This window comes from Engraulis encrasicolus, chromosome 19 (genome assembly GCF_034702125.1).
Source record: "Engraulis encrasicolus isolate BLACKSEA-1 chromosome 19, IST_EnEncr_1.0, whole genome shotgun sequence".
NCBI lineage: Eukaryota > Metazoa > Chordata > Actinopteri > Clupeiformes > Engraulidae > Engraulis > Engraulis encrasicolus.
The window spans coordinates 32,805,718-32,877,806 of record NC_085875.1 but is presented as its reverse complement, the minus strand read 5'-3'; the positions used below and the strand labels follow the sequence as shown (position 1 = coordinate 32,877,806).

Sequence of the window (72,089 nt, the reverse complement as noted above, 5' to 3'; positions counted from 1 at the left end):
CACAATACTTCATGCAATAGCCCATTGTGCTGGCACACTTTAACAATAAAAAGTCCCGCCAAGTACATTCGATTTGCCACTGCAGAGGAACCATATGAGCTGTCAAAGGACCTAAATTGGTTCTTGGAGGAACCCCAAGGTTTTCTTGAAGTTGCCACAGAGAACCTCAGAACCCAAAGGTTCTTCGAAGAACATTAGAGAGTACATAAATAATCTTCTAGAATCTATGGGAACATTTAATTGCCACTAAGTAAAAGAAGAATCTCTAAAAGTTTCCTGAGGTTCTTCCCAGAATCTTTCGGTTCTCCAGAGAACTTGGAAGTTCCCCGACCCCCACGGTCCAACTGAAGCTTTTCCCAGTGCAGGCAGCTCTCTGGTACTGGGCAATATTTTCGAGCCGCAGCCTTGTTTATTTTTAGCAGTGCAAGAGCTCCCTGACCACAGCTATGATGTGCATGGGGCTCAGAGGCTTCAGCCATAGATCCCTCCTCCCTCCATCTCCTGCAGCCCAGCAGCTAATTTGACATCCAGATGTGTTCAGCTGTGCCAGGGAGCACAAAAACACCAAGCAATAGCTCGCTGCAAAGCCTCCAGGTAGTAGGCCTACATGTCAAAACCATGTTAGTTTACATTCTCTTTCCATTTTATCATGTTAGAAATGGTAGGCTATACAACAGTGTGCGTAGCTATTGGATTTACTTGCACAAGACTTAAGACTTTAGAAGACTTCAGGAAAAGACATTTTGAAGTCACTCTGGAGATAAACAGATGAGGATCAGATGTTAAAAATGGTTGACAACGTAGGCTATATTTTCACTATTCTGTCTTTACAGGCCTGAAGTGAAAATAAGAGATTAGAGCAAATTTTTTTTAAATGATAGCCTATGTGCATGCCAAGAATAGACATCACAATACGACTCCTTGTGGGCCTACACACCACATGCTGTATGACAGTTTAATTCAAGAACTTGTCTGACACGTGTGAGCAACTGTAACATAATCTCTTTGAAAGGACAGCAAAAAAAGTCCAGCGTCAGTTTTCCCAGGCTGATGTGGAAGGAGGAGTTTTCATAATGAGAAATAGAGGAGCTCATTGTGTAACTCGCCGAGGAATGTTCGCTCAGCTGTTCAAGCTGGAAGCCACGAATGCAACGGTTCTCTCAGTGGTGATCGAGACTGGGTATTTCGTGGATATTCTTTTTAATATCCTGTTGTATTGTGATAACCACCATTTTCGTCCAAATCCAATGGAACACATGGTTTTCAGGATTGTCAGTTATATCGTGGCAGCGCCTTTTCAATGATTGAGATGTCTGACACGATACTGGACGACATTTCCAAAAGTTCCTTCGCCTGGCACGGACGCTGTAGTTACAATTTTGTTTAAACCGATACGCGCAAAACCTACAAACTTGTCCCGTGAGGATGGGGACCTTTGTGAACGGGAGGTTAGGCTGCATTTCGCAGAAACATCAGCGACAAGTTTAACTTCTCCAGCATGGGTAGTGGGAACAGCAGAGGAAAAAAGGTGGCACCTGCATCCCAAACGGACGCAGACGGCGTGACAGCTGACCATTCTGCTCAAATCGACGGGAGAGTACTCACTGTCGAGCCGCTGAAAGTTCAGCCAGTTCAGCCATGTACTGATCTACGTTTGGTCAATAAAAACATGACCCTCGACAACCAGAGTGAGGGACAATTTTCGGACTCGTCCACAGATTTAGAGGGTGACTTGGACGAGATTCTTGCCGATTCCGACGGCCAAGAATGCCGGATAAACAAGAACATAGTTTCCAAGAAGCATTTCTTTAGTTCTAAAACATTTGGCCTGTGCAATTACATCAAGGTACGGAATGATGAGGATGGGATTTCCACTCGCCAAACGCCTCAATGCGCAGAGCCGCGTGGTGACGGATGCCGTCGTGCGCAATCTGAAATGGACGCACAAGAAAAACAAGTGTGCAAACCTTTGGGGAAACCAACATGCGCCAACGTCAGCCAAAAAGTAGGCAATGTTTGCAATTGCAGCGGCCAATTTACGCACATGGTGCAATGTAAAAAAAATAATAAAATAAAATAAAAAAAGCACACGTTGATGTGATAAACTCTTCATAACAAATGCACATGTTATTGTGTTCAGGGTTGGACAGCCACAGTTTGTCCGGAAACACAACCCAAAGATGCACCACCACCACCGTGAGTCATTCTTTTCTTTTCAATTATTCAGTTAACTGGTTACGGTATTTAGAGGGTTTCGGTTACACATGATTCTAAGACAGTCATATGTTGGCTCTTGCTTTCCCCCCTCCAGAGGTCAAGACAGTGGTGATGCTGATGCTGATGCTGATGGGCCATCCATTGACCAATCTGTGATCTTGTATGATGCCACCGAAGAGGACCTCATGCAAAGTATCGAGAGAGAATTCAGTTAATGCGTAGGCCTAGCCTACAACAAATGAGAAGACCATTTCCTTAAAACTCCCAGCCTTGCCAGTGAAAGAAAAGGGAGAAGAAAACAAGCCATATTTCTGTCTGACGGCAATGTAGGCCTATGTAGCCTACACGGTGGAGATATTTTATGAGAGTTGTAATGCCATTAGTTTGTGCAGAACTGTATAGCCACGTGTGTCCTAAATGATCCAGATGCCTGGTGCGCTTTTGATGGCTCTCTTTTTCTTCGTGTTGGAATGTGGTGGTCTGGGCTACTAGGCCTACATATAAGATTCATTTCCTGAATGTACCAGAGCCGTAGACCCTCCACCCTTCCCAAGGAATTCGCTTAAACCAGGGAGGATTATGGGTTGTGCCTTATTTTGAGAAAGAAAATACTAAATCATAAAACCAACATTTTACCCATAGTCACATGCTTATACTACTGTATTATTATTATTATTATTATTATTATTATTATTATTATTATTATTATTATTATCATTATTATTATTATTATTATTATTATTATTATTATTATTATTATTATTATTATTATTATTGTTGTTGTTGTTGTTGTTATTATTATTATTATGTAGCCAACCCCCCAGTTGAGGTGGGACATGACGTGGGGATGCGCAAAGTTTAGGCCCAGTTAGAACAAAACATTTTTTGAATTTAGCTACATCTAAATAAAGCATATATGGCCTACACTTTAAATGATTTTGTTTTCCCTGATCCTGAAAGTCCTAACGCTTACGGTACCAATATTTTACTGATGGATAACCTGGATAAATTTCCAATCTTCCCCGTCCAAAAATGTGGCTCCAACAGTCAACAGTCAGCGACTGCAAGTCTGGGGCCACAGGGTGTCGCTGTTAGATTAGAGAAAAGAGCCACATAAACTTTTTTTTTTACCTATAACCAGTGTGTCTGAGAAGTCGGTCAGTATGGCAAGGGGTGGGCCTCGAGTTGACTTTTTATTGGTCACGCGCCTAGCGCTCACAATTTTTTTGTTTGGATAGGTCGGCCTAATTTAAATAGCGTTACGCGGTACTGTCACAGCTTAGGTGCCCGTGAACATACACTTTTGCATGGTAGTATGGTGTTACTGTTGCCTATATATAGCCTACAGAACATGTGCACGCTGTCACAACTTTTAGTCTGACTAAGGCAGGGGTGGGGGACCTTTTTCATTCGAGAGACCACTTCAAATTCCTCCAAGGGCCCTAAAAGTCCTCCAAGGGCCGTACTAGGAACACAAGCCAGGATTCCCCCCTGCACTTTAGGCCTATATTGGATGCACTCACCTTAAAAACAGAGCCCACCTTCTCTAGGTACCCTGACTTAATTGTAATGTAAATGTAATTTTCAGGATTCCTTTACAAAATATGTCATATTTCATGTGAAGATGCATAACAATGAAATCATATTGGGGGCCCGATAAAATGGCCAAGGGCCACAAACGGCCATAGGACATAGGTTCTCCACCCCTGGACAAGGGCATACTCCCATATCACAGGAATAGAGATAGTAGCTGTACATGTGTAGTTTCAGTCTATCTATAGCATATTTTATATCAAACCGTTAAGATGTGTAGGCGTAAAGGATTGGATCTGACTGTGGATGTGCGTGTCTTCATCAGAAAGTTCCCTTGCATGATTCAACATGTTCTTTTGTAGGCTAAATCATAAATGTGACAGTATCATGTTGGCAGGAAGTGGTATGCCAGCTGTTCCATCTTGGAGGAACTGTTTGACTCCAGTCATCCCCCTGACTGTTCAGCTTGAAGTTTGTAAGCTTGCCTTAATTTGCCAAAGTCATATGGCAACCCAAGTGATTCATGCAGTGGTTATAACTCTGTTATAAATGTGTAAAGAGGTTATGTTATAAGTAAACTGCCGTTTCACAAAGTCAGTAAGTTCATCTGTCTTACTTCAGTCTTAATTCTAAATAACTTATTGGCACATTGTCAGTTGTCAGCAGTGAGTTGGTTGTTTGTCACCCCTTTGACGCACACAGCCACATCTTGCATCACTGAGGTTACTAAATGTTAAACCATTCACTGAAATTCATGTGGATCTCTTCTCATTTCAACACAACTCAAAGTAAAAGGCCAAGACAATTCATTGATATGCAACATAATTGTTTACTAAAAAAATGAGCATTTAAATAAAACACAAACAGTAATGAATCACAGTGTTGATTACTGCCCACTTAAGGGATTTTTTTCCATGATGTACTGTATGTAACAACGACTAAATTCCTGTATTTCGTAAAAATTAATGCATTACAGGATATCCATACATTCAGAGATGGATACAAACACATACGTATGTACAAAAAAGGCAGACACATAGTGTAAAAGACACAGACATTAAACAAACAAAAAAACTTTGGCAAAGGGATATTAAATACACTGTACACAGCGTATGCAAGTAAACAACAATAACAACAACAAAAACACTCACTGAATTAGTTACATGTGAGCAAAAAACAAGACATTGAGAGAGTCAGATAAATCACAACAAACAGAGGGGAGTCCAGTGCATTGCCTGTTTGTTTGGGTGTGTCCGTCTGCAGCGGGGCCTGCCAGCCTTGTGCTTCTGTGTGCTGATATGTTTTGTTTTACAAAAACATAACGAAAAAAAAAAATCAATTGTTTTTCTTCTCTCAGCCAAGAGGGGGCGTAGTACAAAAATGAAGTGAAGTGACAAACTCGTCTAGTTAACCCAGAAGTAGCGCTATTGCACTTGCTACCTGAGTATATCACACCAGGTTAATTCCCTTACCTAGACAAATGTCAACAGCCTCTGCGAGGTCTGCAACTACCTCTGGGTTTAACCAGACAGTTTTTTAAATCACTTAACCCTTTTCATAGTGTACCCCAAAGAGGTCAGCATTTATCCATGAGTGTTGTGTATGTTTGTTAGGGGTGCACATCACTGAGTTCCATGAGAGTGTGTGTGTGTGTGTGTGTGTGTATATATGTTTATGTAAGTGTTGGTGTCTATACACATCACTGAGTTCCATGAGTGTGTTAGTGTATTGTATATGTTTGTGTGTTTATGTGTGTCTGTGCATCACTTAGTTCCATGAGTGTTGGTGTGTGTATGTATGTTTGCGTGCATGTTGGTGTCTGTATCACTGAGTTCCATGTGTGTGTGTGTGTGTATACATGTTTGCATGTGTGTTAGTGTCTGTGCATCACTGAGTTTCAGTTCGAGGCGGAGATGAGCATGCTAACGGGTGATGGCGCCATCTTGTTGGCCATGGTGGTGGCGGCGGCGGCGTTGGCGGCGGCGGCCATCTTGTTGAGGTGGCGCACCTCCGCCTGCCAGGAGGGCATCTTCTTGGTGCTCATGTGGCGGCGCGCGTGCTTCGTCAGGTGGTCGCTGCGCATGAAGCGCCGCTCGCACACGGGGCACACAAACTTCTTCTCGCCCGTGTGCGTGCGGCGGTGGCGCGACAGCTCGTCCGAGCGGGCAAACTTCTTGTCGCAGCCGTCCCAGCTGCAGCTGAAGGGCTTCTCACCTACATGGGTCAGAGGTCAAGAAAAAAACAACCGTGAGATTACATTACATTATTAGCTGAGGGTTTTGTCAATTAATGGATTTACAGTGACAGCAAATTACAGTTATGTACTAAGAGCATTGTAGAGTTCGGTGCCTTGCTCAAGGGCACTTCAGCCATGGATGTAGGTGTAGGGAGAGGTAAGGGTGGGATTCGAACCGATAACTATCTGATCTTCAGAACACCCTCCTAACCATTGGGCCACAACTGCTGAGATGGCTGTATGTATTCATCATGGTATCTCTAAAATGACTGGAGGTATTGACTATGAAAGTTGAGCAAGGCAAAACGATAGAAGGGATTTCATTACAATTCAAACACCTACCCTTACTTAATTGCTGATATTGGTCAAATCATAAAAAGGTTCAGGGTGTTCTGATGATCAGATAAACTAATATGGGTTTCAAGCTTAATTAGCCAACATGTCACGTGACACTGTATGTGTGCTAATTAGTATATGGTTGGACTAAGTAGTGTATTTGCCACAGCTCCTACACTCTGGAGCCAACACAGATACCTCTAACTTCACATGACAGTGATAAGTGTTTTTAGGTGAATTAATAAAAGAATAAATTCTACAGTCAGTCAAACTGATTCGGTAGACTCTACCTAGATGCAATAACATTTACAAAAGTTCACAATGACCTTATATGAGTAACTGCCATGTTCTGATCAAGCCAGTGCAACCATGCTCACCTGTGTGCGTTCGGAGGTGTGCCTTGAGGTGCGAGCTCTTGAAGTAGGTCTTGAGGCAGCCGGGGAAGTTGCAGACGTAGTTGCGGCGGCGGGAGAAGTCCACCTGCGGCGCGCTGCTCTGCCCGCCCGAGGGCATGTAGACGGGCGCTGGAGCCAGAGGGAGCAGCTTGTGTGTGTTGCCCATCGTCACCAAGGACTGGTGCTGCTGGTGGTGGTGGTGGAGTGGGGCAGCCGGCGTCGCCTGAGATGGCACCACGAATATGACAGCGCCCTGAGGCACCGCCGTGCCCACCAGAAGAGGCTGAGGCAGGATGGACTTCACCCCCACGACGCCAGGCCTCTGGGCGGACGAGGAGGAGGACGAGGACAACGAGGGGCTCTGGATGAGGGCCGACAACATGCCCCCCATCGGTTGGCTGTTCACGGGGAATGTCTGGCACAGGATTGGTGGACTGGGGGTGGGGGGTGGGGACTGTGGGACCCGTGGCAAGAGGAGACTCATGTCGACAGTGTGTAACTGGGGGTGGAGGGGGGGGGGGGGGGTGCAGGGGGGCTCAGTCTTACAGGGCGAGGGGGCTGCTGGAGTGGGGGCTGAAGGGGCTGTGTGGTGGTGGTGGTGGTGGTAGTTGTGGTGGTGGTGGTCGTGGCAGTCTGAGGCTGTCTGCTCCTCACTCTTTACCGTCTCTTGTGAATGGGCAACAACACCACTGGCTGCTGGAGGAATGTGTTGACAAGGGGAGCTGTCTGCCGTGTGCCGGATGACGCTGGTGGCCATGGCTCTGCAGGGTAGCCCACCGGATGGTGCTGCTGCTTCGGGGAATACTCTAGCAAAGGGGGCCTGAGGAATGGTGGTGGTGGTGGTAGTGGTGGTGGTGGTGGCCATGCCTGCTGCTCTGGGAGTCTGTGGGAAGGCAGGGAGGCTGGAAGAGCAGAGGCGGCTGTTTGTGGACGGGGGGGCGTTGTTGGCGACGGAGGTCTCTGTGAAAATGGGGCTGTGAGGGGGAGTCATGCACTGCACGACAAAAAGAAGTTGGGGGAAAAAGGAGCAATTAGCATCCACAGAAACTGGAAACGTATGGAAAAAATATGGTATCAAAAGTTTTCCAGAAATGGGGATATGTATGTGTGCGTTTTTAATGCATACTAATTGCAAAATAGTCGCACATACTGGGACAAATAAAACCTACTACTACGACTTTTCACACAAGGGTAAATAAGCTTGACAGAAGAGTGACAAAAGCACTGCTAAATCACAAGACGTGGAGCATATAAAACTGGTCATCTCTTGTCTCCACGTGAATGCTTTCGCTATCTGGTGGCTTTACTGTCTGCCACAGGTACTGTATGATCGATTGCTGCTGAGCTGGAGCAGGGCGAGCAGGCTGAAGTTCACGCTATCACACGCTTTATCAGTAAACTGCCACCTGTTCTGACTGCCATAAAGCCATCTAGGAGTTTTCAACAAACAATTCGGACTGCTGAGATAAGGAAAGACCACTGCCTCCATGCAACACAAACACACACACACACACACACAGCCTCCATGCAACACAAACACATACACACACACACACAGGCACACACACACAGCCTCCATGCAACACAAACACACACACACACAGGCACACACACACACACACAGCCTCCATGCAACACAAACATACACACACACACACAAACACACACATACACACAGCCTCCATGCAACACAAACACACACACACACACACACACACACACACACACACACACACACACCGCCTCCATGCAGCACACACACACACACACACACACACACACACACACACACATATGCACACACACACACCTGACAGGAACTGAGGAGAATATGGTGAATGCATTGTTCCCAGCTCAGAATAATCTCCAATTGCATTCTGATGGCAGCCAGGTGTCTGAAGAGTATCATTCATCCAGTTCAAACTATGAATAAGTTTAAATTTAGTTTACTTCAGTGGCCATTTAACCTGTTAAAAGCTTCAAATAAGTCAAATAAGAGTGCTATCCTTTGCTTCTTCAAGATGAATGAGACTCTTCCTACATGAGCCAAGTTGCAGGATCAAATCCCACCCTTAGGTCTACCAGTAGCTGTCTGAAGTGAAGTGCCCTTGAGTGAGGCACTGAACCCCAAAATGTTCCAGGGCCTGTAACCAATACCCTGTAATAACTGTAAGACGTTTAGGGTGACAGCATCAACTAAGTATGACGCGACGTAATTGCTAAACTCTTGTGAATGCTGGTGGTGACAATGAATCATGAATGTAATTGCTATTCTTGCGAATGCTGATGGCTCCTTACCAGTGAGGAGAGAGAGATGTAGTCCTTGGGGGTGGTGGGGGCCGGTGTGGGGATGAGGGTGAGCGTGGTGGTGTTGGCGGTGTCCGGGTGGTCCCCAGGCAGGTCGCAGGAGTCGGACGCAGGAGTGAGGGGCCGCAGCCTCAGGGCAGCAGCGGCAGCAGCAGCGGCAGCACCTGGACCGGGGAGCAACGCGTGGCCCCAGCCGCTCATGCACACCAGAGCCTCCGCAGCCTCCAGGTCGGTATATTCCAGAGTGGTGGTGGTGGTGGAGGGGGAGGGGGAATGCCCAGCACTACCACTGCTGCTGCTGCTGCTGGCCTTCCGTTTTCTCCCTTGGAAGGCCACACAGTGCTCCATTCGATCGCCCTGAGGAGGATGGAACAAAGAATGGAACTCTCACTCTACTCAGCATGATGGCAACTTCACTGATAAGCTTTTGTGTTATCTCTTTGTTGGTATCCCCTACTCAGTCGCAACGACGCACAACTAGCCTATACAGGTGATGATGTCTCATACTTCTTTTGTCAGTATCAACTGACATCATCTTCTTGCTCACTGATTTTTTTTTCGAGTTTTAATTGGTCGGTGATTGTGGCTAAAACTCTGCACTGCATTACACACTTCCGAGTTGATGACAAAGCCTTGGCACCTCGCTTTCTCTGGGGCTGAGTAAACAAGGCATGTGAGACCATGAGAAAGCATCTTGGGGTCAGAAAAAGAACTGAAGCCAGGCACACAGCCTACAATGACTAAAAATACATGACCTGGAACTGTAAAAGCGTCGCTGATGGGAATAAATACAATTACTCATATTCTAAATATGCCAGTTGATGCAAACTGGAAATACAGGAAATGATGAGGTAGGGGGTCATTGTTACAGTGTCTCTACAGATAAGTTCAAAGCCCTACCCAAAATATTTCAATTAAAAAAAAAAAAACTTACAATATACAGGTTATCCCTCACCAGTAGGCCTAGCCTATATCCTACAGACCGGTACCACAAAATGAATGACTAAAATTACTGGTCAGCCACTAAAGCAGGACAGTGTTTCAAAAATCCCCAACTCTATAAACTGCAATTAATTGTTTTATTGGAAGGCTGTCTGTCTGATGTCATTTCAATTCTGAAAACGAACTTTGTGTTTAAACAAATGGTTTATTTTTAAGAATTTAAGCGAAGATTTGAAGTCATGATATAGAGGCAAATAACAAAAAACAGAAATGCAATTGGATAAATCCTTACCCGCAATGACGTTTCCATTCTGTTGATTTTTACTTCCGCGAGGCGTTGTTATATCGAGAAAATGTGTTACAATGTTTCTTTCAGCGTGACACAGTGAAACAAAGAGGCTGAAATGAACGCCCGCTTCGAGAGAACTGCAGCCGGAATTCACTTCGCCTCGACCAGCAAGGTCCAGCCTCAGCTGAGTGAAACAAGTGAGGAGAAAAAAAGAAAACAAAATTCACAACACACTGGCGGGTGGCAACATGCTACCAATGAAAAACAAATGTGTATGAGACCTTGACCAATGGCAGGCAAGGCAACGCGTGATCAGTGCATGACAGCGGGACGATTGGAGGAAATAGGGGTGCGTGGCTGTTGGTGGGCGTAGTGGGGGAGTCAACGGTGTCACCGTAAACTCGATGAACTGGGTGCATGAAAACTAGGCGAAAGGTCGTAGCCCCGAACGAGGATAATAGTGAATAGCGTCAAAGTGCGTCTGGCCCACTTCAACAGGAAAGAGCTACTCACACGCGGCCCAAGGAATCTTTCTGCCTTTGTCAGACAAATCAGTTTTCCTGTTTATTAGAATACATGGCGATTTGGATTCCTTATCGCCATGATAAAGAAAGGCATCATAAGATTGGTGTGTTTACGGTTGGTCCCAGTGACCCAATTAATGATTCATTTTCTTAAAATAAAACAATTAATTTGTCAGAAGGCTATAGGCAGCATGCATTGTTTTCACAACATTTTCTCTGTATTAAATGTAATTTGATTGTCATAGTTATTCATTAATTGTCACCCCAGACTAGTTATTGAACTGTCCTGACAAGAGCAACTTTGTTAGCAGATGTCAGAAGCACTGTTTAGTTGAACAAATTAGTCTGCTGGTGTTTACACTGATAACAAAAAAACAGGTGTGAAATGTAAATAGTATCATTTGAGCCATATTATTTTAGTGGCAACACTTTTGGAAAAAACATCTGTGACACACCCTGAGGAGTGCTTGGTCAGCTCTGGTTTCACATGGAGGAAATTAATGTAGGCTGACACTAAGTCGAGCCCAAGTCTCCATCCCTGCTCCATATCAGTTTGATGAACTTAGCTCCTTTGTTTCCTACAGGTAGATGATGATGTGCACATCAGCAATTAGCTTACCTAAGCTATATAGTATAACAAGTCGTTGAGCACCATTTTGTCCCGTCATGGCCAGGGACCCATTGCAGGACTCGTTGCCTGCCGTGACCATATCTGCTGTGTAGGATGAGGTGTGCACACTGCACAGCACAGTTGTGTAATGCAATAGTGTCAGAGGGAGCCAGCTATGCTACACGGTACATGGTGGAGGCCAGGAAAGAAGAAGGGGGTATGTTGGCTGGTGATATAAGTGGGCCAGGAGGACGTGGATGGGCAAAAAGGAACTGGAGGAAAGGTTGTGTTGTTCACGTCCTCCTCCTATGCAAGCCTCCGCTCCGTCCTCCCCCTCCCTCCTCTTCTCTGGCATAGCCAACTCCCCCCTACCCTACCCTGTCCTGGGCTGCAGGGCTGGGAGAGAAATTGGGCTCGGGCACTTTTAAATGGGGTCTTTTAAATGTCTAATATGACAAAGCCATCACAATAAAGGCTTTTTAACTTTTTCAAAAGGAGAGCGATTTGAATTTTCTTCAGTTTTGCAGGGCCCGGGCACTTTTGGATTAAAGGGGCCCCTCATAATTAGCGGCGCAGAACTCACTCACCAGTGGTCCCCTATTTTCAGAAATGTAAAAAATATATATATATATATATATGTTAAAATTCTGAAAATAGGGGCCCACAAGGGTGCGGGGCCCAACGGGAAATGTCCGCTATGCCAGATGGCCAACTCCCCCTTACCCTACCCTGTCCTGTCTAGTAGGGTCTCCAGGAAGGGGCATAGGAATGGGGACTAGAGGGGGGAGTCGCCCCCTCCCCACCCCTCCCTAGCCAGACACCAATATAGCAGTCTTATACACAGAGCCGCTGACAGCTTTTTCCGGGCCCGGGACAAAGCCACTTGAAAGGGCCCCCCATCCAATACATATAATGTAAATAGGACCCAGTTTTGGTTCCCCTCTGTCCCTGGGCCCGGGACAACTGACCCCTTTGTCCCCTCCTGTCGGCTTCCCTGCGTATACACCCTCCTAAGATTTCTTTGGCCCTCTCTCCCATGCATGCTAAAAAAAGAGCGAACTAGTTGACTCATCCTCAACTTATTGCTGGTGCTTAAAGGATTTCATATGACAACACATAATAGCTGAAGGTGAATGTTCTACTATTATGATTTTATGCATAGCCATTCGATAACTTTACATGGTCATACCACCTGAATGGGTTCTAAAAAGTCAAAAGTCTAACATTTTTACACCCCCTTATTCTTATTCTTATCACCCTGATGAGCCTTAGGCTGCATGATTTACTGCAAAAATACACATATTCTGTCACTGGGTGTCTTATAACCTAATAATGTGAGTTTAAGCAAAACTGTTGTGTTTGCAGACGCGCTGCAGAATTGGTCGTTAAAAACAGCTGACACGAGGCTGTGGAGCATTCAGCCCCCTTTTTTCCAAACGTTACAAAGACCTGACATGTGGGTGAAAGGGCAGAGCCTGTGGCGGAGATTACACACAGTTTGTACAGCAGGGACAGGTCCTGCCTCGTAACTCAAACAGGTGAGTGAGGCGAGAGAGAGAGAGAGAGAGAGAGAGAGAGAGAGAGAGAGAGAGGGAGGGAGAGAGAGAGAGAGAGAGAGTTTGTGGCTTTCACCAGCAGCAATCTAAACCAATCGTGACCAACACTGCATACAAGAACGTAGTTTAAAACTAGAGAGAAGTGTTATTTTATTACACACAGTTTGTTAAGCAGGGATAGTTCCTGCCTTGTAGTAGTAGCACGTACGTAGAACGTACACGAGCTGTAGGGGAGGAGAGAGAGAGAGAGAGAGAGACAGAGAGAAGAGAGAGAGAGAGAGAGAGGGACAGGGAGAGAGAGAGAGAAAGAAAGAGAGAGAGAGAGAGAGTTTGTGACTTTCTCCAGCAGCTATCACCCAATCGCGACCTCCTGACCTTGACAAGTTGTTCACCTGGTGATTTATGGGCCAACACCAAGGACGCCCAATGAGCCGCAGTGTTTGGAAACACAAAAGTAGGCGTTGCGCAACAACCTGTTACTTCTGACGCTTTTAAAAAACAATGGGTGAAATGGATGAAATGGAACTGTATTTGACTGTATGGGACTAGAGACCTCAGTGGTACATTATAGAGTAGAGTAAACATGTATTGATCCCAGGGGGAAATTAAGGACATTGGACATGTATGCATCTACGTATGCATGTGAGAGATAATGTTGTGTTGTTGTGTCCATGTGATCGACCAACACTGCATGCAAGTATGTGGTTCAGAAGTAGTGAGAAATGTAACTTTATAACACAGTTTGTTCAGCAGGGACAGGTCCTGTCTCGTAACTTAAAGAGGTGAGGGAGTCGAGAGAGAGAGAGAGAGAGAGAGAGAGAGAGAGAGAGAGAGAGAGAGAGAGAGAGAGAGAGAGAGAGAGAGACAGAGACAGAGACAGAGAGACAGAGAGAGAGAGACAGAGACAGAGAGACAGAGTTTGACTTTCACCTGCAGGCAGCTATCATCTAATCGCGACCTCCTGACCTTGACGGGCTGCTCACTTGGTGTTTTACGGCTCAACACCAAGGATGGGCGATCGAGTCCCTAAAGCTACACTGTTTGGAAACATGAAAGTAGGCGTTGCTCAACAACAACCTGTTGCTTGTCATGCTTTTCTTCTGTATCTTCGCCCTTTGCGCAGATGGCAGGACCGTTCACTTATTGCTGAAAAGACTCAACTAGATCATTACAACATTGCTATAGACATTGCAGAGAGCCCTACTAAGTAACAGGTTAAGACTTGGTCATTACAATTTTGGTGACAGTAAGGTTATAACATAGGCTCTGAGCAAAGGGGTAAAGCCACTTCCTTCATCATTAAAGAAATAACTGACATAAAAATGTGACTATTAAACTAACTACAGAAATCTTGCTTCACAATTTCCTTCAGATTTTAGTGTTTTCAATTGATAGCCTTGTCATGTTAAAAAGTCTACAAGACACGTCAATGGATCAACAGACAGTTCAGCAAGTTCAGTGCCGAGTCTGTCACCCCAGTGTGAGTATTTGTCCCTGTAGTTACTTCACTGACACACTCAACAGAAGTGCACAAAGTCTGTGAGACATACTGTTGTCTTGTTGTGTTAAAGCTCTGTTGCAACGTTGTTGTTGCGTCTGTGTTGTTGTTGTGTCTAAGTTGATAAGTTTGTTTACTCGCACCCAAAGCTGCCATTTATCCTAGAAGTTGAACATGCCTATCCCTTCCTAGTTGTGTCCACATGACCAGCACTGCATACGCACACGTGGTTCAGAACTAGAGAAAAATGTAATTTTATTATGTACAACTATACCATATTTGGCCATGATTAAATTTCTATGTGAGGTCTTTTAAGGACGAATATGGGCTATGTTACGAGAGGAGGGATGGAAGCAATTGAGGGATGGCGTGACCATGTAGAGGTGCAGCTGATTGGTGATATGATGGCATGCTGGTGTCCTCAGGTTTGTATTCAGGGTCATTGGCATTGGTAGAAGCTGACGTCAGGATGGTGCAACCACAGCTAATATCACTATTGTGATACAGTAAATTGGTACATTCATTAATTGTACAATAGGCCTATGTTTCACTTGGAATTACTGTTTTTATTAGCCTCTCTTTTATTAACTCTCCCTTGTCTATCACCTAAGTCTCTAAAACCTCACCTGAAATAGTGTTAGTATGCCTGATAATCATCAACTTTCAAATCTCTTAAGAGACTTGGTCTGACCAAGAGCATAATAATTAATGTTTCCCAAATGGCATGGTTTACCCACTTCCCTAGGTTTGCTACTGACTGGTCTCCAACAAAGTGGGTGGAGTTCCCGATTTTTCTGGAGATCAGAAATAATATTCACACTGCTCTTGGTCTGGCTAGAAGCAACGGCGAAGGTGTTGCGTCACTAGGAGGGTGTGGCCTGGCTATGTTTTTATATAATATAGCAAAATAATCATAAAATAATGATAGTGACTGATGCTGTATAGAGGTCCTTTCTGATTAAGGTCATTCTGATACCATTGACATTAGGACAATAAACTCCTGACATAATGGCAATAAAAACAATGAAGGACAAGGCTCTTCGTGGAATTACGCCATACAAGTGGCATTAACAGTGGTTGCTGACTTCTGCCACTACAAACTTTAATGACCCATCAACCTTTCTGACTTCTTGGGGATGTAATGAGCTGATATGCTGCTCTACTGAAGCCAGGCCATGCCCTCCTTGTGACACAACACCTTTGGCGTTGCTTCTAGTCAGGCCAAGTAAATATGGTTTCTGATCTCCCGAAAAATCGGGAACTTAACCCACTTTATCAGGAAACAATCAACCATAGCAAACCAGGGGAGGCGGGTCAACAATGCTGTTTGGGAAACGTTAATTGTTATCCTCTTGGTCAGACCAAGTCTTGAAGAGATTTGAAAGTAAAAAAAATACTGACACCATTTCAGGTGAGGTTATAGAGACTTAGGTGATAGACAAGGGAGAGTTAAATCAGATCTAACTTCCCTTGTCCAGACAATATGCAAAACCAGAACTGATGCTTTACATGCAAATTACTGTTAGGTGGAAGAATACCTGTGTCAGTTGATAACAATGGCAGTTCAAAGAGATAAAGTCAAAAGTGGATTGATACAGATTGGCATTTGTTGGGAACAAATGGCAGCCTGCAGCTGTTTACTGTATTTGGTAGTGCAACAGCCATCTTGGAAGCTGCAAAGATAAGAGCGTGAAATCCACAATCCCTACCTTTACATGACGGAATTTAACAGAATTAAATATTTCTGTTGAGTTTACTTTCATCTTTCATTTAATTCTGAATTAAGAAGTGTTTACATGATGTTTTCAAAGTGGAATTATAGCTTTATTCGGAATTAAATTGAGTTAATTCTGAATTAAATGTCTCATGTAAACGTAGACAATGACAGCAGCCAGTACATTAAGAGTTAATCGCAGTTGATTGTGTACTACAAATATGAATATGACTAAACAACCAAGACTGTGAGTGAGTTAGTAAACTCCCCACATTTCCTTTTACAAGTAAGTCCCACAAGCGTTTTCCAGTCGTTTGTATTTTATCAGAGGTTTTTCTCAGACCTCACATCCTGTGACTACAGTTAGTCATGTAAGCCACAGAAGTCACGTGTATTATAGTAAGATTACCATCGATGAGGTATGTATAAAGGTCCTTTCTCATTAAGGTCATTCTGATATCATTGACATTAGGACAATAAACTCCTGACATAATAAAAACAATGAAGGACAAGGCTCTTCGTGGAATTACTTTCAGATGTATTGGCACGTTCTACCTGTCAGTTTCGATTTCTAAGAAACATCATTGAATCCTGACTTTTGCCTCTCTCTTTAAAAAGAATTGAGAAGGTCTGTTTAAGTTCATTTTAAGTTTATCCTTACGTATCATCATTTACTTACACTGTTACCTAACACTGATCAGTTAGTTACACTGATACCTAACCCTGAGAATAACCAAAATGCTGTCTGTTACATATAGTATACTTTCTCAAACCTTAATTCATGTAACAGGCACTGTAGCCTCTTAGTGCAGATGGCCCCCCTTGTAGGCTCATTCAGTCTTTGCTGAAAAGACTCAACTACTGTACATTGTAACAACATTGCTATGGCATTACCAAGAGCCATAAGTAACAGATTTAGACTTAGTGACTACAATTTTAGTGACAATAGGGTGATAACAGAGGCTCTGTGCAAATGGGGTTGAAGAAAGTGCAACCACATATTTTATACTGTACTGATTGACCCTTCTTCAGACAACATCCTGTTGTAGGGCGCCACCAGAAATGTTGGGCCTCATGAAAAATGCACATTTTATGGTCCCTGTCAGTGCTTGGGCCCTTAGACTCCGTAACACCTTTCCCCCCCTAGCGGCACCCATGTGTTGTATAAGTATGATCGTATGGCAATCATATATAGGCCAGCTGCATCTGGCAGGAGGGTCCATATGAATGTGGAGCAGGCCAGGGGCCAATTAGGCCCTAGGGGTGACACTCTCAGCATACCGGCCTCACTCTCAGACTAACAAATATATCCCAGTTCAAATATAACTCGCCAACACCCCCTGCCCATACTTACATCTGCCCTTTGGTAGTAAAGAGCTGGCTGGCTGGCTGTCTACTGATGCTGTAGTGAAGAGAAGACCCACCCCCTCTTTAAGCCACAAACGCATATAGTGCCGTAGGCTACTCAGTGCACAAATAGTCACACACACACGCGCACACACGCACGCACGCACGCACGCACGCACGCACACACACACACACACACACACACACACACACACACACACACACACACACACACACACACACACACACACACACACACACACACACACACACACACACTACACTACACTTAAACAAACATTCACTATCCAAAAGTGGGGTTGAGAGAGAGAGAGACAGAAAGAGACCAATTTTGTCCCTCTAGAGATTTACTGCGTGACACCGTCTAGCTTCATGGTCCGTTTATTTCAGTATTTTCTTTTACTTTACAAGTGGCCAGCGTGCTCTTCTTTGCTGCGACGTGCTGGGGAGGAAGCATCAGGAAGAGAGATGCTGGACGCCTTGACAGACTGGTGAGGAAGGCGGGATCAGTGGTGGGCATGGAACTGGAGACACTCACCTCAATAACCGAGAGCAGAACACTGAGCAGACTAGACTCTATTATGGACAATCAGCATCACCCCCTTAACGCCACCTTCACTAACCAACTGAGTCTGTTCAGCCACAGACTCCGTGCTTTCACCTGCAGGACTGACAGACTAAGGAAGTCCTTTGTCCCATGGGCAATTCAGCTGTTTAACAACATACAGAAGGACACTAAGAAGAACATCATCATAGGGGACTGGACTGCCTGAGATGCCAGAGCTGGCCCAGCCCGGGAAACCTCTTGGTGTGTGTGTGTGTGTGTGTGTGTGTGTGTGTGTGTGTGTGTGTGTGTGTGTGTGTGTGTGTGTGTGTGTGTGTGTGTGTGTGTGTGTGTGTGTGTGTGTTGTCCAATAACTGCACTAAGGAACTTTTGACCCTTGACCACTGGACATACTTGTTTTTCCTGCTTACCACAAGCAAAGACTGTGATCTGTCGGAGCTGGCCCAGTTACTGGGGAACCTGTGTGTGTGTGTGTGTGTGTGTGTGTGTGTGTGTGTGTGTGTGTGTGTGTGTGTGTGTGTGTGTGTGTGTGTGTGTGTGTGTGTGTGTGTGTGTGTGTGTGTGTGTGTGTGTGTGTGCTTGCCTAAAACACTTACCTGTACTTTACTGTGACATTGTAAGAATGTTCAACCCCTATCATACTCTGTACACTGCCTACTTCTACATACTATACTATATCATAGATGTATCCATCAACACTTGTTGTCTACCTTAACTGACAGAGTGTGTTTTTTCTGCTTTGGTCTATCCCAACTCACAGAATGTCTTTTTGCACAATCACCTTTTCTACATTTATCTCTATTATTTTATTTTATTTTCCCCACCCTGATGACTTTCCTGTGTTTATTTTTGTCTTGAAATGTCCATGTGGGCTTTTGTGTATTTGTGTATTTATGTAAGCTACTGGATACCTGAATTTCCCCCTGGGGATCAATAAAGTTACTCTACTCTACTAAAATCTGAGCTCATTGTTCTGTTCACTACTGAAAACAGCAGCAAGACAGAGTCCATTATTATATCACACGTCAGTGCGAACGAAGTTGAGGCTTTGACAGACCGCCTAGCGCCAACCAACCAACGGACTACTGTAACTTTCTTTGTCTGCTCTGTCTGACGAGAGTGTAACTTTCTTTGTCTGCTCTGTCTGATGAGAGTGTGCAGGGTAAAAAGGGGTGTGACTGTGACGGTAACGTTGCCACTTGCCAGAGAGCTGCATGAGTCATGAGTCAGAGGCATTGCAGCCGGCGAGAGCAACAACGGCCGGCAACCGGAGGTGTTTTCCCGCCCTCACTGCAAACCGGCCAGGCCAGGGACGTACGTGCCACTGCCATGTCAGCGAGCGAGCAGAGCTTACGCACACCACACACCACAATGGACTCCAGTAAGCACTCACTTCTGAGAAGAAAATAACACATGCAGGCGCACGGACACACACACACACACACACACACACACACACACACACACACACACACACACACACACACACACACACACACACACACACACACACACACAGTCGTACTCACAAACAACACCACCACCCCCCCACCCACCCACACACACACACACACATACACACACACACACACACAGTCGTACTCACAAACAACCCCCCCCCCTCCACACACACACACACACACACACACACACACACAAACACACACACAGGAATAAATTCAGTCAGGGGAAAAGGAACAAACAAAACGCTTTCCCACAAACGTCCTGGTTTCCTTATTATTCAGTGAGGCCATGTCCGTGCAGTATTTTGAGTCCAGGTGCAAATGCTTCGGCCCTGGTGTTGTCGAGTTCCTGCCTGGTCCTGTTTTGGATGCCATAAACCCCACACAACAAAGCCGTTACAACAGTTTAACCAACCGCCAAAGAGTAGTTAGCCCACTGGAAATGGATGAGATGGCAAGAGACCTTCGAAACTTTTTCACAGACACACAATCTCATCCACAGAAACTCCAAACATCCCTTGTTTGTTGTTTGTTTATTCTTGAATGCAAATAGGTCAGTTGTCGTCCTGCCAGCACCATTTTCCAAAAAAGGAAGTGTCTAAACTGTTAAAGTTAACCCAACCGAGTGATAAATATTTTAATACAAGGACACAAGGGCTTTTAATTGTCATATGCATAGAATTTACAAAGTAAAAAATGCAGTGAAATTAGAGTTGTCTCTAACAGAAGACACTTGCAGGGGCCTATGCTACAAAGCTGGTCCAGGGTAAGGTAACCCCTTAAGACACGGCTTTATAAATTAGCTGTTACCAGCATGGCAATGACCAAGTCATAATGTATTACTAAAGGCCCCGTGCACTGTGATAGTAGTGTAGTACTATAGTAGTTAACTTTCAATGTCTATTACAGCGTGCCTCAGGAGGTACGGCGCGCATTAAGGGGCTACGATTAATTTAAGAGGTAAATCATCTAATAGAAGAGCCTGGAGTCCTCATTTTCTTAAGAAAAGCTCCTGTATTAGATGATTTACCTATAAACTTAACCTTAACTTATCCTGAACCAGCTTTTGTAGTATAGGCCCCACGTCTATCCTTCGAGCAAAACAAAGCCCCAGGCTTCTGCTATGACTAATTATCACCACTTACCCAGAATTAACACACCCAGGTAAGAGACGCAGGAGAAAAAAGGGGTCAGTTGTCACGGGCCCAGAGAATGAGTGGGCCCAGAATCGGCTCCCCATTATATTATATGTATTGAGTGGAGGGGGCCCTTTCAGATGACTTTGTCCTGGGTATGGCAAGAGCTGTCAATGGCACCTGAAGAGACCAACCCTGGGGTGCATTTCTGGAAAGCGTAGTTGCTACTTTGTTGGTTGCAATGCAATTTCCCATTGGCAACTACCAAAGTTGCTAACTGCTAGCAACTACGTTCTCCAGAAATGCACCCCTGCTCTGTGGAATATGCTCCAGGATATGGCATGGCGTGTGTCTGGTTTATCAAGTGCTGTTTAATTACAGGTAACCACCAAACAAACACAAGTGCGGTGTTGTGTGTACACTCAGACACACACACACCTCTCCTTCGAGTTCAGCTCCGTATTGACCTACTTTGTGTTGTGTCGAGATGTATAACTGGCCGCCCGCCGGGAGAACAAAGCAACATGATTCAGTGCAACACCTTGGAGTTTCCCACATAACTCTCGACTCTACCACACCACACACACACACACACACACACACACACACACACACACACACACACACACACACACACACACACACACACACACACACACACACACACACACACACACACACACACACACAGCACCTGTTGTTACAAAACACAAGACTCTCTTTCCACAAGAGCTGCTTTAATATCTTTTCAAAGCCGTTTTGTCAACAGTGATAAGGCTGGAGGTCAAATCCAAAACCAGTTACGGTTAGGAAGGTTAAAAAAAGTCAACTGAAACGACAAGCTGTGTGTGTGTGACATAAACTTGACATTGACCTTAAATTTTCGTGGGACCTACCCTGCCTGTTGGCATGGAATCTAGGCCAATGCACTTGTGTACGTGCTCTCTCTCTCTCTCTCTCTGTGTGTGTGTGTGTGTGTGTGTGTGTGTGTGTGTGTGTGTGTGTGTGTGTGTGTGTGTGTGTGTGTGTGTGTAACCCAGTGGAGGTGGGTCAGGGAAAGGCCCCGGGGGAGTAAGGAGGTGAGGTAAGGCCTCCTCTGGGGGGTGGGGGTGGGGGTCTGCTCTGCGAAGACCGACTCTCTCTCAGTGACTGGTGGCACCCCCGCCCTGTCCGAATGCCAAGCTCCATAACTCAGAGCTCAGGAGGAGTTGTGGAGAGTGGGTACGTTTCGTACTACGGGGTGGGTCTTTGGGGCTGGACTGGCCATCTGGCATAGCGAGCTTTTCCCGGTGGGCCCCGCACCCTCGCTGGCCCCTATTTTCAGAAATGTTAAAAATTATATCGTTTTTACATTTCTGAAAATATGGGCCCATGAGGGTGCGGGGCCCATCGGTGAGTCAGTTCTGCGCCGTTAATTCTGAGGGGCCCCTTTAAGCCTAAAGTGCCCGGGCCCCATTTCTCCCCCAGTCCAGCCCCGTCCCTGGGTGGGTCTTTGGGGCAGGGTCGCTTACCAGGTTTGCAGCCCTAGCAATTTGAGAACACACACACCCCCTTGCCGACATGCCAAGTGAAACTCCATGACCCAGAGCCCTAGAGGAGTTGTGGAAAGTAACTACTGTACGTACTATGGGGTGGGTCTCTGGGGCAGTAGGGTCTTTGGCCAGGTTTGCAGTCCTAACAATTTGAGCTTCTCCAAACCCACACACCCACTAGCCAGGCCACGGCCTCCTAGTGGCGCAACATCTTTGGCGTTGCTTCTAGTCAGGGCAAGAGCAATGTAAATATTGTTTCTGATCTCCCAAAAAATCGGGAACCTCATCTACCTTTCCACCACACCAGTCAACCAGTAGCAAACAGTCCACCATGCCGTTTTGGGAAACGTTAATTCAAGTGTTATGCTCTTGGTCAGACCAAGTCTCGAAGACTTTTGAAAGTCGATGACAATCAGGCTACACACCCACTGGAATGCCAAGTGTCATAGTGGGATTGTTTTTTTTTTTTGGGGGGGGCACAGTCCCTTTCAACACAGTTGCCCTCCCCCCCAGTCCACACACACACACCAGGAATGCCAAGCTCCGTAACTGACGAGGAAGTTGTGGAGAAAGGGTTTAGTTAGCACAATGGGGTGGGTCTTTGGGGCAGGGTCTTTTACCAGGTATATAGTCCTACCCATTTGAGCTTCTCCCCTCTACACACACACCCTTGCCAGAATGCCAAGCTTCTTAACCCAGAATTCAGGAGGAGTTGTGGAGAGAGTAGTACTATGGGGTTGGCCTTTGGGGCAGGGTCTTCTGCCAGGTTTGCAGTCCTAAGCCTCCCAGCCTCTCCCCACACACACACACACCTCCACCAGAATGGGAAGCACTGTAACCCAGAGCCCAAGAGTAGTGAATGAGGAAGTTAATTGTGCATTCCAATATGCGGACTTGCATCCTCCACTTGTGCTTGTGGCCTCGTACCAGGAATTAATACATCGTGATGACATCACTGACAACAGCATTGTATTTCAATATCTCGCAAAAGCGCAGTCGTAAAGTCATTTTCTCATTTGTAAACTGGATGGTGAAAGAAGAATAAAACGACTGACAGCAGGCCACAAGCACAAATGGAGGAAGGGAGGGAATGCACCCATAGTGATATACAGGGCAGGTAGGGGCAGGGTCTGGGTCTTTCTGCAAGTTTGCAGTCCTAACCATTTCAGCTCCTAGTCCACACAAACACCCCCACACAGAGTCAGAGGACAGGAGGAGGGAGAAAGAATGCGAGTCAGAGAAGTAAACAAGGGAGGCTGGATGACTCAGGCAAAGGAAACAGTGAGCAGATGGTTCTCTCTCCCTCCCTCCCTCTCCCTCTCGATCCCTCCATCCCACACCTCTCAACCATCCCACCATCTCCACCAGAGCTGCTGGTTTGGCTGGATGGTTAAAGCCTAACCAGTTCCTCTCGTTCTGGCCTATTTTGTTGTTGTTTATCTCATTCTCCAGTCGTTCCTGTCCAAATTAGAACTGCCCCAACAGTATCTTGTTTCAAAAGGAAATTAAAAACAGCTTATTCTCATCTGCCTTTGGTGATAGCTACTTCATTACACACTACCTATAACACAATATAGTTTTTTTCTTATCTTTTCTCTGTTCTTAAAGGGACACTGTGTGAGATTTTGCAAAAATGAATACTTGGACCATACTACAAAATATGTGTTTATTACTTAGTAAACTTTCATGTAAAGATCAAATTTGGCAATATGCTGTCCAGTTTCAATGAGCAGCATAGTTGCAGTACCTTTTTTGACCATTTCCTGCACAGTGTAGCTTTAAGCACATTGAAAGACATTTATATGATAATGTTTATTTAATATTTTTGATTGATTGATTGATAGATCCTCATCATCTCCCTCACTCCTCCAAGGCCCCAAACAAGACAGATTGTCTTTGCAAACCCGCTCACCCCCACAGCTCTCCTGGCGGATGAGTCCTGTGCCGACAGCTTGTCAACCATTCGCTGCCTTATCTTATCAAACCGTTGCCGGGGCACAGAGAGCTGAGACTTTGCTTATGTGTAGCGTACAGTATACAGTATACAGTACGTGTGTAGTGTGTGTGTGTGTGTGTGTGTGTGTGTGGTGTGTGTATGTGCACACACACGTGTGTGTGTGTTTGCTAAGCCTGTTGGTGGTGGAGTCGATAGGTTTTTAAAAATGGCAACCAACCAGTGTGATGCTTAAGCGGCTTTGAGTACCAAGAAGAGCGTTATATAAAATTTATCTATTATTATTATTGCCTTGGAGAAGATCAAGACAACCAACCCCACAGTCAGTCGCTTCACGCTTTACAGAGAGGCAGAGACAGAGAGAAGTAAAATATAGTGTTTGGGAAACATGTGCTGAGAGAGGAGAGGAGGGTAGAGCAGACTGCGACAACAAGAGATGTATAATCAGTACAATCAGTATTTTGGCAACATGCGAAAAGAGAGAGGGGAAGAGAGCTGTGTGCTGAGAGCGAAATCGACAGCAGGAGGGTGAAAAAAGTCCTTTGTTGGACTAATGTCAATAAATTAACATACAGTAATAATATCAAAGAGAAAGAGAGAGAGAGAGAGAGAGAGAGAGACGGAGAGAGAGAGAGAGAGAGAGAGAGAGAGAGAGAGAGAGAGAGAGAGAGAGAGAGAGAGAGAGAGAGAGAGAGAGAGAGAGAGAAACAGAAGACAGGGGAGGAGGGAGGAGGAGGGAGATGATGACAGGGAGAAGGCTTGAGGTTATCTGAGGACACAGCCTTGTGGGTTCATGTGGGGTAGTGGTGAGTGTGTGTGTGTGGAGGGGCTACTGGTGTGTGTGTGTGTGTGGGGGGGGTAGTGGTGTGTGTGTGTGTGTGTGTGTGAGGGGGAGTGGTGTGTGTGTGTGTGTGTGTGTGTGTGTGTGTGTGTGTGTGTAGGGAGGGTAGTTGTGTGTGTGGGGGGGGTAGTGTGTGTGTGTGTAGGGTAGTAGTGTGTGTGTGTGTGTGTGTGTGTGTGTGTGTGTGTGTGTGTGTGTGTGTGTGTGTGTGTGTGTGTGTGTGTGTGTGTGTGTGTGTGTGTGTGTGATGGGTGGGGTGCACTGTAGTGTAGTGTGGAGCCTGTTGGCCTGTGTGCCTGCTTCATGTGGGGTAGTGGTGTGTGTGTGTGTGTGTGTGTGTGTGTGTGTGTGTGTGTGTGTGTGTGTGTGTGTGTGTGTGTGTGTGTGTGTGTGTGTGTGTGTGTGTGATGGGTGGGGTGGGGTGCACTGTAGTGTAGTGTGGAGCCTGTTGGCCTGTGTGCCTGTTTCCTGTGTCTGTGGCTTAGGGCTCGCAGCCAGACGAGAGACGAGATGCTGGGCCACCACGTCTCCAGCTTCAAGCTTCTCCTACACAATACATTATTACAGTGTCGAATTAACACTCAGGGTGTGTAGAACCAACACTGTGAGTGTTCAATTCAATGTTGAATTAACACTGAATTGCTTTTTGTGCAGGATGACCAACTGAATGACTACCTCCACCACAGTTGCACATTTTGTGTACAACAAGAGTCATCATATTCACCATGACACACTTGCCACTACTGATGATTTTTTGTTTATTTATTTAAAAGTGGTTGAGAAACCCAGGTGCTGATACATACACAGTCATCACAGAAATGTCCTTTTTTATTCCAGAGGACAAAACACCCAGGGACATTATAAAAAATAGCTTGGCATAAATACAGCGAGGAATTGTGTCACATTACAAAAAAACACAAATAATAAATCAAACAACATCTCATAGACAATAAACATTTTCTGACACACCGTGTAAAATAAACCCTTTCCTATTTATTATTAATAAATATATACACATGAGCTGACCAAGTACTTTTATACAAAAAAAACAGGAATTGGAGCGGGGTTAGAAGACATTATCAGCATTTCAGAACGACTCCTTAGCTTTGGATATGGTGAGAATTGAGAATTCTGTTTTGCACACAAACACATTATTGCACTTGGTGCTAACAAATCAGATGGCTTGCAACAGAGAGCTAAATGACCTACAGTATGGCTGTACGGATAAATGTACTGAGGGTACCAATTTAGGCGTAATACTTTTGAAAAGAAATATAATGTTGGTCATCCGCTCCCAATATGCTTATGTAAAGATTTTGGTGAGTCCTACATGCATGCACGCACGCACGCACACAGCTGCAACCTAAGATACACTGAGAAGTACGTAGTTTACAGTTGAAGCTAAATACTGCCACATGCTGCGCGTGTGTAATACAGTCTGGTGAAAGGGGCCTTTTGTCTCCACTATTTACATCTTGACCTGTGTGCGTTTGTCTTATTTCCAACCTAATTTATGCCGGCAATTATCTTGTAAAAAGGCAAAAGCTCTTCAGTGCTCTGGGTTTTCAAAGGGGAACAATAGCAGTTAATCTTTCAGGCTTATCAAGGCTAACTGACTGACTTATTCTAAATGCAGTGCATTTCCACCACTCCTTGCCTGGCAGCCAGTCTGCCAAACATCGCAAAAGAATTATAACAGCAAAAAGATGAGTTTACAAAAGAAAAGCTATCCAAACATCTCACATCCTCTCTCTTCATAGTAAAAAAATAACATTTCCTCCCCATCTCAGCTCTGACAATTCATTCGTATCATCTCTCCTTAGAAAGGCTCAAACAAATTGGCTTAGTTCCTTTATAAACAAAAAGGGAGCAAGAGAGATATTTCTGATTGCCACAATGCTCCTCAAACAGTGGAGGAGAGAGAGAAGACAAACCAAGAATACACTTTTCTTTTCTTCTTTTCTTACAAGTGTGTAAACGAGCTGATTGACACTGATGGGGAAACACCTTTAAAAAACTCACACACACACACAGACACACACGCATCCTTCCTTGTTGTCAGATTTCCGTCAAGGTGAGCTTGACCGCCCCTCCGGCCTCCTCCATCTCGATCTGGAAGGTGTCTTCGTTGGAGTAGTGCTTGATGATGTTGTCGTCCATGTTCACTAGGATCCTGTAGCAAAAAGATCAAAGAGTGAGTTCAAGTCCGCAAATCCAAGCGTCTGACCTGGGAGCAGGACAAGCAAATGACCAGATAAAAAAGAGGAAACCCTGGTTGAAGCTGACTTTTTTCTCTTTTTTTAATAGAATCCTGGAGCGACCACAGCAGGACACAAGGAAACATGAGGACACTCAAAGGGGCCACTTTAATACGCTCATATACAGTATTTAATGTTTTCAAGAGGGCGGCTGCACCTTGCATAGCAGTGTTTTTTTATTGCACATTAATTCATATTGTGCAATAAAAAACACTGCTATGCAAGGAGCGGCCTCCTTCTTGAAACATTGAATTTAATATTTGGGCCAGCACCCTCAGAGATTAAATAAGAGTGACGCCTCCTCCAAGAAGAAAATTTACTGTAATACATTCATTCCTTTCCTATGAGTGTGAGCTTGACGTCATCAATGACATCTCAATGCTGTACGTTTTCTAATTCAATATCTTGCAAAAACATGATCCAGAGATTACTGTTCTTTGCAATGCTGATATTGAATGGAGAACAAAATCAACACTGGCAGATAATAACAATAGGAAATGGCAAGACTGTTGTGTTAATGCAATACACAGTACAGTACACATGTATATCGGAGCAGCATACCCCTTTTTGCACTTCTTGTAGACTTTCCCCATCTTTTCAAGAGGCACGTCATACTTCTCAGAGATCTGAAAACACAAACATGCATTTACTGTTACACAGAAGAGCGTGCTTACGGTTTGCGTTTTCCCTACACCAGACTACTTTGTCAACTTGGCAGCACCACACCATTTCAGAGACCCAGGATTTAGGCCAGATTCAGACTAGAGCGTGGCACAGAATGACTGAGGTCTTTCTGCTTAGTTTCAACCGGTGTGTTCCACTCTGCCTTTCACACAAACACCGTCGGCGTGCGCGGCCAGTCCTGTTCAAAATACCCCATACAACCCAAGCTAGCTCGCTACTTTGCCATTCATTTGAATGGGACACCAGCTGTGGATTTACCGGTGTCGGAGCAACGTGACAATGCCAAAATCGCAAATCAACAGGTCTTCCGCTGGCTCCAGCAGCATGACACTGCCTAATGCCGCCCTGCTCAGGATGTGCCGTCAGCTCCAAAGCAACTGACACATGCTTTCCCCCCCACCACCCACTACAAATAGCCGGTCGGTTCCATGCGTGCCATTCTCTCTCACGGTGTGTGTGTGTGTGTGTGTGTGTGTGTGTGTGTGTGTGTGTGTGTGTGTGTGTGTGTGTGTGTGTGTGTGTGTGTGACGCCCTGGGAGGCATGGGAGGTCTCTAACTCCAGTCCATACCCAGCCACAGGAACTCTTTCTGGGAACTGTCTGTCACCGAGCGACACATCCTTCTTGCCCACGGGGGCCCATGGAAGTGCTGTCAGGGCTGATTTGGGGTTGGCTCAGGGGGCCGTTGGAGACCCGTGCAGGGGTCAGATTTTTGGATTGGGGTGAGTGTAGTGTAGTGGGGTGGTGGAGGCGTGCTTGGTTTTCACTATCGTGCGGGACCCTCTGGTTTGGTTTTGTATTCGTGCACAGGACCTAAACAGACCCCCCGCCACCCCCCACCCCTTTCTACACAACTCAGATCATTGATGTGTACACAAACATCAGAGAAAACTTTCAGAGACTCTCTCTCTGTATGTGGTCTCCTGCCTCTGTCTGTGTGTGTCTACCTACCCTTGCCTGTCTGCCTGCCTGTCTGTCTGTCTGTGCCTGCCTGCCTGTCTGCCTGTCTGTCTGTGCCTGCCTGTCTGTCTGTGCCTGCCTGTCTGTCTGTGCCTGCCTCTCTGTCTGTGCCTGCCTCTCTGTCTGTGCCTGCCTCTCTGTCTGTGCCTGCCTCTCCGTCTGTGCTTGCTTCTCTGCCAACCATGTCTGTTTGTCTGTCTGCGTCTCTTCCTGTGTCTCTGCCGGTCTGCCCTGGAGATGTTGAGCTGAATTAGGATCAGGGCCAACTAGTGTCGGGGCTGCCTGTAGTCTCCTCAAGCGTGACAAACAAGGCCACCCAGCTGGGGCATGGACCATACTTATACTACAGTACAGTACACCGGCTCCTCTCCTCCTCTCTCCTGATAACATGGTAATGGACCCAAACAGAACATCTCAAGTGACCTTGAGTGAAAAAGGTTGCCCATCCCTGTTCCCCATGCTCTAAAGTGGGGCTGTTCAATATATCAAATTTATATCATGATGTCAACATTGTTGTCAAACAATATCAAATTTCATCATATTGAGTTGGAACAATATTTTTTGTCATTTGTCTATACTGCCAAAACGTAGGTCATGCTAAGTGCAATACATTCCCCTCCACTTGAACAGTTGCGAGCACAGAGCAGGCTTTCTACCCAACACTCATGCAGAACACCACAGTATGTTTCTCTATGGCCCTCAACTCACATTGCTGAAGGGAGGGAAGATGATGAATTGTTTAGCACAATTATTTATGTCTTAAAAGAAATATTGTCTAAAAAAAATCGTGATATCAATATTGACTGAAATTATCGTAATATTGATTTTTCTCATAATCGAGCAGCCCTGCTTTAAATCATGTCTATGTGTGGTGCTGCAGCATGTGATATGGGTTGTACTCACTGCCTCCACCAGGCCTTTGAGGGTGGGGGTCTTCAGCATCAGGGCATCAAACACCTCCTCCGACTCCTTACGCACATACAGCAACACTGCACAATAGAATAGAATAGAATAGAATAGAATAGAATAGAATAGAATAGAGAAGAATAGAATAGAGAAGAATAGAATAGAATAGAATATGATAGAATAGGATAGAATATAATAGAATATGATAGAATAGGATAGCTTTTAGTGTCACTGTTCACATGTACAATTTACATTAGGAGCACAGGGGGTAGAGAGAGAGAGAGCAGGTTAGGTGGGGTCAGGTCAAATCTTTTTATAGCACTCTTTTTTTAAACAAAAGTTATTTTTATAGCACATTTTACACAGCAACAGTTGCCACTAAGTGGCCGGTAAATGTATACAAGTAAGATACAAAAAAAAAAAGAAATGACATGCACAGCATTTTGCAACCGAAAAGCAGAACATTGTGACAGTCAGTCGAACTAAAGTCATCAGTTTTTTTGTTGTGTGAAAAACACCACACACTTATGTGGGCTGCCATTTCTGGAGTTGACGATATAACTTCAAAGCAGTCGCCTACGCTCTGCCTAACTTTGATTGCATGGACCCAAGCAGAGACAGAGAATATAGTTCAGCTGAGTGAGAATTTCTCTCTCTGTCACTCTCTCTCTCTGTCTGTCTCTCTCTCTCTGTCTCTCTCTCTCCGTCTCTCTCTCTCCATCTCTCTCTCTCCATCTCTCTCTCTCCATCTCTCTCTCTCCGTCTCTCCCCCCCCCCCCCCCCACCCTTTCTGGTAAGGGACTAGGGGACTGTCCCCGGACCACAGGCCCTGATTGCTCTGGGTTGTGTGAGGCGAGCAGGGCAGCTAAGGTGGCGGGTATGGAGGCTTGGCTGCAGGCCACTCTGGCCTCTGTGGCCTGCTACCCCCCTTTAGAGGGCGGGCTGGAAACACATGGGTGGGGCAGTGTGTCATTGTGAACCAGTGATTACACACACTCTGTCTCATATACACACTCACACTCACATCCACACTCACACTCTGCAGCCACTCACACCCACACATAGACATACACACCCACGTTTACTATATATACACACACACGCGCACACAAAAAATCCCCTACATACACTCACACACATACACCACACTCACTCCCGCAAACACACCCACACAAACAGGTCCCCTGCGTTGCGTTGTGCTGACATACACACCCACGTATACTATATACAGACACACAAAACCCAACATACACTCACACACCTACACAAACACCGCACTCACTCCCACAAACACACCCTCACAAACAGGTCCCCTGCGCTGTGTTGCCCTGCGTTGCCCTGTGCTGCCTGGATCCCGAGCTGGCCTCAGGGGCTGTTGCCTTTGGCAGGAATCCCGGACAAATACAGGCGCCAGCACTGATCGCACGCCAAGAGGGAAAATATTCACGAGAGGTGTGTGTGTATGTGTGTGTGGGGCGGTTGGTGTTCGTGTGTGTGTGTGTGTGTGTGTGTGTGTGTGTGTGTGTGTGTGTGTGCAGCAATTGTTGGTGTGTATGTGTATGTGTGTGTAGTGGCGGTGGTTGGCAATATGTGCGAGTGTACGTGTACGTGTGTGTGGGTGTACCAGTATGTGTGTGAACCAGTATGTGTGTTTGTGTGTGTGTGTGTGTGTGTGTGTGTGTGTGTGTGTGTGTGTGTGTGTGTGTGTGTGTGTGTGTGTGTGTGTGTGTGTGTGTGTGTGTGTGTGTGTGTGTGTGTGTGTGTGTGGACGGGATCCATGGCCTTGTGTCGCTGGCTGTTGCTTCTGGCACTTCCTGTTGTGACTGAGTGCTGTGCGGTGCGGTGGCTCTCTGTCTTTAATAGGCAGGCTACACTGCCTCAGCTGGACATTGGAAATGTGTGTTTATATGAGAGACAAAGTGTGTGTATGTGTGTGAAAGAGAGTGTGAGTGCTGTTTATTTCCGTTGAATTTGTGTCAAAGAGAGAGAGAGAGAGAGAGAGAGAGAGAGAGAGAGAGAGAGAGAGAGAGAGAGGAAGAAAGAAAACAGTGTGTGTGTGTGTGTGTGAATGTGTGTGTGTACAACTGTATGAGAGTGTGCCATTGTGTGTGAGTGAGCACTCATGTGAGTCGATGTCCGCGTGTGAGCCATTATAGTTGCGAGTGCCAGTGTAAGTGTAAGTGTCTCTGTCTGTGTGGGTTGTTTGCTCATGACGTGTTTTTAACGGCCACCATGGATACCAGTGAGTACAACAGATCCCCTGGAGGACACAGGAGCTGGGGAATGGAGCAGTGGGACAACAACACTCTCGCTCACACCCACCCCCCTGCACACAGTCATGCACACCCATGACAAACGTGCGCACGTGTCTCTCTCTCACACAGACACAGACACAGACAAGCAACAACAAGCAAACATAAACACACACCCTCCACTACACCACTCCCAGTGCATCACTTAGCCTGTGGTCACGGAAGTACTCTAGGGATCACGGTATTCACAAACAACAGTGGTGGTCGGGTCTTGTAATTAGGCCTAACTACTGTAATCAATTGCCTACATGCCCCCCAACTGATGAGGAGCCCTCAACTCCATGGCACCCCACCCTAGAAAAATCAGAAACCCTCACCATGGCAGAGGGATCAAGAACCCAGACCAGGCTTAAAGGGACACTGTGCAGGAAATGGTCAAAAAAAGGTACTGCAACTATGCTGCTTATAGAAATAGCTGCCTATTGCCAAATTTTATCTTTACATGAAAGTTTACTAAGTATTAAACAAATATTTTCAAGTATGGTCCAAGTACAGTCATTTTTGCAGCTAAAAATGACTATTTTTGGAAATTCAAAATGGCGGACCATGGAGAAGATCGCCCTTTTCATGTAGGAAAAGTGCATTTTTTCCAGTCATAATGAATACTTAGAATTTGATGCTGGTGGTAAGTATTCATGAAAAAGGTAACATTAGTGAATGGGCAGCATGAATTCTGGAAATAAACAACTAAAAATCTCACACAGTGTCCCTTTAAACGCTCATTATGATCAGCTGATTCAGAGCTGATTGGATGAAATTTGTGGCCATGTTTTTACTTCCTGAACCCAGGACTTTCTGGGTGGATTCCAATGTGCAGACTCCCATCCTCCCTTGCGGCCTTGTGACGACGTCACCGACGACAGAAATGTATTTCAATATCTCAAAAAAGCTCAATTCTAATGTCATTTTCTCATTTCCAAACGGGATGGTGAATGAAGAATAGCTCCCCAAAAGTTGTTGTGGCTAGGCTGACAGCGGTGAAACTTTTCTCCACGGAGGCGGGGTGTCAGCAAAACGCGAGGCCATAAGCACAGACTGAGGATGGGAGTCCGCATATTGGAATCCACCCTCTGACACCTCTGCACCCTGGACGCTTGAGGACTAAAATTTAAGTAGGACTTGAAACTCTGGAAAGTCAATTGGACTTAACACTGATTAGGTTTAACGATGTGACGCTTGATTTGCGTCGTCGTCTTTAATACCTTTCTTTGGCTCGTCCATGCGGGTCATCTTGATGGCGGGGGAGGCAAACTCGTCTTCGTTGCCGTAATCTCGTAATCTCTTCATCCCTGTGCTGTAGGCGGGAGATATTTATATATATAAAAAAACAGTTGATCAGCAAAAAGGTGTCTTGGAAAGCACATACCTACTTCACAAGGTCACAAGGACCACAATGGAAACAAGCTCCCTAAGCTTTGTTGTGTTATCCTTTTGACGTGTTGTACAAGGTTTTCAAGACATATTTATTGACTTATTTACTTGTATACCTGTTTTAATACTTGGTACAATGTCAATAAACAAAATCAATCAATCAAAATCAATCAATTCCCTGCCTGCCTTCTGTTATGTGATACAGGATAGGCTGATGGCTCAGTTGAGGAGGAAAATTGTGCACATCACAGGTAAAGCTGCAGTGCAGGACATCAAGGTTTTCACGTGAGGAGTCTGCACACTTAAAATACTTCAAAAAAAAGTTTTATTCCATGACAGAACAATGTTTCGTTCAGGGCTGTAGAGCCCTCGTTGAGAAACCATGGAATTAAAAAAAAGATTAAGTGCGCAGACTCCTCACTTCAAAACGGCAGTTATAACGCCCTGCCTGCCCAATTCCCTGCCTGCCTGCCTGCCTGCCTGCCTGCCTGCCCAACTCACTCTCTGCCTGCTGCTCTCCAGAGATGGGGAAGGCCAAGGGGAAAGAGGGGAGGATGTGGCAGGCAGGCAGGCAGGCAGCACAGCACACACAGCCATATGTCTTCATTACCTACTCAGTAAACAGAGGCGGCGGTTTCTAGGAAACTCTAGCCATGTAGAGTACAGGGAAGAGATACATAAGTAAAGGATGCAAATAGGGGAACTGAACTGACTTACCCATCTTCGTCTTCAGGAGAGAACGGCTGCAGAAGAAAAGAGAGAACAAAGGATCAGACATGACTTCACTTTTGCCTAAGACAGTTGCTACGTTTACATGAGACATGTAATTCGGATTTAACCCACTTTAATTCTGAATAAAGCTCAATTCCGCTTTGAAAACGCCATGTACCGATAGTCACTTCACGATTCTGAATTACATGAAAGATCAAAGTAAACTCGGCAAAAATTATTAATTCAGAATTAAAAACATAATTTAACGTAGCCATTTTGGAAACAAATAGGAAAGGGTCACCGGGCATCTCAGAAGTGGAAGATTATTATCTGCTTTTATTTAGAGCAATGTTACCACGTCATCATCTGAGTCAAAAGTCAGTTTTTGACTCTGATGAAGACATGGTAACGTTGAAATGTTAGTCTTACACTGCTCTTCCTCATCTGACTCTCCGGTAACTCTCCTTCCTACTTTGAACACAGTCCTTTCCCGTGTCTCACCAGACAGTGAAGAACAGGAGAGAGGAGGACACCTTACTTCTCTACATTTTGGAAACATTTTGCAATAAAGAATGGAAAAACATCCACTTAACATGGTTGACTAAAGAAACCCAATTCAAGATATTGTATTGAAATGAGGCAGCTTGCACTCTACTGCCCTTCTGGAGTAAAACATGGGGTTTAAAAAGAGATCCACTTTCTATTCTCTGAACCCCAATACTCTTCACAATGTTTTGTCTTCCCAACATTTTACACAAGCCATCCAGGTGGTATAATTGAAGCTAATAGATTAAAAAGGTAATTGAAGCTAATAGATTCAATGTGTCTTATTATACAATGTACAGTGTGCATACAGCAAGTCACACAGAGCTGTTACAGTAAAAAGCAGAGTCAGGTCAAATTCCCGGTGTCAGCATCGATCTTGAGGTCAACTAGGACAATTCCATTTTTAAACAGCGGCATGAACTCATATCTTTCTTTTTACTGTGAAATATCAATATTCTTGTTACATCTGCACACAGAAAAGCCCTTCACCCTCCTGAACTCATACCTATACTGTGAAACATCGATACTCTCACACAGACAAAACCCTTCAACCCTCCAGAGGTTGATGAACTGTGTTTAGGTTAGGGCAACAGGTTTTTTTTCTTTTACCTCCAGAGTGCACCATGCACTCTTGCTTGCGCTAAAAATAAATGTTTTCATTCACCTGGCACCTGCTTAAAAAGAGCAAACACCTGGGCTGGGCCAGTTATTTTCAGAGCTAGAGTGTGTGTGTTGTAAGTGAATGCGTCAGAGAAAGAATGCAAATTCATGTATGAGTATGTTCGGTTTTTTAGAGCACCGTGTGTGTGTGTGTGTGTGTGTGTGTGTGTGTGTCTGTGTGAGTGAGTGAGTGAGTGAGTGAGTGAGTGAGTGAGTGAGTGAGTGAGTGAGTGAGTGAGATTATTGTCAATGTCTTATTTACATGTTTCAGTTTAACTGCACATTGGAGAATGGTCAAACGCAGTTTAAAACTTCTGTGTTAACCCTGTTGCATAGAGTTTTCACAATAAAGTACACTTGACTTGACTTGACTAGACTAGACTAGAGAGGCTGATGAGCAACTGAGTTGAGTGAGGGGGTGGTGAGTGGGTAGAAATAGGTCAGAGGTCACCCAACAGGAAGTGATTGACGTTTGAGGCAAACCGCTTCCCCATTCCTCAAGATCAACTGATCACAAAAATCAACTGATCACAACAGATCACAACTGATCACAACAGATCACAAAATCGCAGGCCGAGGAGCCAAAGGGTTCTTTTCCATTATCTTAACTCCCGATCTTCCTTGTGCTTGTGGTATTGTGATGACGTCACAAGACGCTATTGACGACAGAAGCTTAATTTAATATCTCACAAAAAGGTCAATTCGTCATTTGCATTTGGGATATTGAATGGGGAAAAGTCCCCCAAAAGGTGTTGTGGCTAGGCTGGCAGCAGGGAAACTTGATTGTTTTCTCCACGGAGGCGGGTCGCCAGCGAAGTGCGAGGCTATAAGCACAGGTAGAGAACGGGAGTTAGGAAAAAAGGAAGGTAAACCAAAGAGTGGGATGAGGGGGTCTCCGGGGGTTGTCAGGGGCAGGGGCGCCTGCAGACTTGACCAGTAAGGTACACACCAACCCCCGCCCCCCCCCCCCCCCCCCAAAAAAAAAAAAACCATGACACCGGACGGGGGAAAACATAGGATTGGAGTAGTCAGTAGTCTATGGTGGTTTTCTTTATCAGTCGTCAGTTTTGCTTATTGCTTTAGGCTAGGAAACAACTTGTTGACGTTGACAAGGTGTATACGGTTTTGAAAACCGCTTGGCTATTTTGGCTATATTGGCGTTTCACTTAGGGGCAGGCAGCCATGCATACGCTTATTACTATTAAAAAAAAAACTGCGACATGAAGTGACTTCCCCGACTATGCTACTACGAAGGCCTGCATGCATGCACTTGTGTTCTCTCTCGTGCATGGGGATGAAACTGACAGACGCCATATCATTAGATACAACTTTTCAAGCGATAGAATATACTTTTCGACTCGGGTAGAAAGTTGGGGCAGAGGTGTCTGCTGCAGTTCACGTCACAAACATGGCTGAGCTGGGACCATAAAAAGCCCGGGCACGTTGTGCAAGAAAAGGCAGAAAGCGACTACATCAGCCTGTTAACCCACCGGGGAATGCACCGAATGTTAGTCCAGGCTGATCCCAAATGCGCAATAGAGACAGAGCACAAGAACCACCGACGCACTCGCACACAAATCGCAGAATGCTGTTCATATCAGCAAACGGGAAAACGTGCGCATTAGAAACACCCAAACTGCATGTCATCAAAACATGCAGAATTGCTTTAGAACTAATGCTTTCCCGAACATAATGCGTAGCACACACAGCTAACCAGCTGTCAGTCCTGCCGTCCAAAGCTAGTACAAAGCAAAGTTCCGTACCTCTCATAAAACCGTCTATGTAGAAAGCCACAATACACAGAACGGTAACCAAAACACTTTAGGAAATATGACACCAGAAGCAAAGTACCCTATAATATTTGCCGCGGCGGGCTCAGTGATGAATGTAACAGCTTAGCCTACCTGTACTGGTACCATCCAATGTCTTCTTGCTAGCCCACATGACAACTGGTTTTTGGCTGCTTGAAACTTGTCACCTTCAAGACATTGACTTCGGTTATATGATTTTTCTGCCATCAGCGACGCCACGTCATATGTGTTATTCCAAGTGGGAAATGGAGAGCTGTCTTTGCTAACTAGAACTACTATACTTAAATTTGTGGACTATCAGACTGGAGGTAGCCACTCAAGTTAGAATTCAGCTGATGGAACTAGAACTTGCTGCTGTATCTTTTTTTTCCAGGAGCGCGCAAGTTTTACGCACAGAGGCAAAAGGCAGGCTATCTGCCTTTGTAAATTAATGGTGCCCAGCCATAATCTATGCTCTTTAATTTGCTTCATGCTGCTTTTTCTCGTATAATATGTTGCATTGTCACAACATTCATAGAAGACACAATAGGCGTAATATTTATTTATTTAAAAAAAAAAAAAACTTCCTCCACTGGTGAAGGTACGCACAGTGCGTACGGCCGTACGGCTCCAGGCGCCCTTGGTCAGGGGGTCACAAATAGGTGAAAGGTCATCCAACAGGAAGTGGTCCACATTTGAGGCAAACTACTTCCCCATTCACCAACGTCATCTGACAAAATCAGGAGCTAAAGGCTGATGAGCCAAACAGTTTGCCTAGCCACACGTGAACCACAGTCAATCAAGTTGACGATGGCAGTGAAATTCGTTTGCTGAAAATGGGAGTTTAGGACGGGTAGACAACAGCAAAGACTGGATTGAGGGTGTTGTCAGGGGGCGCAAAATAGGTCAAAGGTCAACCAAGAGGAAGCGGGCCACATTTGAGACCAGTACTTGGCCCTCATTCCTCAGTGTGGGCTAAAATGTCTAAAATGACTATACATTGACTAAGACTTAAATAGATTTTCATCATTGTGACTAAGAAGCTGAAATTAACACTGGTCACCTGACCTTGATAGTGGAGAATTATGCTGGACAGATGAAAATCCACACCTTGACACCCCCCACCCCACCATCACCAACACACACACAAACACACAACACACCTTCTTCTCCTACTCTACAAAAAAATCCCCCAGTGAAGGATGTGCCATGCTGAGTCATGCATAGGGCTGGCTGACACATCTCATGTTATCTAACCAAGTGTTGCCTAGCCTCACGTACACATGAAACACACACATGAAACACACACACACACACACACACACACACACACACACACACACACACACACACACACACACACACACACACACACACACACACACACGCACACGCACACGCGCACACGCACACGCACACGCACACGCACGTGTTGATGTGTGTCTTTTTTCCACATGACTTCATTGGGCTTGGTGGTTACTGAATAGGCCGTGGCTCGCTTTGTGCCCTCAGTTCCTCCAAAACAAAGACAAGCAAAATAGCTCTGGGTCAACTTGACCTACTGTGTTGAAGCCACAGCCAAGCACGTGAAGACTTACTGGATCTCTCTCTTCTACCAGTCGGGTTGCTGTGTGTGTGTGTGTGTGTGTGTGTGTGTGTGTGTGTGTGTGTGTGTGTGTGTGTGTGTAATGTGTGTGTGATGTGTGTGAGTGGGTGGGTGTGTGTGCACAATTTTGTTGTGCATGCTCGCATGTGACTGTGTGGGAGGTTGGGTGTGTTTGTGTGCGCGTGCGGAAGTGTGTGTGTGGGAGTGGGAGAGAGAGAGAGAGAGAGAGAGAGAGAGAGAGAGAGAGAGAGAGAGAGAGAGAAACAGAGAGAACGTGCGTGCATGTGGCTGGGTCGAGGCCCACTGAATCTTGGCAATGTTTGGCCAAGGATAGCTAGAGGGTTCAGCCAGATAACGCCTAACCACAGCCATAAACACCTACTCACCGTGCCCCTCATAAAGGATCACCCTGTTCCTGCCACTTGGCAAAGAGCTGCCTACCACGCAGGGTAAATAATACCACCAGTCCGATATCACAACAACATCATTTCCCGAGCACGCCCTCCACGACTAAACCATGTGGTGTTATTGCCGTTTTTGTTTTTGAAAAAAAAAGGTTGCGTTAAACGTTAACAATCTTTTTTTCTGAATGTCCAAAAACATACCCTGCCAAGTCTGTGTTGGGAAAGGCAGGCAAAGTCTAAAACTATGAGGTGATGAGAAGGTAAAATGTTTTCCATCCAGTTTGGATTACAAGGGTAAACAACAAGGTGAATCATGAGTACCTGTCATCAGGGCGTCACTTGTTGATAAATACTAACTGATGGGAACATGTCTGATTGCTGGACTTAGATGGGATTTATCAATCCATTCTCCCCCTTTACTTTTTGTTGTAAACACCAGATTGTGTTTCTGGTAATGCTATAAGGGACTTTCATACAAGCACACCACATCAAGCTCATAAATAGTAGAGAGAAGTTGTTCTACTCTATGCTTTAGCGATGCCAACTCATGGAATATGGGGATCAATGTCCATTAGGCCGAGTCATGCTTTCAGTAATACAACCCCATGCATCATTCATTTTCTATTTTCGAAAAATAATGAGCTAATTGGAGGTTAAAACAGCCATTAGTTTAAGAGTGTTGGCATACTTTCAAGTTAACAAAAAGGACATTCACTAACTCAGAATTATCAAAGTAGTAAAACTGTTGTAAAAAATGTCAGTGAAAGACATCCATTTCTGTAAATGAACATGGGAACACTTACCCTTGTCTTAACTGTAACTTAATTGTATGTGTAAACAAAAAAGCTAATTTATATTTTAATCCACAATGTCCGGAGAAAAAAACGCCAATTCATACACAAAACACATCAAAACATCTATGTGCAGGAAATAGGTTCTCGCCAGTGTTTATGTTCTGTAAAGCCACAACTACAGTAACCCTGGTTGGACAAAAGGCATTTCGACAGCGACGTGCCATTATTCCCCAGATAGGCAGACCTACTGTAAACACTATGTGGTTTGCTCCACTTTAGCAGATCATATATATTTTTGCATGTCCGTGTTCTTGCTCCTGTACTGACATCTGCAATTTTCTGCCTCAGCTAAACAGCTTACATCAACTGTCTCCAGCTCGGCCCAGCAGAGCAGCAGAGACGTACTGCAGAGTGTGGCGTCCAGTGGTACAGGACCGTCTCAGTGGTACAGGACCGTCTCAGTGGTGCAGGACCGTCTCAGTGGTTCCCAAACTGGGGGTTGGTACCCCTAAAGGGGGTCACAGAGGTGCTACATACAATGGGGTCCCAGAGAGAAGGGACCGTTTCTGAAAAAAATGAATATATGTCTTGATAATATAGCCATTCCATGAACTGGATAGTAACAATTTTCACTCGCTAAATGTATTTAGATTTCCTGTGAAATTTTGCAATATTAAGGGGCAAAAAACGTTCACAGTTTGGAATATGGGAAGTGGAGGCCGAAAAAAATACACGTAGCTCCAAAAGCGGATCTCAGTTGAAAAGGTTTGGGAAGCATTGCTGTACTGCATATCGTGGGGTTTGGGGCGCACAGCTGCACTGCATGTTGTGTCGTGGGGGAGTGTGTGTGTGTGTGTGTGTGTAGGAATATTTATGGTTCTTAGGAACTTCCCATGTTCTCCACAGGACTTGGCAAGCGACTCGAAGTCTGAGGTGAGGCCTCAAGGCAAGGAGGAGGGATGCTGAGTAAGTAGGGAATTACAGCATTTCAAAAAAGAAGTCCGGCCTAACTCAAAGGTAGAAACTCATTTCGATTCTGATTTACGATGCACAGCCCCAGATGAAGAGATACGATATACAGTACAGTGCACTGCAGACCACCCCGTCGTAATGTAGTCTGGACTCTCTTGATGCATAACAGCTCATGCTGTGAGGTACCACGGCTTTCTGTTTTTCTCGGTCTGTCCATATCTCTCTGACCCTCTGTCCTTCAGTCTTTTTCTCACACACACATGCACAAACACATCCGCGTGCACGCACAGACACATCCGCGTGCACGCACAGACACACAGACACACACACACACAAATATGTTTCTTATTTTAAAGTCCGAGAGCGCAGGAGTGTGGGAAAATTATCCAAGGCAAATATCCAGCAGGAGCAGCAGCAGCAGCAGACCAAGCCCACCACTACCACTACCACTACCACCACCTCCGCAGCATGAGAGGGGAGTGCAAGGAAGAAGGGGAGTGTTTAACAGACACTGTGATTTCAAGGCCAGGGTGGAGCTTCAGGACAGGGAGGGCTATGTTCCAGCATGTCTTGTACCTCTGCACAGGAGGCCATGTGTGTACGTACGTAGGCATGACCTGCTTATCTTATCCAGGCAGGGGGGGGATTGCTAGGTTTCTACATTTCTCAGCCCGATACCTGCTGCACGTTCTCCAGATTCTTGTCTGTGGTAAAGACCGAGACAAACACGTCATGTGGAGCCAAGGGACTGAAGCCGTCAGGGCTGGATTAAGATGGCCTGGGCTCCTAGGATTGCTGTGGGCCCCCCGTAAGGCAAAATTCGAGACAAATTTACATATATAGTGTCATAATTACGAGCTAGGAATTAAAGATAACTTGTCTACCAACTGAGACACATGATCTTTTTCAATAGTGCATCCTGTCACAATTCCGCAATTCTTCACTTTTGGCCATCAAGGGCCTCCTGGCAGGTGGGGGGCCCTAGCCTGCAGCCATATCTAGCCTGTGTATTAATCCTGCCCTGGCAGAGGTATCATATCACGGGACATCTCTGTTCCGCGTGTAACTTCTGGCGAAACGCAGATGACCACTCCTCCTAACAAGATATACTATAGGCTACTATTATCCTGAAGTTTGCGCTGCAATATGCACGTAAGCAGTGCACAACCGTAAAACTTTTATGACGTCGTGGGCGCTTGCCAAGTTGACGCCACATGTGAGATGTAGGCGTCTGTGAATGTTTATGATGTGACTGCACAATGATAGAGGATGATAAAGCGAGAACTGGCAGGGCTTTTTGCAGCACTAAGAAGACCTAATCAATTGTATAAATTGTTATGTTAAGTTCCAAAGGATTTATGTGCATCTTACAGAGATTAAAACATGCAAAAAATACAGCTAATTCAAATGGGCTGTTCGTTCCAATGTACTTCATTCACTGACAGATATCATTTGATCTGATGCTTAATTCAGTGACAGATAACATCTGATCCTATGTCAACATGAACATGCTGCAAGAGAACCTGCCTTTCAGGTGTGTGTAGGTAACAGCTATTTGGCACACATAAAGCATAAAGGGACAGAGCCTACTAACTCATGCAGATGTAGAAGAGGATGTAAATGGTGCAGGGCAGGTGTCACCAACGTTGTGCCCGCGGGCGCCAGGTAGCCCTCCAGGAACTTTTGAGGTGCCCACCAAGGATGCTAATAAACAGTAACTACTACCAGATTTCTGTCACAGTTAATGCTTTTCTTGACATAAATATGATATTATTTCTTCTTTATAACCTATAAGCAAATTATCATTCTATAATAGTGTGATTTGAGAATGATGCCAAGACATCAGTAGAGGATTTTGAACAAAATAGCCCTAGGGTAGCCCTCAGTAGCCCTCGGGTAGACCTTGGTAGCCCTCAGACCCAGAAAGGTTGGGGACCCCTGGTGCAGGGCATTAGGGAAGAGGATGTGATGTCATCAACTCTTTACACAGTCACGCCAGGCGGAGGATTCGGCAAATGACCCAGGCCGGAATTGAACTCGGGCCGCCAGCGTAGTAACCCAGTGCCCTACTGTTAGGCCACAGCAGGGCCAGACCCCTTTCATTTTAAAGCAAACCAAGGCTAGCAGTTTGGGGAAGAAACAAGTCACGTCTAAATGCATGTCTATGCCACCGGCTACATATACCTGCAGCTTCAAATGCACTGATGCACATGGGACCGGTTATCTATCTACATAGCACAGGAAGTTGGTGAAGAGCAGTGTGGTGTGGTGTGATGTGATTGGCTAATACTCACGTGGCGCTGGATGTTGGAGAAGTGGATGTCTGGGATGAAGAGGACCGGCTGCGTCTCCAGGTCCATCATGCTCTTGAAGATCGTGATGTCACTACGCTTATGCAGCAGAGGCACCTTCACATCCACACCACCGTGGTCTGGAGAGAGGGAAGAAGGGAAGAAGAGGAGAGAGGAGAGAGGAGAGAGAGAGAGAGAGAGAGAGAGAGAGAGAGAGAGAGAGAGAGAGAGAGAAAAGGAGAGGGGAAGAGGGAAGAGGGAAGAGGGAAGAAGAGGAGAGAGAATAGGATAAGAGAGAGAGAGAGAGAGAGAGAGAGAGAGAGAGAGAGAGAGAGAGAGAGAGAGAGAGAGAGAGAGAGAATGAAGAGGAGGGAGAGGGAGAAGAGAGGAGAGAGAGAAGAGAGAGAGAGAGGGAGAGAGAGAAGGAGAGGGGAAGAGGGAAGAAGAGGAGAGAGAATAGGATAAGAGAGAGAGAGGAGAGTGGAAGGTGGAGAAAACAGTGCAGAAAGAAGAGGAGAAGAGAAGAGAGAGAGGAGAAAAGGAGAGGGGAAGAGAGAGGGAAGAGGGAAGAAGAGTGGAGAGAGGGAGGAGAGAGAAGAGAAGAGAGAGAGAGGAGAAAAGGAGAGGGGAAGGTGGAGGACAGAACAGAGCAGAAAAGCAATTGGAGTCACTACAGTCAACAGTCTGTTCACATTTCAAACTCAACCCCATGGTACAGTTACTACATTATACATCACATTATACTACACTGCATTTGGCAGACGCTTTTTAACCAAATAGCCAACATCACAAGCAGATACGAAGTGAACAGGAAATATACAGAACAACAAGTGCAGAAGCAAAGGGGTGTTAGTGTTTTTTTTGTATAGTAGAGTACACACACACATACACATCATGTCAAGAGTCTGGCCTGGGACTAGGGCAGCTCAAGCATTAGTATACAGTAGTAGATAGTCAGTAGGTCTTTACTTGCTTCTTGAGGGCTGAAAGAGGCGTGTTACAGGACACCCGACTGAACTGACAGGATCAGTAAAAGATTTATTTGTTCCTTCCGTTTCTCTTGTATTTCTCCATCTTTGGCTACTGTACTGTACTATATTACATTATTTATTTTCCTACTAAGTGTGACATCAGCGTGCCATATGGTCCCCTATTCTGCTGCCAGGACCTTTCATATGGTCCCATGCTCCTCCATTCCTGTACCCTGCTGTACTGTACACTACACGCTCTCCTGCCTGAGTGACTATTAATTACATCACTTTTTACTCCTGGTAGCCTGGTTCTCATCAGACCTCTGTGTGTGTGTGTGTGTGTGTGTGTGTGTGTGTGTGTGTGTGTGTGTGTGTGTAGCTCTGGAGCCCCCTGGTGGAGCTGCACGCACACACACACACACACACACACACACACACACACACACACACACACACACACACACACACACACACACACACCACACACACCCACACACACACACACACACACACACACACACACACACACACACACACACACACACACACACACACACACACACACACACACACACACACGCACGCACGCACGCACGCACGCACGCACGGGACAGTGCAGGAATCCTGCACGTCTCGAGCTAGAAAATTGACAGAGCATTTATTGCTTCAATATCAATGGCAGCTCGCATTAAGGAGTCACAGGAGAGATTAGAAACTATATTGACTCCTTAGAGATTAGTAGAAAACGTTTTTGAAGGAATTTGTTGGTGGTGAGGATAGGCAGAATGATGGATAAAGCCATGCCTTCTGGAGGCAGAACCAACGCGTGCTCTCCCAGACCTAGTAGTGGAGCTCAAGAAGCGGTCCGAAACTACTACACAGGTCGGGAAAAAGCCAGGCAAGGGGGAGGTCCCTTGAATGATCTTTTATGTGTAAAAGCTGCCACCATAAAATAAAGTGCTCTTGATTAAAAGGTTTCATACACACACAGTTGATTTTGCAGAGTGAATTCAACACTTGGACAGTGGAAAGAAATACACTCTAGTAGAGTGTAAAATTCAACTCTTTTAAGTATCGAGTTCACACAGCAAAATGAAAATGATTTTTTTTTCTCCTGCACACATTCAAATTAGGGCCAAGAGGGATGCGAGACTCACAGCTGCCCAGGTTGGGGTTGACATCGGGCTTGCCCCCCTTCCGGCGCGACTGCTTGCGCTCCTCGTCGCGGATCTTGCGCTCGGCGCCCTTGTCGCAGAAGACCTTGATCTGGCAGTAGGCGCGGTGGATGGGCTTGTTGCTGCGGTTGTTGTAGCTGTAGGTGTCGATCTGCAGGTTGAGGGGAAGCCCCTTCACACCCTTCTGGGACGAGAAGTCCGTGCTCAGGCAGTTCACCGAGACGAAGATCTGCACACACAACACCAGATCGAGGAGGGAGGGGGATACAAAGCAGGTTAGACGTTAGACAGGGATACAAAGTAGGTTATATATACCGTATATATATTTGTTTGGATGGGGGGGGGGGTAACTTAATTTGGACAGGACAGTGAAGGAGTGACAGGAAGCGAGTAAGGAGGGGGAATAAAGCAGATTACACGTCAGCAGGTTGCATATATTTTCTTTTTTGGGTGGGTGCTAACTTTACAGGACACTGAAGACGTGACAGGAGGCAAGTGGGGAGAGAGAGATGGGGAAGGGTCGGCAAAGGAACCAGGCTGGAATCGAACCCGGGTCACCCGTGTAACAGTTAGTGCCACGGTAGGGCCAACAAAGCAGGTTAGACGTCAGACAGGCAGTTTGGAGAAAATGTCAAAGCGGTGATATGAAACACGAGACACTACAAGGGTTACTAAACACAATGACTCACTGTTTTACCCTGTCCTCTCCATGTGTTGACCACGTACAGTTATAACTGAATCCATGCAGACACATTAAACATCCACAGAGTTTACAGTAGATGTCCGCAGAGATTAAGGCTCTGTTATCAATGAAAGCTTTTTGCTCGTGCAAATCTCTAGTGCGCATTAATGTTACTGATTGTATTGACAAGATAAAGAAGAAAGAAAGATGAAAGTCACTTTAGTGATGCAAAAACATTAATGAAATACACCAAATAAAGCACACAACAAAAACAAATAAAGATACAATCTGATAAGGAACATGTATGTTGACATGTAGGTAACTATTAATGGCATTCAGCCATTCTGCTTTGTTTTCCGATACCCATGATGCTACATCATAGACTGACTGAAGTTTGAGTTTGAGTTGGAGCTTGAACTGCCAAGTATCTGTACACATGCATGTGTATATCGCCCTCTGCTGGTGAATATTAAACACTGCAGTGAATACCACCACTCCAAAACTAACTTTGCCTTGACTAAACACTTCACACCTTTAGCTTTCCACCCCAGTTCCTCAATGTGTACCAACATGGAAATCAAACACACACCACTGGATGAGGGGAACATCCAATATTGAATATTGGATTATAATCAACATCATGAAAGTACAAAAGAAAAGAGAACACATCTCTCTATTGCTTCTCTCTGTCTGCACCATGGCATCACTACCGGTATATTGAATATAAATAGCACACTGTAAAATAACGTGACGATAAAGCAACACAGAATTTCTTTTAGCTACTCAAAACGCTTTTGAATTATGATTTGTGACATAGGCTACTGCTACAATGAACAATGACGTTTCAGGCGATTGCCCACTAGTGGGCATCATTGGAACATCTAAATATTGTTTTGTCTCTCCAAGCAGAAAGCAAACACTCCTGAAGAAAGAAAGACACCTGCATTCACATCCTTCTCAGTCCATGACACTCAACACCAAACAAACAGAGCACTGACACGGATGAACATCCTATGACTACAAGGGTGACAGCATCGTGGCAATGGAAAAACACAAACAAAATGGACGTCTTATGATGCAGGTGTATTGTTTCAGGACGCGCCGATGATGACAGTTATTGTGCTTGTGGATTCATTGTTGACTTTGGGAAGTGAATTATGTTCACTCATCATGAATCAAGTGAAAAACAAAGACATTTTTTTTCCAGCCCTCAAATTTTCTAAAATCGTTTCAGTGGTTCATCCACTTATGCAGCAGGGTGAAAGGCACTTTTGAATGGTATTTGCTACCATCCATGGGCCAAAGCAGCACAAAGTGAAGTTGAAGTTTTATCCTACCATATTGTCTACATGTTAAACGTTTAATGTTGAGTTTTCATTTGTATTTACTATTAATCACTTATTGTTACCAGTCCATCACGGTCACCTCCCCTGTCTTGCTTTCTGCCAGTCTGTAAAACGTCAGTGCTGTGTATGTCTATGTCTTGGCATGGTATAGAGAGAAACGTAATTTCATTTTCCTTGTATGACTTGTGCCTATGTAGAAAGTGACAATAAAAGCTGACTTGACTTGACCTGAAGGAGCGGGCCTTGCTCTACTGTTCTCCATAAGAGACAGTTCCACTTCCACCCAGTAGGGCAACTCAAGACAAATAAGTACTAAAAAACACACAAAGGGCCATGTTCTGGCCTAATACCGACACAGACTTAACTTGAAGATCGACTTGCAAACAAAAGCATCGTCTGACGTTTTGAAGAAACAAAAAGCGGGAAGAAGAAGAAGAAGAAGGTTAGGAAGCTATCTGGCGGCCATCGCAGGTGCAGCACCCAGGACAGGTTTCTAAGCTGTACCCACCGGACGGGATTCCATCAGCCACACGTCAAACGTCAAACCCTGTTCTATCTTCAAACCCTGTTTTCTCTCTCTCCCTCCGTCTGTCTCTCTCTCCCTCTCTCCTCATGAACTTCCTCATTCTTCATCTGTGCTCTGAGTGGGAGCGTCAGGGTGTTTTAGTCACTTGGATGAAAATGAGGGCTACAGGTGTACTGGCTGTTCACAGGCAAAGGGCAACAAGTGTCTGTCAGAGTTTGAAATAAATTCCATATTGTTCATTCTCTCTCATTTCACATAGATAGATGTAGCCTATACTCTGTATATTCTGCTCTCTCTCTGTGTCTCTGTGTCTGTGTCTCTGTCTCTCTCTGTCTCTCTCTGTCTCTCTCTCTCTCTCTCTCTCTCTCTCTCTCTCTCTCTCTCTCTCTCTCTCTCTCTCTCTCTCTCTCTCTCTCTCTCTCTCTCTCTCTCTCTCTCTCTCTCTCTCTCTCTCTCTCTCTCTCTCTCTCTCAGCATGAAATACACACTTTCTCTCTGTTTCACATGCTTTAAAATGTTAAAACATAAATGGCTACGTTTACATGATGTTTTTAATTCCAAATTAATATTTCAGAATTAAGTAGTTCTGTTGAGTTTACTTTGATCTTTCATTTAATTTCAAATTGTGCAGTGTTTATGCAGCTTTATTCAGAATTAAAGTGAGTTCATTCTGAATTAAATGTCTCATGTAAACGTAGCAAATGTTTAATTTGGATGTGCGCACACCACACACCATGTGATACAACTAACGCAATCATACACTAAGGAAACCCAAACACGTCTAGTTTCCTTGTGCTGTGCTACTAACACTAACAGTGGTGAACTCACTTTTGTCTGTACTCGACAAAGGGTGCATTCACTCTCTGTGTTTACAATCCCGTGTGTGTACTTCCAGACAGACATACGTATGTACTAATCCAAATGATCCACAAGACTGTATTGTGTACAGTAGACTATATTTATGATCACTGGTGACTTCATGTCCGTGTCACATCTGAATGAGTGATGGCAACATTTAAAAAAAAAATCTTGACCGACCACTGAGTCTCATAAGTCGGTCGTTGAAAATTCTAGAACGGCCATTTATGATGTCTTGCTCTGCCTTGTGAAACAAGTTATGCCCCAGTTGCTTAGGCTCCCATCACACTATGTCAGTGTTGTTTGCGCCCTTTAGATTATACATTTTCCCCAATAATTGACCACTGTACCTGTGGAGGCATAAGGGTTTTGAGGAGAAAATAATTCCTTTTAAATAATTAAATAATTCCTTTTGTGCCTGCTCACACGCTCACAGCCACACATTACGCACCCCAGCACCCTTCCAGTCACGTCAGATTCTGAATACATCATATTGTTCATAACTGGACCTAAAGAGAATGCAAAAGCTGTGGATTTGGATTTGGAAATGGATTTTGCCTTAGCTAACAGCGCTTCACTGAAACTGCTCACATTCCAACACCGATTTCCGAAAGCTGTGCAATGACAAAATGCTTAGGTGGGATGGGTGCTGTGCAAGGCGCTACTCAGCTAGTTGGTAGAGGCTTGGTGGAGGCTTACCCAATGACACCTCTACCTAGGTCCACCTAGCCACTTGAGCCACTGTCACTACACTTCCACTGACGATCATCAACTGGCTAAATTAAATCATCCAAGTCGTGTTTTCCCCTAGACTGACTATTTCATATGAAATCATCTCCTCATGATCCTTCCACCCGATGCTAGACCTTTCAGATTATTCTGCATATCGTGAGTGGCACCTTGAGAAGAGAAATACTCATCCTCCCTGGAAAATGACAGGCAGAATTACTTTAGCAAGGTGACACGACACAATGTGTTATCCAAACCGGACGGGCGACGTAAAAACTGTCATATGTGGGATATGGTGCAATTCACTTTTTTCCATACATTATCCACATTTGATCAGATTTTTTTTTTTTATAGAAAAGCCGCACTCCAAACTACAGTTGTTGTATTCTTGTATTTGGCTACAGTTCTTGTATGACTTGGGCCGAAACATCTGCCTGTGTCATGGCATTCCATTACAAATGCAATATAACAGTTGCAGTTGACAGTGCAGCCTTTCTTTAAACAAATGTACCACTCCATTTGCACGGACACCTCAAAGACAATCTGAAGTTGAGCACGCTTCCTCAAAAAAACAAAACAAAACAAAAAGACGGTGGCCTCAGCCATGGCTCAAATGATGAGGCACTGTACTGTTACTCCGGGGACGCGGGTTCGATTCCGACCCGAGGTCATTTCCTGATCCTCCCACATCTCTCTCCCACTCCCTGCCAATCACCATCTCACACCTTTCTGTCAAATAAAGGCCCAAAAAAATAATTTAACAAATGAAAAATCAGATGCTTACCTTGGCCTCCTCGTTGATATCCCAAGTGAAGGAGATGGCGTTGTAGGAGATCTCCTCAATGTTGCTGATGGTGTTGAAGCTCTCCTTGTAGTCGGCTGCAGCGTCACATGAAGAGAGAGAAAGAGATAGAGGTCAGAGACAAGAACAAGCAGGGGAACAAGAGACAGAGAGAACAGAGGAGAACAGTGTGTAACTCTCCTTGTAGTCGACTGTAGATGTCACAAGAAGAGAGAGTGACAGAGGTCAACAACAAGAACGAGAGAAGAGAAAACGAGACATAGGGAGAGAAAAGAGGAGAGGAGTGCGAAACCCTCCTTGTAGTCGGCTGTGAGTGTCACAGGGAGAGACAGAAAGGTCACTCACCAATCAGAACGGCTCCGAGAACGAGGGAAAGAGAGAACAGAGAAAGAGAGGAGTGTAGTTCCGTACAGAAGTGTGAGGTGATGACTAAAAGGTAAAGGGGACAGACCATCGGTGGTGGACGCCAAACTGCATTTCCTCAACTCAATAAACAGTTCAGACGAGTCAAACTGGCCCTCAGCATCGCGACACAGCTAGTGAGCCATGGGAGTGTCTGTCAGCAGGGATTTCAGGTATCTCACGTATTTGGTCAAACTTGTTGCATTGTCAGATGCGTTCGTGGCTTGATGAGTTTGCGCTTTAAAAAAAATGATACCGACAACCCGTCTGTGTTAGCTTGTTTGTCGTCGACTTACAAATCTCTTCGAGACTTGGTCTGACCAAGAGCATAACAATTAACGTTTCCCAAAACGGCATGGTTGACCCACCTCCCTTGGTTTGCTACTGGTTGACTGGTGTCCGGCAGAGTGGGTGGAGTTCCCACATTTTCTGGATGTCAGAAACAATATTTACATTGCTCTTGACCTGACTACGTCAGTATGATTGTCACCCAGTAGTCTGATGCGATCATGGTAGCTGCTGGTTACCGAGCGCAAACCCAGAGACACTTCACACATTACACTACAAAAGCACAGTGACAGGGGGATAGTGGAAAATGTAATAATTACAAATGTATGGAGTATAGTCACATTGGGGTAGAGGAAGAGATATAGAGCATGAATGAAGTAGGGGTGTAAATCAGGGCTTGGCACTAGCACCAGCAAACTTGGTACGACATACGTTTCATAGCCTACTGTATATTCTATTGTTTGCCCCTTCTGTATCAATTGTTTGCATTTAAGTTCAAGAATCTATTTGCTTGATATACTTCCATGTAGAGCGCTATACACTCATCTTGCTTTAGCAACTCATCTTCTCAGATTAGACGTATGCTATCATGATAAAGAAAACAAAATGATATAAAATCGGTGGCTAGTGGAATACCTGAATGGCTAGTGACTTGGGAAAACCACTAGCCACAGAGGCCGGTGGGTGAAAAAAAGTTAATGTCAAGCCCTGGTGTAAATAAATAATCAAAATGTATCGATGCATCAATCCTACGGCCGACACCTGAATTTCCCCTCGGGGATCAATAAAGTTACTCTACTCTACTACTCTACATCTACAGTCTCATCAGGGCAACCATGCGCTATCAAGAAGCAGTAAAGTGAACGGACTAGAACCCCTCAGTATCTCTAGTTAATACAGTAGTATGTGGCCAGTTCAATTCAGTTCAGTAGGAGCATGTGACTGCAGATGAGGGCTGGCATGAGGTGTGTGTGTGTGTGTGTGTGTGTGTGTGTGTGTGTGTGTGTGTGTGTGTGTGTGTGTGTGTGTGTGTGTGTGTGTGTGTGTGTGTGTGTGTGTGTGTACATACGGGCATGTGGGCTCTATCCTGCAGGTGGATAGAAGTACACCAAGTGGTGCATTACCAACCCTCATTTGATTGGGCACAACATCAAAGCACCCAAAGCTGATATTTGTATGTAAATGTGAAGCAGCTGGCGTTTACGACTTGGGATTACAATTTTTTTTTAAACTGTAGCAAGGGTGGAATTTGTTCACCATTGCATGAAGTCTATGGACAAAAAATACACCCTTATGGCCTTATGATGCTTTGTGAAGTCTTTCTGCCTTCTCACATTCCACAAACAATGCAGGAAATGATGCGTCTTACATCTTCTCAAATCTGGTATCTGGTTCCAAGTGATGTTGACACGCAATTCACACTTTCTTGTATGAAACCATGATGAAGGAAATAATAAAGTATCTGACGCCATGTCTTATCTGGTGTCTGGAAATAAAGCACCTCATGTCATTTTGAAACTCCAACTCCCATTGTGACACAACACTCCACAGCACACAATTTTATATTCGGTGTCCTAGTCCTTACCGATGTCGATGCACCTCTGCTTGGCCGTGTGTTGTCTGGAGTGCCAGTACTTCCAGTGTTTCAGCTGGTCATCTCTGCACTTGTCCTCTCCAAAGACCACCATCACCACACTCTAGAAAACAAACACAACACAGATTAGAATAGGGCTGCCCAACACACCTACAAAACAAACATGCATCAGATGCATCTGCATGTGTACACACACTCACACAAACACGCAAACACACACACACACACACACACACACACACACACACACACACACACGCGCAAACACACACATACACGCGCAAACACACACACCCGCGCGCAAACACACACACCCGCGCGCAAACACACACACACACACACACACACACACACACACACACACACACACACACACACACACACACACACACACACACACACACACACACACGCGCAAACACACACACACTCACACAAACACGCAAACACACACACACACACACACACACACTGATAGCTTAGAACCCGGTCATATCAACCGTCTATGACACAGCCACACGTTGAAAGATGGAAGTTGTTGTATGTGTACGTTCGAAGCTGGAAGACACTCACTCTGACTTTGGTGATGGGGTGCTGGTGGAGCATCTTGCCGTTGTCCACCTCCCGCAGGCTGATGGGGTAGAACTGGCCCTTGTTGAGGTAGGTCATGGTGCCGTCACCCGACTTCTGCCTGATGGACTTGGAGGCCTCCAGTGTGTACTCGAAGTTGTTGCTCCTGAGTGAGGAAAGGAGTCAGACACACACTGAGTCCGTCTTCATAATCATGCTAGCAATTAGCAATGTGCGAGTGACTATTGTCAGGTTACGTTAGGTTAGGTTTCTTTATTGGTCTCCACAAAAGGAGAAAAATTGTCTCGGAGACAGGGAAGTTGCAGCCCAAATTGTTAATGTCTTATCTATTTGTTAAGTTTAACCACACATTGGAGACTGTCACTGGTCACAATTTCACACACAATTTCAGTCTTCTGTGTTAATCCTTGTTACATTGATTTTTGAGATCAAAGTATAAAGTAAGTGCACAATAAATTTTGCAGTAAACACTCAATACGAACACGAATAAATCGGACTCACGAATAAATCAGACTCACTAAGTGTTGTATTAACACTCCGCAATTGACTGTGTGCTGAGTCGATTCAGTTTAGGCATTACATTTCCGCTAGGCCGTGTTAGCGAACACTATAACAGTATCAGTGGGGGGTGACCTCTATTCAGGAGGTGTGAGGTGCTTAGCGCCAACGCCGTCAACTGATCTAATAGCGGGTGTCTCTCCCAGGAGGCCGCACTGTGTGAATGAGGACAGTGTAGCGGAGTGGTGTTGTGGTGTCATGGCGCGTTGGCACTGTGTGTTGTGGTCAGGCCAGCTGGCTGGCTGTCTGACTGGCTTGCAGTGTTGCCAGATGTGTCTGATCAAATCCCGCCCAAAAGGTTCTCAAAAAACGCCAAAATGCGCTAAATTCCGCCCAATTTTAACAAATTGCATCGACTTCTATGGGCACAAAACTGCAGAAAAAAACACCAAATGGCCAATTTTTCCTGTTTTTACCCGCAGACGGTCATCCCAAGTAGCCCAATCTGGCAACACTGCTGGCTTGGCTTGTGGGACTCACCCTGACACGGTGTCAAAAGTGGAGTACTCGTCCTGACCGATGGAGGACATGCGTAACTGGAGCTCCCCAGGGAAGGCAAACACCTGCAGCAGATACACAAAAGGATGCGACAGAAGATAGAGAGAGAGAGAGAGAGAGAGAGAGAGAGAGAGAGAGAGAGAGAGAGAGAGAGAGAGAGAGAGAGAGAGAGAGAGAGAGAGAGAGAGAGAGAGAGATAGAGAAGAGAGTCAGTGAGACTTGTGTACAAACATCCACAGAAAGGTGACCAAGTGAACTTGTACTCTCAGCTTATCAGTCTCGATTGTCGACGTAAAAAATGAGTGAAACTTAACCACGACCCCACCTGACCTATCACACAAATACAGATGCACTCTCACACACACACACAATCACACAAAAACACACGGTCACGTGCGGACACACATCCACCAACCCCCCTACACACACACACACAACACACACACACACACACACACCTTTCTCCCATCTCCACTGTCCCTGTGTAAAAGGGTTTTGTGTTAGGCTGTCCTTTGCAAGGTAATCCCCCCTTCAGGTTTTAATACAGAAAGGAGAGAGAGAGAGAGAGAGAGAGAGAGAGAGAGAGAGAGAGAGAGAGAGAGAGAGAGAGAGAGAGAGAGAGAGAGAGAGAGAGAGAGAGAGAGAGCTCTTTTGCCATTGTCAATGGAAGGGGTGGGGGCGTACGGGGGGAAACACAGCACTTTATTGTGTATGGGAGACAATAGTGTAATGACATGGTAGCTGCTATTTGGGCATGTTCAAATAAAACCAGGGAGACCGAGCAAAGTGATGGCTCCACAGCCTCGGAAAATGGGGCATTGTGTGATGGAGATGAGAGTTGTGTTTCTGTGTGCGTTTGTGTAGGAGAGAGAGAGAGAGAGAGAGAGAGAGAGAGAGAGAGAGAGAGAGAGAGAGAGAGAGAGAGAGAGAGAGAGAGAGAGAGAGCTACGTGTGAGTGTGTGATTTCTGGGAAAGTCTGACCATTGGTTGGTACCTTTGTGTTTGTTGAGTGGGATATGTTGGGAAGCAGAGGGAGAGAGAGAGAGACCACAACAAAAGCCACAACCAACCCCCTAAAAAGAGGTGCTTAATGCTCCCTTACTCTTCCTCATGTTGGAAGGTTTCGGAGTGAGACAAGCTGGAAAGAGGGATGACCAACCCCCCAAAAAGTGCTTCAACATTGGGACTAACTATGAAGATCTTTGAAGATCTCTGAGTAAGACAGGCCAAAGACAGAGACTGATGAAGACAACAGTTTAAACGTCACCCTATCCTGCCATGGAATAAAAATACAAAGAAAGGAGGATTTTAAGTGTACGGACTCCTCACTCTTAAAATTACAGTCAGAATTTGTCCTGCACCTTTTCCTGAGATGTGCGCAATCTTAACCTTCAGCCAAAGACAGTGCAAAACACCCTCCTCCCCCCCGCAAAAAAGTGTCTCAACAACGGAGACGAGGGCCCAGCCGTGGCTCCAATGGCTGGGCACTGGACTGCTATGAGGGCGACCGAGGTTTGATTGATTCCCGGCCCGGGCCATTTCCCAATCCTTCCCCGTCTCTCTCTCCCATCTCGCTTCCTTTCTCTCCTCCACTGTCCTATCTGAAAAATAATAAAATCCTCCAAAAAACCCCAAGGGGGGATGGGATCTAACTCATTCCTGGCTATGCCCCCCTAATGACGGAACACATTCAGCGTTGCTTCTAGTCAGGCCCAGAGCGATACAAATATTGTTTCTGAGTTCCCCCCCAAAAAACGTAACTCCTCCCACTTTGTCGGGACACAAACAACCATAAGCAAACTATGGGAGGCGGTCAACCTTGCCGTTTGGGAAATGTTAATTGTTGTGCTCGTGGTCAGACCAAGTCTTGAAGAGAGTTGAAAGTCGATGATAATCAATCAGGCTATCCCTTCTTTACCTCTTGAGTTCCGTCTTTGAAGGTCTCGGGGAAGGTGGAGTCGGGCGTGCGTGGCTGGGCGTTGGGGCTGAACTGGCTGTGGGAGTGGGTGAGGGCGCGGTCGAACACCACCGTGTGGCTGTCGGGCTCGGAGCACTGGCTGTTGGGGATGGTGACCGAGAAGCCGGAGTGTCCCTCCGTCTTGATGGTGTGTGGGTAGCTGGGCATGGCCGCGATGGACACGGTGACAGTGGTGTCTGGCGAGGGGAAGAGGGCGGCGGCACCGCGTCTGTCCCCCGGGGCCAGCTGGTTACCCGGGAGCACGATGTTGAGGGGCACACCCTTCAGCAGCTGGATCTTGCTCTCCGGCACGGCCATGGAGGTCTCAGGAAGATTGGTCATCAGGTTTCTAATGGGTACAGTAGAGTCACATCATGTGAGATATAATGGAGCCGGGGGGTGGACAGGGCGGGGGGTGCAGAGAATGAGAATGAGACAGAGAGCGATAAAGACAGAGAGAGAGAGAGAGATAGAGAGAGATAAAAATAAAAAGATAGATAGATAGATAGATAGATAGATAGATAGATAGATAGATAGATAGATAGATAGATAGATAGATAGATAGATAGATAGATAGATAGATAGATAGATAGAGAGAGAGAGAGAGAGAGAGAGAGAGAGAGAGACATTCAACTGGCTATTGCCTGAAGTAAATAAGTGCACAGTGCAGTACAGTGCAGTCCTGAACCTGATACAATATCGAGCCTTCTTGTCTTGGATCAGTCAGTGGCTTTTTACATGATCACATTTGACTTCAGGAGGGAGATCACAGGGAGATCACACAGATGCAGGCAAACACACACACAAACAGAGACAAGCGTAGGCAATCAATACCCCATACACCACCTCTTCAAAGCCATGGAGAGCAGGGATGCTACCTTTTGTTGGGATCCACATCAGAGCCCATGATGTCTGCCTTTTGCTGTCCTATTGTCCTCTTCTCCCGGGGCACCTGGGCAAGGTAAACACAGGCTGCTGTTAGCCATGCAGGGACTACTACAGCCAGTGGGATCACCCCCACCACCACAAACAGCTCACATGGGCTGCCAACGGCTCACATGTGCTGTATTTGCCAATGATGACCGTGAGATCAGTTTTGATCTAAACCTTGATACTGTATGATTTCTTTCTTATAACTTGCAGTCACCCTCTGTCTGTCCCGTGCGTCACCTTGTAGTAGTCGTACAGAAGGCCCAGTGTGGCAACTAAGTGTGATGTAATGTAAAGTCCTGTGTCACCTTGTAGGAATCGTAATGTAATGTAATGTCCTGCGTTCCCTTGTAGTAGTCGTAGTGTAATGTAACGTAATGTAATGTGAGTGTCACCTTGTAGTAGTCATAGTGTAATGTAATGTAATGTAATGTAATGTGTCACCTTGTAGTAATCATAGTGTAATGTAACGTAATGTAATGTGAGTGTCACCTTGTAGTAGTCATAGTGTAATATAATGTCCTGTCCTGTGCCACCTTGTAGTAATCGTAATGTAACGTAATATGATGTGTCACCTTGTAGTTGTCGAAATGTAATGCAATGTAATATTATGTGTCACCTTGTAGTAGTCGTAATGTAATGTAATGTGTCACCTTGTGTAGTAGTTGTAATATAATGTAATGTGTCACCTTGTAGTAGTCCATAGAGTACTCCTAGGGTGGCAGCTTAGTGTAATATAATGTGTCACATTGTAGTAGTCGTAATGTAATGTAATCTAATGTAATGTGTCACATTGTAGTAGTCGTAGAGTAGACCTAGGGCAGCAGCTAAGTGTAGTGTCATGTCATGTAATGTAATATAATGTAATGTGATCACCTTGTAGTAGTCGTAATGTAATGTTATGTCCTGTGTCACCTTGTAGTAGTCCTAATGGAATGTCCTGTGTCACCTTGTAGTAGTCGTAATGTAATGTAACGAAATATAATGTGTCACCTTGTAGTAGTCAAAGAGCAGACCCAGTGTGGTGGCTAAGTGTAATGTAATGTCCTGTAATATAATGTAATGCAATATAACGTAATCACCTTGTAGTAGTCGTACAGCAGGCCCAGTGCGGCGGCGCTGTCCTCGTCCCCGTTGATGCTCATCATGGCCTTGGTGGCGGCCGTCAGGGGGTTCTCCAGGAACGACTTCCAGGCCTCGTCCTCCGAGTTGAAGGAGCGGCCCTGTCTGTACGACTGGTCATTTGGCAACACCAGCACCGCCCGCTTGCTGCACACGGAGAGAGAGGGAGAGTTGGAGAGATAGAGAGATAGAGAGAGAGAGGGAGAGAGATAGAGGGAGGGGGAGGGAGAGGAGGAGAGAGGGAGATGGAGAGAGGGGGAGGGGGAGGGGGAGAGAGAGAGAGATGGAGAGGGAGAGAAGGAGAGATAGAGAGACGGAGAGGGGGAGACAGGGACAGATAGAGAGAGGGAGAGGGGGGAAAAGATAAGGAGATACAGAGAGTGGGAGAGGGAGAGGGGGAGAGAGGGAGAGACAGAGAGAGGGAGAGATGTAGAGAAAGAGTGAGGGAGAGATAGTGAGAGATGGAGAGACAGAGAGTGACAGAGCAGTAGAGAGGGAGAGATCATGTGATGATGTGCACAGTGCCCAGTGATTATGTGGAAAAGGAGAGACATGTACAAATGGACATACCGGTACATACAGATGGGTGGATTCCCAAAAAACAGACAGGCAGACAGACAAAATGACAGGCAGACAGACATACAGTCGAACAACCATCAGACGGACAGACCAAAAGACTGATAGACTGACCGACTGACAGACCGCCAGACAGACACAGGTGATGGGATAATATATAAAATAATATTTTGTTTTCATTGTGAGCTCATGAACTATGATGTGTGACCACCAGTATCTTTATTACTCTATAGGGAGGGAGAAGACCATTGAGAACATTGTCTTTTTGCAGCTCCCAAACCGGCAAGTCTACTCATAGTCAGAGAGCGTAACCAACCAGTGGGGCGATTGCGACACAAAAAAATCTCAGCACAGGTCACAGTTTCCTGCTTGACGAGATGTTTGTCTGGATTTATGGGTAAAGAAAAGGAATGATGATGGAAGTCAACCGACAACTTGTTGGAGCGGCATCTTTATTTTTTTTGGTCTTGCATTCCATTGGTGTCGATATAATAAGGGTGTTTTTCTCTCTCAGCAAAAACCTGTTCTAAAACAATGCTGGGGGGTGGTGACTTATCATGGGCATAAACACCTACTGCAAAGGACTATGGTAGGTATGTCGAAAACTGTTGTTAGGGAGATGTGTATTTTTTTAACTAAATAAATCAATCCATATTCATTGTAGAAGAAATAGGCTATTATAAGCACAAAACATTGCCACTTAGGCTCATATTAATAATACTCATTGTTTTGTTATGTTATCTGTGTTTTCTTTCTCTTTTATAAATCTTAAATTACTTATAAATCCCCTTCTATAAATCTTATATTAAGTTTACTGTAATATACAATTATGTGTATATCCTTGTGTATCGTTTGTATTTGTGTATTTATGTAAACTGACAGACAACTTAATTTCCTTTGGGATTCATAAAAGTACTCTACTCTATTCTACTCCTACTTATAAATCTTTGCCTAGAATGAAAAATGTACACAGCCCAGTCTAACGAGGCATCACATCATTTGTAAAGGTGATTTCTAGGCAACTACCCCAAACCACTTAACAAGGTGTTTCCACTTGACTGGTTACAATACAGTGCCTTGTTCAGTAGTTAAGCTGCTGCTAAACGGATTATGAGTAATTTAATCTCTAATTGTTATATTCTTCCGAGGCCAGTTTTAGATTTGCAACCTGATAGATCCGTTATTCAGTACCAATAAAATCCAATGGCCCTGCAATCCATGTTTAGATCTAAAACAAAAGATTCACCCATGCACAAACTCTTTAACCACCACACTTCAGGGCAAAACATCTAAAACTGACATCGAAAACATTTCTGATAAAAACAAAAATACTATTTCTTAATATAAGCTACATTTAAACTATTCGCCAGTACTGGATATGTCAAGTAACTGAAAATTGTAGCTACAACTACTATCTTAGTAAGACAAAGACTATTGGGAATTACCCTGCAAATTAATGTAAATGACAACCAGACAAGTAAATGCATGGGTGTATGTGTAACCTCTGGTATAAAACAAACTAGGTAGAGCTTAAACATTGTTCTTCTGTAGAAACAGCCAACGCCTAATGGGTGTACGATTTCACTAGAGTCAACAGTCTCCTTGTCATTGCCCTCAAAATTTTACAAAACATAACCCAGTAGCTTTGCCATGTAGCCTGCAAAACGTTGGCGCGCTTTGTGCGTAAAAAGAATTACATCTCCAAAAACGTTTCCATTAAATAAAAATAATAACGCAAAATTCAGAAATGAGAAAAAACAAGGTTTTACATATAATGTCTAAAAGATTATGTCATGCTCTCCAAATAGGCTACCGTTGTTCTGAAAGCGGTCCTCTCCCAGCGCGACAGGTGCAGATTGGCCTGCACCTGTACGCGTGCAGGCTGGGACATGACCGGGGAAACATGGCTTAGCAGCCCAGACCGACAGTTATGAATCCGAAATCAAGCGGAGACAAATCGATCTTGGCAAACAGGCCTTTTTAAACCAACGACGTTTTCCCACACTGGAAACATAGATGTTACACGGCTCCATCTCGGCAGATAACAATCTGTAAACACTGAAGTAAATGTGTTTACTAAATTGTATAGATGATGTCCAAAACAGTTTTATGTTGCGCGCACAGTGGATCCTCTGGACTTCAACTGGTGACTGAAATCACTTACTTGTCATGCTCCTGTGACATCTCTGACGGTCGAACTGGACTTTCTAGTTGGTACTGTAAATCCGATCTGTCCTCTTCGCTTGGGAAACACGCGGGATCGGGGTCACTATAAACTTGTGTATGGTCTGAACGAACGGGTTTTATCGGCTTTTCTTGCTTTTTGAGATACACTCAGAATTTGAGGCCGGTTTTACCTGTGCCAGGCCAGTGGATTGGATCACATCTACCTGTGAGGCGGGGCTTCAGGTAAACACACAGGTTGCTCGTTGTTGATTGGACAAGGCCGAGGGCTTGGTTTTTTTTTCTAGACACACAGCAATTAATTTTCACTTATGAGCCACTAACGGTTCGCATGCAGGCTGTCTGTAATAAAATGTAGGCCTATCTATTGAAAATGTTAAACTTAATCAAAGACAAAATAGAAATAGATGGCACAGCCTACAGTTTTTTAACAATAAGAAAATGAATATCTTTACCCCTGTCTACCTGCATAATGGGCCAAGCGAGGGGACAAATCTGATGACGGGTTTATTTTGTGTAATACTGGCAGGTTTATACTACAACACAAAGGCATCCACAGGTACATATCCAGCCTGGGCCCTCAAAATCCCTTAAATGACCCCAAGTAAACGATATGTCCATGCTCTTAACTTGTGTGTGTGCAACACACCAGGACCTACCTTGTGTGTGTGTGTGTGTGTGTGTGTGTGTGTGTGTGTGTGTGTGTGAGAGAGAGAGAGAGGGAGAGAGAGAGAGAGAGAGAGAGAGAGAGAGAGAGAGATGGAGAGGGAGAGAGAGAGAGAGAGAGAGAGAGAGAGAGAGAGAGAGAGAGAGAGAGAGAGTTTAGGTAGGCCTATGTGAACTCTGTAAGGTTGATTGTTGTACTCAAGTGTGTACTATACATGTACTGCAATGTGCAATAATGTGTAGTAGTATGTCTGTATGTTTTGTATCTGTGTATTTACGGAAGCTGCCAGACTCCCTCAGGATTAATAAAAGTACTCCAATCTACTACTCAACTCTACAACTAATTCTGTTGGTGAATCGTCCTTGTTGTTTTGCCAAGCAAGTCAAGAAAGTCGATCTATTTATTAGGAGTCATCATTCATGCTATCCAAATCTGTCACAAAAGAAAGACAGATGTGCCCCAACTAATAGCCCTAGGCTTTAACCCATTTTAGCCTGGAAGAACATAACTACCTGTACAGATTGAGGGGTTTTATTAAAAATGTGTGTATGTTGGAGGTGAATTAACACATTCTAATGCGAAATGAGGGTCCTAGCTTTTAAATGCAACTTACTGTATTTCATTTATTTATGTCCTTTGGAGGCTGGGATATAAGGATTTAATAGCCAAGGGACACCCTTTCCCAAAAAGCTCTTAGGCTAAAATGAGTTAAATTAGAGAGCTACAATATGCTGCACTGACATCTATAGATAGATATCTACAAAGATAAGGAAAGCTATGAAGATGGTATCCTGGTAATGCTATACACCATCTAAATCTAATACTCGGCACACCTCAAGGATGTGCAAGATTCTGAATAACAACATGTCTCTTTTGTGATTTAGATGTATAGCCTACATATGGCCTTTAAGTGGATTATGAAGCCAGAGAGAGGACTGGTGGAGAACTGAGATGAGCGCTGCGCTGTTTAACCACGGAGTACACAATTGAAGATGCTATCAGTGTGTTAAGGATATTGACACGGCTGCATTACAGTAGGTAAACAACGCCTGAATTCCCCCTCACCCCTACACACACACACACACACACACACACACACACACACACACACACACACACACACACACACACACACACACACACACACACACACACACACACACACACCTTCCCCCATCAGTGTCCTGCTCTATTGTTTATACATCCCATTGGAGAGGCACCTGCCGACTCCTCTACCGGGTGCTTGTTTATATTTGCGTTTGGTCACATCCATCCAGAGATCTGGTCATGAGGTGGGATGGGATCATCCACGCACGCATGCACGCACACACACACACACACACACACACACACACACACACACACACACACACACACACACACACACACACACACACACACACACACACACACACACACACACACACACACACACACACACACACACACACACACACCACAAGCTGGCCTGCTGACTTGGAGTGCCTTAGAAAAATATGACTAATGAGTTCAGGATAAGTGTGTAAGATATGACTAATGAGTTCAGGTATCCTGAGAGATAGGACTAATATGCAAGATATGAATAATGTCCTCAGGATACACTCTTAAATGAGCATGGACAAATTTCATTGTTACTGTACATACAAAACATCAAACAACTATCCTGTCTCTATATATACATAAAAAACACTTTGGTGAACTAAAACAAACCTTAATTTTGCTTTTTTATACTTAAATTGACATTCACAGTGCAGGCTTTTTAAGTTGCTATAAATGACCAATAATCATGTGTACTTGGAGGTGTTTATCATCGTTGTCTTTCATGTGGTCCATCGGGTGACAGTTAACTGTCCTCCTCTAGTCGTGTTATTAGAGTCTGTTTGAACTGTCTGTTTATCTAATGGGAATCAGCACAGCAGTCTTATTTGGAAACCCACCCCCTCAGCCTGCCACCATACCCTTCCACCGCCCCCACCCAAACGACCAACCCCACCCACCAGCTCCTTCCTTCTTCCCTTCTCCATCTTTTATCGTTCTCTTTTTCACTGTTCACTCTATCCTTATGTTCAACTCTCCTTTTTACCCAACACTTACACTTCCCTCGTTTTTCTTCTCACCCTCTACATAACACTAACACCTCCATCACCTCATCTGTACGTCTCCCCCCTCCCCCCCCAACTCTGAAACACTCTTCTCTCTAATACTCTTTCTTCCCACTCTATCTCTCTATCTCCTTCTCTCTCTCTGTCTCTGCCCCTCTTCCCCACCCACCACTCCAAAGTTGCTGACAGACAGTTGCCGTGAAGTGTCTTATTCCAGCTGCCAGGATTCTGGGTCCCCCCTCGAGGCACGCTAAGCAAAACCAGGATGCGATGGAAATGAGATGCAAATCCAGCCACCTCTCTCTCCAGAGTTGGGGCCTGTTCACAGGGGCAGAGCTATAAGGGGGGCGAGCAGGGCATTTGCCCCGGGGCCCAGTGCCCTCCTGTATTGGTGGCAGGGGCCCCATTGTGACCTTGGCAGCCCATATGGGGGGCCCTATCTGTGTCTTGCCCTGGGGGCCCTGTATGCAATTATTTCGCCACTGCCTGCTCATGTCTGTGATCGTCAGATGACAAGCTCAGGGGGGATTCTCCTCACAAACAACTGTAAACGATAAGAAATCTCTGGCCTTTCTTTGAGTTTATTATGTATTCAGTTTTTTCCCCTTCAGATCAGTTTGATATTCCCATTCCCATGCTGTTTTTATATACTCTTTGAAAACCACAAAGTTATCATTGAGGTGCCGAGTAACAATAAGGGAAGCTGACAGGGGGTGGGGGTGCTGGGGCACAAAGGGGTCAGGTGTCCCGGGCACAGGCAGAGAGGGGGCCCAGAATTGGGCTCTTAGCTTCATAGTATGTAAACACTCTTCTCTTTCGTGACAATCTACACTAATGCTTAGGCTGCCCCATTCCTGAGCCAGAAAGACTATATGGCATGATGTGTATGTGTAGTGTACACAGTAAATGTTGCGGTGTTAATTGAACACTTAGAGAGTTCATTTAAGTCCAAATGATGTCACATCAACTCTCCAAGTGTTAAATGAACACTGCAGAATTTACTGTGTACTCTACTTAACCCTGCTAATGTAGGCTAAAAAAACCTAGCCCTTCTTTGCATCTGCACTTGTTGTTCTGTATATCTCCTGTGCACTTTGTATCTGCTAGTGGTGTTGGATATGATTATGTCCTCGATAGTAAGTCGCTTTGGTTAAAAAAAGCTTCTGCCAAATGCAATGTAATGTAGCTTAATGTATTAATGTAGTATGTATTGAGTCAGGGTGGGGTCCCATTCAAAAGGCTTTATTTCAGGGCCCAGCCAAAGCTGTCAGCGGCCCTTGTCACAACATAGCATGTGTTCACATGCAAGCAGCCGCCTTGTGAGAAGAGAACAGCTGAAAACGGTGAAATTGGTCTGGCAGGGATGGATGGATGACTAACGGTAGATGAAACGGAAAGGAGTTTACCTGTCGAGTCGAGTCGGAGGTCTCACTCTCTCACACATGGCATGGGGGCCCAGTGTTTTCACTTTTTGTCGGAGGCGCAAACAAACACGTCTGCCCATGAAGCAGTCGCGCTGAGCCGCGCTGTTTTTGCCAAAGCTTTGCTGGGAAGATGTTATCATGGCTCTCCCTCTGCTTACAGTGCAAACAACTCTGGGAGCGTGAGGGTACCGCTGAGGCGCTGACCCCCATCCACAGCCTCCTCTCCTCTCTCCCACCACCAGGCCTCTAAATCAGCACCAGCCAACTGGCCAAATTCTGGTTAAATTTCAGTTTGGCTGGGAGAAAAGACCAACTGACTAGCCACTTGGCCCATTACTGAGTGTGTGTTTGGCTTGTAAGATTAATATATTCAAGCCATTTTGGCTGGTGATTAAAAATAATAAACTTAGAGCCCTGTCCACCAACCCTTACCTTCTCTACCGTCCCCCCCTCCTGTCTCCCATCTCTCCCCTTTAGCAAAAAAGTAGTATAGCCTACTTTAACTTCATTATTTTAAGTACACTGAAGTATAATGGACATACTTCAGACCATGTACTTCCAGTTTACTAGAACGTATAGGTCTACTAATTTTAATTGTACTGTTCTGATTCCTTTAGTCAGAAGAAGTACTAAATAATATACATTCTAGTACACTGGAAGTATGAAATGAAGTTAATAAAAACAGTAGGGCCTACTTCAAAGCAGTACTGTATGCTCATAGTACACTTTATATGCACACACAGTACACTTCAATGGCTATTTTTTGCCGGGGCTCCCCTCCCCTCCCCTCCTCTCTCCTCTCCCCTCCCCTCCCCTCCCCTCCTCTCTCCCTGCCTCTCCCCTCCCCTCCCCTCCTCTCTCCTCTCCCCTCCCCTCCCCTCCCCTCCTCTCTCCCTGCCTCTCCTCCTGATTTAGCGTACAGTAAGCAGTATATGTGGGTGCAGCCTCCATGTCTCCAGGTGTTATGGGATGGTGCGATGGTTTTCCTGGGAGCTTGTTTCGGTCTGTCATGGCTTGCTGAATGTGTCAGCAGACTGCTGTTGTCCGTAAAGTAGCGTCTCTCAGTGGACCAAGGACCGTTAGAGTAACAAAACGCTGGGAGTGAATTGAGCTTCTCTCATCAGATCTGCTAAAGACAGACAGGCTGTCATAGTACAAGTATATGCCTGCGGTATGCCTCCCCTATGGTTAGTCACATCATGTCAGTAATACACTGCACAGAGATAAGGTTTGTCTCACTGTAGCTAAAAGGAATAAAGTCTGCAACACTTCATGAATACCTGAGGGTCGAACGTTGCGCTCTTGCTATTATTCCTTTTACCTGGATTATTGCTTTTATTGTCCTGCACCTGACCCATCGGGTGGGATGTGCACACATCTACTCCTCTGCACATTGTCTCACTGTAGTACCTATAATGCATACCACCAGTGGCACACTGTAATAGTCATTGAAAAGTTAAGTACCATAGTACTACAATACTATGACATGACACAGGGCCTTCAGTAATGCACTACGACTTGGTCATTGCCATTCTGGTGACAGCAAATTTATAATGCAGTGTCTTAACGTGATGAAACTGTACTGAATCGAGCTGAGGGACTGCATGGACCCAGATGGGTGCATTGAATTGCTTGGTTCTGTTTGTACTGGAAATATTTTATCTCCAACTCCCTTTTACATGGGGATATATTTCAAACCAAATAGATAACCCCATAGAGCTGGAAACAATTGGGAAGTGCTGTGGCACACTGAGCTAGTCCACCCGTACGATAGACAGACAGTTAGGAACCCAGGTTCAAGTCCGGAATGTGTCATATCCTAGCCCTGCCCCATATCTCTCCCATTCTGTTCCTGTCCCACTCTTTGCTTTCTCTGTCATAATAATGGAGAGGCAAATAGACCACAAATATTTTTTTTAAATGGAAAAAAAGGTAAAATGGTAACTGTCTGTAATTTAACTTATTTGACAGAAATAAAATTAGAGTAGTGTGCAGATGTTGAAGATATGTGAACTAACGTGGACTTCAACCTTGAAATTTACATGTAGGATATGAGGAGGTTTTTGTCATCCAGGTAATTCCATAGCATCATTTCACATTCATTGAAAAGTTGATGTCTAGTCACCTGGAACACAATTGAATACCTCCTTACAGTCCTGCAAAGCATACATTATAACAGTGAGCTGAATTATTGTCTCTCTACTGCAGGGGTGGGGAACCTACAGTATGTCTCCAGGGGGGCGTTTGTGTCCGTGTTATCCGGCCCCCGCTATATGTTATGCAGCTTCACATGAAATAGAGGAAAGGAGTAAAGTAAAGGGATCTTAGAAATTACATTTGTAATACAATTAAGTTATCTTCAGGGGACCTAGAGATGGTGGGGTCTGTTTTAAAGGTGGCTGCCTTCAATAAAGGCAGGGGGAAATTCTGGTTTGTGTTCATAGTACAGCCCTTGGAGGAATTTGAAGTGGCCCCTCGAATGAAAAAGGTTCCCCACCCCTGCTGTACTGAGTAAAGGCCATTTGGACTAACACATGTATTCCACCACTGTAGCTGTACTTAAAGGTCGATGTTAGCCAACACTGCTCATACTGACATGAGCAACTAGGCCTGAAGTACATTTGCAACTAAACTTCTCTTCTCAATCTCAACATGCAAACCATTGATGTATGGCCGTATTAGCGTACAACATACGCTCAGCTGCTCTGGGACTCTGCTGAATTTGAAATGTTAAGAACATGCGTCTCTCCCTACAACAAGAAGACACAATGGCTGTTGATGTAATGACTGACTCTCAAATTCCAATTAATCCTCCTTGAACTCCGTGAAAAGATGAAGAGCAATTTCACAAGGCCTAATCCCTCTGCATAGCAACAGAATCGCAAGCCAACCCCATTGACAGTAACAGGTTGACCTAGCCATTCTCTCTAGTGGCAACAGGTTCCTTTTTGTTTTTCGTTCTCGAGGCTGACTGCACAGGTTCGAACACGCTTACAGTCAGATGAGCTGATCCTGTCAGCGACAAAACACATCACCGTGGCCTGCTGTTTGGCAACTGGAGTTTCTCTTCTTTTAAGCAACATGTAAAAGTGGCACAGAGTTACGTCACCTGATTCTAACAAGCCTAACATGAGCAAATAAAGCAACTCACTGTTGAATAAACAAACTGCCATTTGGGATAGCTTTTTCACGTGATGCGTGCAAAGATCTGGGAAATGATCTTGGAACATGGGAAGATCTTGGAACGTTTCACAGTATGTGTGTAGGGCAAGTTGGCAAAGGTCCAGCAAACTGTTTTTGCAGGGTGTATTGAGCTTGTGATTATGAAGTTAATAGCTCTGTAAATAAAGCAGTGTTTAAGTAGGCCGTTGGAATGGCAAAAGTTTTGTTTGGAAAGTAATTTGGAGCAGCGGTGGGTTCCGCTTCATCTTCACTGGGCTGGAACTGAGTGGCGAAGGCAAATTTGACAGTTGTGGTTAGAGACATACATACACAATACAGGAATATAATACGGGAACAGTTACAGGGCAGCAGACCCAGGCATTCTCATAGGCAAAAGGCAAAGATATACAGTACAGTAGTAGGCTATAGTATGCATTAGGGGTGAGTATTGTCAACAACCTTGTGATAGGCCTACAATACACATTCTGATATGGGGTCACAATATGCAGTATATGTATCGTAATATTTTAGGCCTATTTTTTTTCTTTCAATTTTTACATTTTTAAGAAATCCGTTTTTAGAGCAACCGTTACGCTACATTGTAGTGAATGTGAAACACAGCCTTCACAAAAGGCCCTATACTGTTCATGATGCACAGCCTGATCTCCAAAAATTCTGTGCTCCTGGACACGGATGTTAAGGACACGAAATCCGTGTCCAGGAGCACGGATTTTGCCAAATTTCCGTGCACCTGGACACGGAATTGTTTTCCGTGCTCCTGGACATGGAATTGTTTTCCGTGATGGGCACACGGAAGTGCTTTCTATAGGTTATTACCACAGCACTGTGTTAACTCTATAATTAGAAAATACATACCAAATGCTAATTCTAAACAAAATAATTCTATAATTAATGCAACACGCATCACGAATGCCAGTTACTGTGTAGCATTCAAAAGTCAATTTATTTTATTAAATGAGAATATGAATCTAAATACTGATGCCTCGGATACGATACATGTATGATGAAGAAGTCCATGCTATCCTGATATACCAACGTATCCTGATATTTCAGCCTGATCTCCCAAATTCTGTGCTCCTGGACATGGATGTTAAGGACACAAAATCTGTGCTGGACACGGATTTTTTTCTGTGATGGACACACAGAAGTGCTTTCTATATTACCACAGCACTGTGTTAACTCTATAATTAGAAAATACATACCAAATGCTAATTCTAAACAAAATAATTCTATAGCAATTTAAGTTGTGCCCTGACCAAAACATTCTCTAACCTTAACCTGTCATTAAAGACATATTTTTGAGAAATACCTTTTCCAGTTGATTGACAGGCTATCAAATTCATTTAATGAATAAAATAATACTAGCTGTGCCCAGATCAAAACAATCCCTAACCCTAACCTGTCAGTAAGAAATGTTTTTTGAGAAAAAATATTTGAAATGAGAAAAATCCTGAGAAAACAGAAGACATTGAAAACATAGAGCTGTGGGAGTGTAGAGAGAGCAGTTCCGTGTGTCCATCACGGAAATCATGTGTCCAGGAGCACGGATTTCGTGTCCCAAACATCCATGTCCAAGAGCACAGAATTCTGAGAGATCATGATGAATATTTTGAACACACCCCTTGTATACAAGGCAATGATGATTCTCTTTTGATCCAGTCTCACCAATGGACTGTTCAACATCTGTGCTTGTTTTATTTCACGTTTGGATTTTTTTCCAGGAGTGGTGTCACATGTGTACCTCTCCCTCAGTAGCTTGACACTATTTTATGAGTTACATTTATACGTTTTATGAGTTCCAGCTTGGCCATTATAATTCATGAGGAAGCAGTGCTACATCATGTAAGTTACAGTGTGTAACTATAATGGACAGTCAGTATAACTCCTCTATGTAATTATTTGCTTACAGTGTGATCAGAGTGACTGTGAATGATTGTGCCAAAAGAGAAAGAGGACTGAACTGCATGAGTCTCCCCTGCACATTTATCCATCTTCATCTGCCTAACCCTGTTGGAGACCGTTAGCCTACTGCAATAACAGAGGGTGTTTCTAGCCTTGCTAGGATGAGTAACACCCCTTTTTTCACGCAACTTCTTTCATGTTTGAATGTGCTTCGGAGGCTGATATATTTAGGATTTAATAGGCAGAGGGCACCCTTTCCCAAAAAGGTCTTAGGCTAAAATGAGTTAATGGCCTTTCCTTTCAATCACGACTTTCCACTCCACTCCACTCTAATCTACTCCACTATCTCAGCACAGGATCTGTATTTTACCGATTGTTTGCTTGGAAAAGAACAACAAGTGACATGAAGGAGGCTGGTGTTTCGTCAGTGTGGCAAAGCCTTAAAGGTGCACTGTGTAAGATGTTGGTGCAGGGGGGCCAGAGTAGGTATTGCAACTATGTAGCTCATTGAAACTGTGCTGCCTATTGCCAAATTTGATCTTTTCATGAATATTTTTTGAATGATATACCAATACTTACTAGTATGACCAAAACACAGTAAGTTTTGCAGCTAAAATTGGAAATTCAAAAATGGCAAACCACGGAGAAGATCCCCCTTTTCATGTATGAAAAGTGCTATTTTCTCAGTCATATTGAATACTTAGAATTTGATGGTCTGGTGGTAAGTTAAAAAGGTAACATTTGTGAATGGGCAGCACAGATTCTGGAAATGAACCACTAAAAATATTACACGGTGCACCTTTGCACGGTGCAAGTTGCTGGTTCACAAGGTGCACCTGACAGCAGTGGAATGTACCCAGACTGACTCCGCTGCATTCTCATCTGATCACGGTACGTTCACACTTCCTCTAACGACAGTTTAAAAGCACAACTTCATCAGTTCTCCTCTATATGCACAGGCTTTAGGCTGCTGACAAGGTGCTGACAATAAAATTGAAAGACCATTAGGTGAGAGTGCTCACAGCGAAAGGCTTTCAAAGAATGACGCCTGTGAACTTGGAACTTGGTTACTCTTCACTCTTTTTTGTGGTCTTTTTTACTTTATTTTATGATAGGACAGTGAAGGTGGTGACAGGAAGCGAGTGGGGAGAGAGAGTCGGGAAGGGTTGGCAAAGGACCCAGCCCGGGAATCAAACCCGGGTCAGCTGCGTGGCAGACGAGTGCCCCACCGGTTGGCCAAGGCAGGGCCACACTTCACTCCAAAAATATCTGTAGCTATACAGTAGGAGATGGCATTGGGTGATGGCACAAAAACAAACCAGATCTGTGGTTCCAAATCAAATGAGGTGTGTAGGTCAAAGATTTTTCTCAGACAGTGTGGACTCTGTCTGTCTGTCTGTCTGTCTGTCTGTCTGTCTGTCTGTCTGTCTGTCTGTCTGTCTGTCTGTCTGTCTGTCTGTCTGTCTGTCTCTCTCTCTCTCGTTCTTTCTTTCTCTCTCTCTCTTTCCCTCTCTCTCTCTCTCTCTCTCTCTCACACACACACATACTTGTTTGCCGATGTATAGTACATGGTTGCATGAAGTCAAAAGTGGTGGAGAGTGGTTCACACAGTGCAGTGCTAAACGTTTCAAATATGAAGATGTGCAAGATAATATTTATTTTTGTTCATGTGCGACTAATTCACCAAGAACTGAATTTATCACTGGTGACAGGTTGACAGTGCGGTGGCCTCATGGTGACAC

General features: G+C 44.9%; 2 protein-coding genes across 3 annotated transcripts; both read right to left on the bottom strand.

Annotated features, from left to right (window-relative positions):
• Positions 1-4,559: 4,559 nt before the first annotated feature.
• On the bottom strand, positions 4,560-10,589 carry LOC134435267 (Krueppel-like factor 11). The gene is made up of 4 exons (XM_063184147.1): positions 10,259-10,589; positions 9,016-9,381; positions 6,700-7,711; positions 4,560-5,964 (listed from the first exon to the last, which is right to left on the bottom strand). Exons 1-4 carry the CDS (start codon positions 10,274-10,276, stop codon positions 5,648-5,650), a joined length of 1,713 nt encoding a protein of 570 aa, XP_063040217.1. The 5' UTR covers positions 10,277-10,589; the 3' UTR covers positions 4,560-5,647.
• A 15,168-nt stretch (positions 10,590-25,757) lies between these two features.
• Positions 25,758-61,221, bottom strand: grhl1 (grainyhead-like transcription factor 1). 2 transcript variants are annotated; one of them, XM_063184143.1, is made up of 15 exons: positions 61,050-61,221; positions 58,270-58,456; positions 57,136-57,209; positions 56,219-56,606; positions 54,283-54,365; positions 53,227-53,389; positions 52,645-52,756; positions 50,352-50,446; positions 45,409-45,655; positions 43,284-43,420; positions 34,224-34,249; positions 33,338-33,429; positions 29,821-29,906; positions 27,836-27,900; positions 25,758-27,189 (listed from the first exon to the last, which is right to left on the bottom strand). In XM_063184143.1, exons 1-15 carry the CDS (start codon positions 61,067-61,069, stop codon positions 27,075-27,077), a joined length of 1,890 nt encoding a protein of 629 aa, XP_063040213.1. In that variant the 5' UTR covers positions 61,070-61,221; the 3' UTR covers positions 25,758-27,074. The 2 variants fall into 2 exon arrangements, with proteins under 2 accessions (XP_063040213.1, XP_063040214.1); XM_063184144.1 differs by lacking the exons at positions 58,270-58,456; positions 61,050-61,221 and adding an exon at positions 57,428-57,439.
• Positions 61,222-72,089: the final 10,868 nt, after the last annotated feature.

Bases quoted from the DNA above. Each gene is read 5' to 3' on its own strand.
- LOC134435267 (XM_063184147.1), bottom strand. The intron at 7,712-9,015 runs GTAAGGAGCCAT...TTTGTCGTGCAG, and splicing joins ACATCTCTCTCTCCTCACTG to TGCATGACTCCCCCTCACAG. The intron at 5,965-6,699 runs GTGAGCATGGTT...TGACCCATGTAG, and splicing joins ACACCTCCGAACGCACACAG to GTGAGAAGCCCTTCAGCTGC.
- grhl1 (XM_063184143.1), bottom strand. From the start codon at position 61,069: ATGTCACAGGAGCATGACAA. The intron at 34,250-43,283 runs GTGAGTATTAGC...TTTCTTCTGCAG, and splicing joins TCTCCAACATCCAGCGCCAC to CCGTTCTCTCCTGAAGACGA. The intron at 29,907-33,337 runs GTATTAAAGACG...TCTATTGTGCAG, and splicing joins CATGGACGAGCCAAAGAAAG to TGTTGCTGTATGTGCGTAAG.